General features: G+C 44.0%; 2 protein-coding genes across 3 annotated transcripts; one reads left to right on the plus strand and one right to left on the minus strand.

Moving 5' to 3' along the window:
- Positions 1–23735: 23735 nt before the first annotated feature.
- Positions 23736–25580, plus strand: COMTD1 (catechol-O-methyltransferase domain containing 1). Its single transcript, XM_075534848.1, has 7 exons — positions 23736–23888; positions 24048–24172; positions 24397–24502; positions 24585–24703; positions 24785–24839; positions 25028–25161; positions 25322–25580. Exons 1-7 carry the CDS (start codon positions 23795–23797, stop codon positions 25472–25474), a joined length of 786 nt encoding a protein of 261 aa, XP_075390963.1. The 5' UTR covers positions 23736–23794; the 3' UTR covers positions 25475–25580.
- Positions 25581–29211: 3631 nt separating this feature from the next.
- Positions 29212–48380, minus strand: VDAC2 (voltage dependent anion channel 2). Of its 2 annotated transcripts, none has more exons than XM_075534846.1 (10): positions 48249–48380; positions 47771–47822; positions 46721–46789; positions 44964–45013; positions 39189–39341; positions 39037–39089; positions 37670–37897; positions 34653–34803; positions 31781–31838; positions 29212–29970 (listed from the first exon to the last, which is right to left on the minus strand). In XM_075534846.1, the coding sequence occupies exons 1-10, from the start codon at positions 48264–48266 to the stop codon at positions 29879–29881; spliced, it is 924 nt and encodes a 307-aa protein (XP_075390961.1). In that variant the 5' UTR covers positions 48267–48380; the 3' UTR covers positions 29212–29878. The 2 variants fall into 2 exon arrangements, with proteins under 2 accessions (XP_075390961.1, XP_075390962.1); XM_075534847.1 differs by lacking the exon at positions 48249–48380 and adding an exon at positions 48028–48184.
- Positions 48381–72089: the final 23709 nt, after the last annotated feature.

Below are 72089 nucleotides of genomic sequence, written 5' to 3' on the forward strand. Positions count from 1 at the left end.
GGGCTCAAATAGAAAGTAAATGTTTGAAAATAATGATGTCAACATATGTAAAAATATGCTTGATACAGTTGATGTAAGAATTGTTATAAGAGCCCCCAATAAAATGATCTTTAAAAAATATTTGATATAGGCTTACAAATACTACTGGTCACACTATTGCAACTAAAATACAAAAAATTCTGACACATTCAAGAACTATATGACCAGGCAGTATGGCAGGGGCCAGACCAAATCCAGGGATACATATGGTCGCCAACTAAAAAGGAGGGGGGAAGGGGAAAAAAGAAAAGAAATGGGTAGCAGGGACATAGGGCACTAACCCACCTAAGGGGAGGGTGTTGTTTATATCTTCACAGGGAAAGAGGGACAAGACTTCAACCCAGTGCTCCAAGATGTGAATGCAACATGTCGGCATGGAGTAGGGGACCAATGGAGAGATCTGAAGGTCCAGCCCCACTCCCAACTACATAGACAAACCCCCCTCACCTCAGAAGAATTTATGTCAGAGGACAGCACTGAAGCTACATATCAGGGAGAGGGACATGTCTGATCAGAGCATATGGGAGCAAATGAAGGGGGAGGAAGAGAGAGACTTGAGGATGATATCCCTGCTCAGAGCAGCCAATGCACAGAGAAGATCATATGGCCAGCCCCACTATGAGACACAACATCCTTCACTGACCCATAGCCCTACAGGAGACAACACTGGAGACACAGTGTGGGAATTCTGCCCGATCTGATCCCAGCACACCAAGGCAAAACACTAAGGGCATGCAACAGAACAGCAAGGGGAACAGAGCAATGAAGCCCCCAGGGAATACCAAAAATAGATTTTTGGGGCCAGGGCTCCAACTGGACTCAACTGGAAAACACTCCTAAAGGCCAAGAAACAGTCCTTGAACTAACTACAAGCTTTCCTTTCTTGTTGTTTAGTTTTGCTTTGTTTTTTTGTCATTGTCTTGGTGGTAGTGGTGGTATTTTGTTTTCTTTTGTTGCTTGGTGTTGCTCTGTTTTGTTTCTGTGCATGATATTATCTGTGTGGGCCTGTCTAAATAAGATAGGTTGGATGAACAACCTGGAAGAGAAAACAATAGAACCGATAGTTCTGGGGGACATGGGAGAGGGGAAAGTGGGGGGAAAGGAAGTGGTGTTAACAAACCCAGGGACAAGGGAACAAGTGATCCAAATCGGTGGTGAGGAGGGTATAAGAGGCCTGGTAGGGCGTGATCAAGGGTAATGTGACCGAGAGGAATTACTGAAACCCTAATGAAGGCTGAGCATGATAGTGAGACAAGAGGAAAGTAACAGGAAATAGAGGAAAGAGCTAGGAGGCAAAGGGCATTTATAGAGGTCTAAATAAAGGCATGTACATATGTAAATATATTTATATATGAGGTTGGAAAAATAGATTTATGTGCATATATTTATAGGTTTAGTATTAAGGTATCAGATGAACATTGGGTCTCCAGTCAAGTACTCCCTCAATGCAAAAATACTTTGTTCTATTAAACTGGCATTCCATGATGCTCACCTTCCTAACACAATCACTGAAGACAAAGCGGGTGAATAAGCAAATGTGGTGAAGAAAGCTGATGGTACCCAGCTATCAAAAGATATAGTGTCTGGCATCTTAAAGGCTTGAAGGTAAACAAGTGGTCATCTAGCTGAGAAGCAACAAAGCCCACATGGAAGAAGCACACCAGCCTGCCTGATCACAAGGTGCTGAAAGGATCAGTTATCCACCATCAAAGAACAAAACATCATATCATTGTGTGCTCACCTCCCCAATATGATCACTGACAACAAATGGGTGCATAAGCAAATGTGGTGAAGAAAGCTGGTGGTGCCCGGCTATCAAAAGATATAGCGTCTAGGGTCTTAAAGTTTGAAGGTAAACAAACAGCCATCTAGCTCAGAAGCAACAAAGCCCACATAGAAAAAACACACCAGTCTGTTCAATCACAAGGTGTCGAGGGATGAGGTATCAGACATCATAGAACAAAATATTGTATAATTGTGAATGAGGAGGAGTGCAGAGTGGAGACCCAAAGCTCATCTGTAGGCAATTGGACATTCCCTTACGGAAGGGTCACAGGGAAGAGAAAATCCAGTCAGGGTGCAATGAAGCAATGATAAAACATACAACTTTCCTCTAGTTCCTAAATGCTTCCTCTCCCCCCCCCCTTATTATGAACCTAATTCTACCTTACAAATCTGGTTAGATCAGAGGATGTACACTGGTACATATAGGAACTAGAAACACAGGGAATCCAGGGTGGATGATCCCTTCAGAACCAGTGGTGAGAGTGGTGATACTAGGAGGGTGGAGGGAGGGTGGGGTGGAAAGGGAGAACTGATTACAAGGATCTACATATAACCTCCTCCCTGGGGAATAGACAACAGGAAAGTGGGTGAAGGGAGACATCAGATAGTTTAAGATATGACAAAATAATAATTTATAAATTATCAAGGGTTCATGAGGGAGGAGGTAGTGGGGAGGGAGGAGAGAAAATGAGGAGCTGATGCCAGGGGCTTAAGTGGACAGCAAATATTTTGAGAATGATGAGGGCAATGAACATCCAAATGTGCTTTACACAGTTGATATATGGATGAATTGTGATAAGAGTTGTATGAGCCCCTAATAAAATGATTTTTAAAAGAAAAAGAAAAGAAACACTAATAGCGACAGAAACCGCAGCATGTACTTAGAGTGTGTGCAGATGAAATTACATGATTTGACGTGTCATTATAACTGGGTAATATAGCTCTAACTAGAGTGTATTATTGAAGGATTGAGAAGTAAGTTAGCATAAAATTTTAGCCTTACAGATATACTGATATACAGAAGCTAGGCTTCTAGAAAAAAATGTTTTTGCTGTTGTAAATGACTTCAGGAATATTTTTTATTAAAAATAGTAAATTTCTTTTGAAACATTGAGATAGTCTTTTGGTTTTACCCTGTCTGACAATATCACCTGGTGTAATATATACCTCCACATGCAACTAATGACACCACTGCAGAATCTCAAGATGGAGAGACCATCATGGCAGGGATACAGTCTCAAAAGAGCCCTGTGACCACTTGAAGACTTCTGAGAATTAGCTGAATGTCCAGCAGAAAGCAGTGAAACCAGGACTGGCCACGACAGGCAGTCCAGGCCATCCCCAGTCAAGAAAGGAAAAAAAAGAAACAAGTCAACCCCCAAAGCACATCATCCACCAAGACTCTTACAAACACCTGGGGGCTAAGCTCTAAATTGAGGCAGAGAAATGGAATCACAAGTAAATTTCTGGTATATGGTGGATTCCTCCCAAAAGTATCGAGTTCATTTTCAAAGGATACGGGGAGCTCTGAACTTCAGTCCAGTGGTGGATGACAAGATTTTATGTGGAGCTTAGACAGAGGCTGGTTTAAATGCTGGCTGCCACTTATAAATCACCCGACATCTGGGGACTTCCATTTGCACAGCTGGAAAATTAATATCATACTGTCTGTTTCGGAGGTTTGCTCTGAGAGGCACACTCACATGATCCCATTACCTTAGTGTAGTTGAGGAAATCATGTGTTTAGATATTTAACACTTTAAAAATAATAATAAATAAATATTTAACACTATGGCTCTCAAGGAAGAGTGATGGAAAGCGAGCAGGGATGGTCTCATTCTTCTCGTCATTCTGCGAGATTAGAAGCTGAATCCGGCTAAATGGCGGCCCCATTTACCTCCGTTCCCTAGTGTCACTCCTCGGGTTGTGCTGCCTTACGCTGCAAATGGTACTAATCCGCTTATCCTGAAATAAGGGAAATTTCCAGGATTAACCTAAGTGAGCCCTTAAAAGCAGAAGAAGGTATAGAGACTTCCAGTATAAGGTGATGGCACCTTAGACAGACATACTAAGTGATCCTCTTCAATGAAGACAGAAAAAAAGTAGAGATGGGGGAAACATGAACATCTGAGGCTTTGAGTACTGAAAAATTAGTGAACTACACAGTGACAGAATTTGAGGACAGAGTTCACACAAAGAGACCAAGAGGAGCAGCAAGCTCTCAGCTCCTCAATTACGCCAGCCACAAGCTGAGCAGCCAATCCCAGAGTGTGGAAAGGTTCCTGGGGCACCCAAACATGCAGAAAGGCCAACCTTGCTCCCACACTCACCAGGTGAACAGAGGAACACCTGGGATTTAATCAAGAGGACAATTGCACCCCTCCCTTCACACTGCTGGGACAGCATGTGTACTCTTAAAGTAGGGGCTTGATGGGTTTGTCACACAATAATAGAAGACAAACATAAAGGAAGCTGCATCATACCAAGTTTCCCATGCACCCTGGAACCTGGCAGGAATACAAGCCCATAGGTTCTCGTTCCAATACACAGAGATGAAGGTTGTGCCCCACCACTCAGCCCTCTCTCCCACCCACACAGTTCCCATGAAAGCTTTGAGAGATTATTACATAATGATTTAGTGAACAATTTAACAAGAAGACATAACCATAATAAACATCTATATACCCAATGAAAGACCCTCAAAATACATTCATCAAACTCTGATAGAGTTGAAGAGAGAAATAGATAACTGTAAAATAATAATAGGAGACTTCAATACACTACTCTCATGGAAGGGCAGGCAAACTGGGAGAACTCAGTAAAGATACAGAAAAACTAAATAATAAAGTTATTCAACTTGACCTCTTAGATATATACAGAATACTCCACCCAATGACAACTCAATATACATTCTTTTCCAAAGCACATGGAACATTTTCTAAAAGTAGGCCACAGAGGAAGCCTTAATAAATTACAAACTATTTTCTCAGATCACAACACTATAAAATTAGAAATCCACAGAGGAATATCAGACAGGTGGAAACCAAACATAAATATTTTTAAACACTCTGCTTATAAACTACTGTGTAACTGAAGAAATAAGGAATGAAATTTTTAAGTTCCTGGGAAAAGACAAGAATAGACATATAGCACATCACTACGTATGGGACACAGCTAAATCAGTATTCAGAGGGTAAACTTTTATCAACACTTCAACACAATCTTTTCAACAGTTGCCAGAAGAAAAGAAATAATAAAAATCGGAGCATAAATAAATGAATCAGAAAACAGAAAAACAATAGAGATAATCAACAAAATAAGAAGTTGGTTCTTTAAAAGAATTAACAAAATTGGCAATCCACTGGCAAATTTCATAAAGGAAAAGGAGACTAACCAAACATTACCAGTAAGAAAGAAAGGAAAGGGGTGACAACAAAACCAAATAATATGCCAGGAGGGGAAGGGTAGGGGGAGATGGGGGAGAAAGAGGGAACCAATCACAAGGATCTACATCTAACCCCCTCCCTGGGGGACAGACAACAGAAAAGTGGGTGAAGGGAGACATCGGACAGTGTAAGGCATGACAAAATAATAATAATTTATAAATTATCGAGGGTGGGGGAGAGAGGGAGGGAGGGAAGGAGGGCGGGGGAGGGGAAATGAGGAGCTGCAGGCTTGTGTTTGTGCACATTATTCTGTCTGCGTGTCTATCTAGGTAAGATAGATGGGATGAACAAGCTGTAGAGGTCTAAATACAGGCATGTACATGCGTAAATACATTTGCATATGACGATGGGGAAATAGATCTATGTACATATATTTACAGGTTTAGTATTAAGAAACCAGATGGACATTGGGCCTTCACTCAAGTACTCCCTCAACACAAGAACACTTTGTTCTAATAATCTAGCATTCTGAGATGCTCATCTTCCCTACACAATTGCTGAAGACAAAGTGGGTGAATAAGCAAATGTGGTGACGAAAGCTGATGGTGCCCGGCTATCAAAAGATAGAGCATCAGGGGTCTAAAAGACTTGAAGGTAAACAAGCAGTCATCTAGCTCAGAAGCAACAAAGCCTACATGGAAGAAGCACACCAGCCTGTGCAATCATGAGGTGCTGACAGGATCAGGTATCAGGCATCAAAGACCCAGAACAAAAAATGAGGAGCTGATACCAAGGGCTCAAGTAGAAAGAAAATGTTTTGAGAATGATGATGGCAACAAATGTGCAAATGTGCTTGACACGATGGATGTATATATGGACTGTGATAAGAGTTGTACAAGCCCCCAATAAAATGATTTTTTAAAACAAATGAAATTAACATGATAGTAACACAACATTATGAAGTACTGTACTCCAACAAATTTGAAAAACTAGAATAAATATACAAATTTCTTGTAACATACTACATACTTAAATTAACACTGATCAATGTACAAAATCTCAATAGATTCATAACATAAAAAGAAACAGATCCGTTCATTAAAAACTCCCAACAACAAAAATCCAGGTCAAGATGGCTCACTGAGGAATTCTACCAAGCATTCAGAGAAAAGTTGACACCAATTCTACACAAATTATTCCAGAAAAAAGACAAACTCCTGAACACATTTTATAGAGTGAACATTAACTCTGATATCAAAACAGAGAACAGAGTTACCAGAATAGAATATTACAGACCAATATCCCTTATGAATATAGATGATGTAAAAGTTCTTAACAGAATCATAGCCAATAGAAACCAACAAAATACAGCCACTATGGAAATCAATCTGGCGATATCTAAAACAGATGGAAATAGAGTTACCATATGGCCCAGCAATCCCCCTACTGGGCATATACCCAGAAGAGGCAAGGAACAAACCAAGGCCAGGCATCTGTGCTCCAATGTTCATTACGGCACAGTTCACAATTGCAAGGAGCTGGAAGCAACCCAAATTTCCATCAACTGACGATTGGATTAAAAACTGTGGTACATACATACAATGGAGTACTACGCATCACTAAAAAGCAGTGATGAACGTATGAAGCACATAGCGGCATGGGAAGAACTGGAGGAAATCATGCTAAGCGAAGTAAGTCAGGCACAAAAGGACAAGTACAACATGAGCCCGCTGAGGTAAATATTTCAAAAATTCAAAAGGGGCATAGGAGAAAAAGCTACTGTATACAAACATTTTTGGGGTGAGGACTGTGCAGTATGGCAGAGACCAGATCAAAACCAGGGAAGCACATGGTAGACAACGGTGGAGGAGGTGGGGGGGAGGAAAAAAAGGGTGAATATAAGGAGAAAAGGGGAGCGGGAGCATGGGGCACTAACGCACCCAAGGGGAGGGTATTGTTTATATCTCCACAGGGAAAGAGGGACCAGACTTCAACCCAGTGCAAGGTGTGAATGCAACATTCCCTGGGGACCTTGCCGCTCCATTCCCTTGCTGTTCCACTGCACTCCCCCAGTGCTTGGCCTCAGTGTGATGGGATCAGGTCAGGTGCAATTCCCACACTGTGTCTCCGGTGCTGTCTCCTGTAGCTCCTTTGGTCACTGAGGGGCATTAAGTCCCATGGTGGGGCCAGCCATGTGGTCCTCTCTGTGGACTGGCTGCTCTCATCAAGAACATCATCCTCGGATCTGGGGGAAAGCTGTGTTCTTCATCGATACCACCTCACACCCTAATTAACCCATCTCCTCTCCTAAACCCCTCTATGAGGGGATCTCCATTGGCCGACACTTGGGCCTTGGGTCTCCACTCTGCACTTCCCCCTTCATTTAATATGATATATATATACATATATACACATACATATATACATATACACATATATACACATACATACACACACTTATATCTTTTTTTTTTTGCATGATGCCTTATACCTGGTCCCTTGGGCACCTCGTGATCGCACTGGCCGGTGCGCTTCTTCCATGTGGGCTTATTTGCTTCTGAGCTAGATGGCCGCTTGTTCACCTTCAAGCCTTTAAGACCCCAGACACTATCTCTTTTGATAGCCGGGCACCATCAGCTTTCTTCACCACATTTGCTTATGCACCCATTTGTCTTCAGCAATCCTATCATGGAGGTGTGCAGTCAATGATATGATTTTTTGTTCTTTGATGCCTGGTAACTGATCCCTTTGGGACCACTCGATCACACAGGCTGGTGTGTTCTTCCATGTGGACTTTGTTGCTTCTGAGCTAGATGGCCGCTTGTTTATCTTCAAGCCTTTAAGACCCCAGTCACTATCTCTTTTGATAGCCGGGCACCATCAGCTTTCTTCACCACATTTACTTGTTCAGCCACTTTGGCTTCAGCAGTTGTATCGGGAGAGTGAGCATCATAGAGTTCCAATTTAATAAAAGAAGGTATTCATGCATTGAGGGAGTGTTTGAGTAGAGGCCCAAGGTCCTTCCGCCACCTTAATACTTGACCTATAAATATAGACACATAGATCTATTTCCCCATCCTCCTATATATATTTGCATGTACATGTCTTTGTCTAGACCTCCATGAATGCCCTTTGACTCCTAGCTCTTTCCTCCATCTCCCTTGACCTTCCTCCTGCCCTACTACCATGCTTCATCGCCACCTGGGCTAGAGTATACCTCTTCTCTAAGCAACCTTACCCTTGATCATTTCCCACCAGGCCTGCCACTCCCCCTTCTCTACCATTTGGGGTCCCATGTTTTTCCCTTGTCCCTGGGTTTGTTAACACCACTTCCTTACCCCCCCTACCCCCCCACCCCAAGTCCCCCCGGAACTGTCGGTCCCGTTGTTTTTCATCCAGATAGTTCATCCAGCCTGTCCTATTCAGACAGACCTGTGGAGTCACTAATATGCACGAAAACTAGACAGAGGAAAACAAAGCAACAGTATACAACCAGACAACAAAACAACCAAAACAAACCACTGAAAAAGAACAGAACAAAACAGTTCACAAGAGAAAAGCTTGTAGTTAGTTCAGGGATCGTTTGCTGGCCCTTAGGAGCGTTTTCCAGTCCAGTCTGTTGGGGCACCACGCCCTGGCCCCAAAGTCCACTTTCAGCATTCCCTGGGGACCTTGCCACTCCATTCCCTTGCTGTTCCGCTGCACTCCCCCAGTGATTTGCCTCGGTGTGGTGGGATCAGGTCAGGTGCAATTCCCACACTGTGTCTCCGGTGCTGTCCCCTGTATCGCCCTTAGTCACTGAGGGGCATCATGTCTCATAGTAGGGCCAGCCATGTTGTTCTCTTTGTGGACTGGCTGCTCTACTCAGGAACATCATCATCACGGCCTGGTGGGCCAGGCTGTGCTCCACTCTCTCCTCCTGCCCCTTCATCTGCTCCCGTGTGCTCTGATCAAATATGTCCATCTCCCATAGCTGCAGAGTCAATGTCGTCCTTTGGAACAAATTCTTTTCGGGGGAGGGGCAGGAATCCACTTAATTTATGGTGCTGGGGCCAGCCTCCCAGACCTCTCCACCGGTTCCCTCCTCCACGCCGGGATATTGCATTCACACCTTGCGACACTGGGTTGAAGTCTGGTCCCACTTTCCCTGTGGAGATATAAACAATACCCTCCCCTTGGGTGGATTAATGCCCCATGACCCCACTACCCTTTTCTTCCTTGTATTCATCCTTTTGTTTTCCTTTCCCCACCTCCTCCACCATTGTCTACCATGTACATCCCTGGTTTTGGATCTGGATGCTTCCTCCCCCCAACTACCATGATCCGAATTCTACCTTGCAGGGCTGGATAGGACAGAGGCTATACACTGGTACATATGAGGGTTGGAGGTACAGGGAATCCAGGGTGGATGATACCTTCAGGACCAAGGGTGTGAGGGACGATGCTGGGAGAGTGGAGGGTGAGTGGGTTGGAAAGGGGGAACTGATTACAAGGATCCACATGTGACCTCTTCCCTGGGAGAGGGACAGCAGAGAAGGGGGGAAGGGAGACTCCGGATAGGGCAAGATATGACAAAATAACGAGGTATAAATTACCAAGGGCATATGAGGGAGGGGGGAATGGGGAGGGAGGGGGGGGGAAAAAGAGGACCTGATGCAAGGGGCTTAAGTGGAGAGCAAATGCCTTGAGAATGATTGGGGCAGGGAATGTATGGATGTGCTTTATACAATTGATCTATATATATGTATGGATTGTGGTAAGAGTTGTTTGAGTCCCTAATAAAATGTAAAAGAAGAAAAGAGAAAAAAATGATTAGGGCAAAGACTGTACAGATGTGCTTTATACAATTGATGTATGTATATGTATGAACTGTGAAAAGAATTGTATCAGCCCCAATAAATTGTTAAAATAAAAAAATTTAAAAAAAAAAAGAACATCATCCTCACGGCCTGATGGGTCAGGATGTACTCCACTCTCTCCTCCTCCCCCTTCATTTGCTCCTGTGTGCTCTGATCCAATAAGTCCCTCTCCCATAGCTGCAGAATCAATGCCGTCCTTTGAAACAAATTCTTCTGGGGGAGGGGCAGGAATCCACTTAATTTTTGGTACTGGGGCCAGCCTCCCAGACCTCTCTACTGGTTCCCTACTTCACACCGGATAGAAAAAGATACGACAAAATAATAATTTATAAATTATCAAGGAATCATGAGGGAGGGGGGAGCGGGGAGGGAGGGGAAAAAAGAGGACTTGATGCAAAGGGCTTAAGTGGAGAGCAAATGCTTTGAAAATGATTAGGGCAAAGAATGTACAGATGTGCTTTATACAATTGATGTATGTATATGTATGGATTGTGATAAGAGTTGTATGAGCCCCTAATAAAAGGTTAAAAAAAGGTCAAATGAAGGAGGATGACTGACAAGGCTCTCTACCAAAAATTAACAAGGAGCCAAAGGCAGATTAAAAAAACGAACAAACATAGATCCAGGGATGGGTTTTGAGCTCCCACTAGATCCTAGCTCCAACTTAAGAACAATTCATTCTTACATCATAGTCCTGCTCAATACTTGCCCTCAGGAAGGGAACAGAGAGGTATGGGTGCTATAGCAAAATAAGGCACAGATATTAGATGGTGCCTGGCTATCAGATAATGTCGTGTCTGGGGTCTTTTTTTTTAATTAAAAGATCATTTTATTGGGGCTCTTACAACTTTTAAAACAATCCACACATCAATTATATCAAGCATATGTGTACATATGTTGCCATCTTTCTTTTCTAGATATTTACTTTCTATTGAGCCCTTGGTATTAGCTCCTCGTCTTTTCCTCCCCCGCCCCTGATGACCCCTTGATAAATTATAATTATTATTTTCATATCTTACTCCAATTTCTGTCTCCCCCATGGTTCTGTTGTTCATCTCCCTGGAGGGGATTGTGTGATTATGTGTCAATCATTGCAATTGGTTCCCCCTCCCTCCCCTTCTCTTCTCACCTCCCCCCTACTGTCTGGTATCACTATTCCCATTCCTGTTCCTGGATTCCATGTGTCATGAGCTCTTGTCTCCTATCTGTACCTGTGCACATGCTCTAGTCAAGCCCGCAGTGAAAGGCAGTACTGAGGTCATGACAGAGGGGGGTAAGGAAGCCTCAAGGAACCAGAGTAATATTGTGTTTCTTTCATGCTTTGCTGTGCCCTGGCTGATTCATCCCTTCCCTGTGACCCCTGTGTAAGGGGTGTCCCATTGTCGACAAATGGGCTCTGAATCTCTACTCTAACACCCTCCTCCTTAACAATGTGGTTGATTGATTGGTTTGTCTGTCTGTTATGGGTTTTCTGATGCCTGTTACCCAGTCCTGACAACACCTCATGATCTCACAGGCTGGTGTGCTTCTTCCATGTGGGCTTGTTGCTTCTGAGCTAGATGGCCGCTTGTTTAGCTTCAAGCCTTTAAGAGATGCTATCTCTTTTGATATCCAGGCATCATCAGCTTTCTTCCCCATATTTGCTTTTACACCCGCTTTGTCTTCAGCGATCGTGCTGGGAGGATGAGCATCACAGAAGGCCAGGTTGTTAGAACAAAGTATTCTTGCATTGAGGGAGGGTATGAGCAGAGGCCCAAAGTCTGTCCACTACTTCGGTGTATTGCCATACAAATATAAATACATAGGCCACACCTTGATTTTTATGAATTAATGTATTTACATATATACATACCTATGCTTATACCACTATCCATAGCTTTGCTTCCTGGATTATTCCTGTTTTCACCTTCCTCCTGCCCCAACACACTCACCCTACTGCCGCCTCTTAGCAATTCCTCTCAGCTACATTGCTCTTGCTCCAACACCCCCAGGATCTCTACATCCTCCTTGTTGATTTTAATTCCCTAATTGTTCCCCTATGTCATTGTCTGCTCACTGCTCCCTTCCCCCTGCCTCCTTCTCCCCCAGGTCCCTCCGGGGCCATCAGTCCTGTTGCTTTCTCCTCGGTTGCTTCCCATGCCTATTTTATATAAGTAGGCAAACCAACAATAACATAGACAAAAGATTGAAAGAAAAAATATATATACATATTATATATATTAGATATTAATTATATATATAAATAATTCCAGGTCTGTCCACTGACCTTTATGCCTATTTCCCCACTTGTCCTGGGGGGAATTCCAGGAGCTGCCCTCCTAGCCTGAAGTTTATTTGGGGGGCTCTTTACGGGGTTTGTGGCTTTGATTTTCTCCTGTTGCTGATCTGTTATGTTCCCTCCTTGGTTTACCCCACTGTGGGGAGATTCAGACCAGACTAACTCCCTGCTGTGTGTCCCCAGTAATGTCCTCTGTCATGGTGTGCTCCAGTAAGGGAACATGTCTTGAGTTGTTGGCCCTGGAGTCCTCTCTGTGCCTTAGCAGCTCCGTGCAGGGACGTCATCCTCCAGGCTTGGTGTGCCGATAGGGGGTCTCAACTGACCCTGTCTCTTTTTCCTTCTTGGTTTGCTTCCCTGGTATGCTGGCCCCTCTCCCCAGCCTTTATGTTTAGTGTTGGTCTCTGTCACACATACTTCTAGGGAGGAGGTCAGTTTGGCTCTGATCAGGGCCAGCCCTGTAGCCCAATCTTCTCGTGGACTTCTCCATGTGGTTATGTTGCCCTCAAGGTTTGGTGCGCTGTGGTGGGGTCTGTATGCACACTCCCAATTCTGTGAAGGCATAACCAATACTCTCCCACTGGGTGGGTTAGTGCCCTGCTCCATCCCCCTCCCCCCCAAGCCATCATCTCCCTCCCAACCCCTTTTCTCCATCTCCCTTCCCCCTTCCTCCTTCCTTCTTTTGGAATAACATGTATCTCCTTGGGTTTGCTCTGACTTCCACCCGACTGCCTGTACCTCAACCCATATAGTGTGAGATAAGTGGCTTTTCTTCTATGCCTAATATGCTGATTACTTACCTTAGGGGCTTCATATTGTGCTTGTCCTTTTGTGATTGGCTGACTTCACTTAGCATCGTTTCTTCCAACTCTTTCCATGAAACAACATGTTTCGTGTGATCATTGGTGCTTTTTAGTGAGACGTAGTACTCCACTGTGTGTATGTTCCAGAGTTTACTAATCCACTCATCTATCGATAGAAATTTAGTTTTTTTCCAATTCTTTGTGATTGTGAATTACACCACGATAAACATTGAAGCACAAAAAACTGGTCGTGGTTTCTTTCTTACCTCCTCTAGGTATATGCTGCCCAGGAGAGGGATAACTGGGCCATAAGGTAGTTCAAATTAAGGTCCTTCTTGAGGAGTTCTCTGCTAATTCTGAGTGTTAAACTTATCTAGTGCCTTGGGTAAGATTGACATCTGTACTATATTGGGTCTTCCAATCCATGAGTATGGGATATTCTTCCATTTGTGGAGTTGCTTTTGGTTCCCTGCAGTAGGATCCTGTGGTTTTCTTTGCATAAGTCTTTTGTATTTTTGGTAAAATATATCCCTAGATATTTCTATTTGTTCTTGGATATTGTGAAGGGTACTCTCTTCTTAATCTCCTCTTCCATGGTCTTGTCCAATGAAGACAGCAACCAAATAGACTTGTTTGTTGATCTTGTATCCTGTCACTCTTATATATTCCTCTTTCGCGGCTGTGGAGCTTTGGGGTTTTTCAATGTACAGAATCATGTCATCTGCCAATAGCGATAAGTTCACCTCCTTCTCTCTCAGTTGAATACACTTAATGTTCTTACACTATCTTATGTTGTTAGCTAGAATCACCAGTACTATGTTGAATAGAAGTGGGGCAAGGGGCATCCTTGTCTGGTCTCCTTTTTCAGTGGGATTGTTTCATCTTTTCTCTGACTATGATGTATGACTTTTCATAGATAGCTTGTACTAACTTGAGGAATTTTCCTTCCATTCCTATCTTTCTGGGGGTCTTAATAAGGAATTGGTGTTGGATGTTATCAATTTGTGTGTGTGTGTGTGTCTATCGATATTATCCTGCGATCTTATACTTTTTCTTATCAATATAGTGTATTATATTGATGGAGATTCAGATGTTAAACCATCCCTACATCCCAGGGATGAATCCTACCTGATTGTGGTGGCTGATTTGTTTTATATATCTTTGCATTCTATGAAGCAATATTTTGTTAAGAATGTTTGCATCTATGTTCATTAGAGATATCAGTCTGTAGTTCTCTTTTCCTGTGGGATCCTTGCCCTGTTTGGGTATCAAAGTTAACTGTCTTCATAGAATGCCTTTGGGGGTTTGCCATCCTTTTCTACACTCTGGAATAATTGTTGGAGAATCAGTGTCAGCTCTTTCTTGAATGCTTGGTAGAATTCTCTGGGAATCCATCTGGTCCAGGAGCTTTTTTGTTGGTAGTTTCTTGATAGCCGTATCTATTTCTTCCTTTGCTATTGAGGGGCTGTTGAAGTTCTTGACTTCTATCTGGGATAATTTAAGGAGGAATTGTTTTTTCACATATTTGTCCATATCTTCCATGTTGTTGAATTCATTAGAATACAGACTTTCATAGTATATTGTGATTATCCTTTTAATCTTGTTGAGGTTCATTGTGATTTCCCATTTCATCCCTCATCCTGGGAATTGATGTTTGCTCCTTCCTTTCCTTGGTTAAGCATGCCAATGGTCTGTTGATTCTGTTGATCCATTAAAAGAACCAGCTTTTTTCCTGTATAGATTTTTTGCATTGTTCTCTTATCTTCCCACTGGTTTAACTCTGCCCTGATTTTCATTATTTATGCCCTTTTGCTATTGGAGGGGTTGTTCTGTTGACTCTGTTCTAGTTGCTGGAGGGTTGGGGATAGCGTATCAGTCATAAGTCTCTTCCTTTTTCATATAAACACTTATTGCCATCAAGCTACCTCTGATAACTGCTTTCTCAGTATCCCATGGGCTTTGATGCATTGTATTCTCATTCTCATTAGTTTCTAGAAACTTCCTAAACAACTCTCTAATCTGGGCCAATAACCATTCATGTCGCAGAAGATCGTTATTCATCCTCCAACTGTTTACCCTTATTTTCCTGGTCATCCTTTTATGGATCTCCAGCTTTATGGCATGGTGATCCAAGAAGGACGTCTGAGTAATCTCTGTGTTTTAATTTACTCAAGGTCAATTTGTATACCAGCATGTGGTCTATTTTAGAAAATGAGCCATGTACACTTGAAAAGAATGTGAATTTGTTTGCACTTAGATGGAAAGCTCTATACATGTCTCTCAGGCCCGGTTGCCTAATTGTAGTGTTTAGCTCTGTAGCCTCCTTGCTGAGCTTCTTTCCCAGGGATCTATCTTTGACAGCGGTATATTAAAGTCACCTACTATGATTGTTGAACCTGTGATTTATTTTTTCATCTTGAAAACAGTTTTACGAATGTCACAGGTCTCTTGTTAGGGGTGTATATATTTATTATGCTCAGAGGTTCCTGGTTTATAAATCCTTTGAGCATTTCATAGTACCCCTCCTTGTCTCTTGTTGCGGTTTTCACCTAGAGGTCAACTTTTGTCGAAGATTAGGATTGCAACCACTGCTTTTTTTAAGTTGCTGTTTGCCTGGTATGTTTTCTGCCAACCTTTTGTTCTTAGTCTATTTCTGTCTGTGAACTTAAGATGTGTCTGTTGCAGGTTATGTTTTCTGAGCCAGTCTGCTAGCCTTCGTCTTTTGATGAATGAATTGAGTACATTAACATTCAGAGTTGTTATCACAATCTGTGGCTTCATTGCTGTTCTCTCGTACCTTTTGTGTTGGGCATTTTCCTATCTCCCTTCATGTCAGGGTGTTATGTTTGTGTGGGGGACTTCCTTCTTGCCTTCTTTTCCTTCTGAGGCCAAGTTATCTTGGTAATTGTTATTGGCATGTTGGCTTCTGGGTGGAGTTGGGGTATATGGTGGGCTCCTGCTTATACTTAGAGGATGTTGATCTTCTACCCATAGTGAATCAGCAAAGATTTTCCACAGGGTTGGGTGTCTTACGGCATATTCTTGGAGTTTTCCCTTGTCCTGGGAGACTCTTAGCTCACCATCTATCGTAATAGATAGTTTTGGAGGTAGAGGATTCTCAGTCTGGTGGTGTTGTTGTTTTCTTTCATCTTTCAGAAGATGTTACTCCAATCTATACTCCTCTTTCTGGTTTCTACTGCTAGGTATGAACATATTCTTACCTGAGCCCATTGTATATGACCACCTTTTTTTCTATTGCTGCTCTTAAATTTTGCTCTTTTTTTCCTTGAAGTTGGATAATTTAACTTTTATATGCCTTGGTGAGTTCTTCCTGGTGTTTAGTCTAGTTGGTGTCCCCTCTGCTTCCTGTATGAATGTCTGATTCTCATTCATTAAGGTGGGTAAGTTTGCTTCCAGGAATTCCCTCACTAATTTAGCTTGACTTCATTGTGTTTTTTTTCTGGTAGACCAATTATCTGAATATTGTTCTTCATAGCATCTGTCATTGATCTTAGGTTTTCTTCTGCCTCTTTGATTCTCTTGTTTAACTGTATTTCCTGTTTGTTGAAATCTGCCTGATTCTCTGAGATCACTGGTACAATTCTCTGCCTCTTCCTGTCTGTTTGTGAGATCTGTGATCTTCTGGTTTGCTTCTGTTACCTCATCCATTGGCTCTTGTATTTCCCTTTGGTGTGTGGACTTCATCCCCTCCATCATGGACTTCATTCCCTCTATCATGGACTTCATCTCCTCTACCACTGAGTCCTTATTCTGCATTGCTTCACTCATCTAATGTATTATTCCAATCAGCCTTCTGAAGATTTCTTTTTTGTGGAAGATCCACATCTGATTCTTCTATGAGAATCGTTAGCTCCACTGCTGTGTTTTGGCTTTCATGTTTTCTTGTTGAGGGTGTTGTGGTATGTTTTGCTGTTTGCGTGTCATTTTAGAAGAACTGGGCGCCATGTTTCTGGGACAAGGGGCCCTGAGCTCTTTCTCAGAATGATAAGTGTTTTGGGGGGGCTGCCTGTGACCTACTATAGTGGTGGGTTGGACTGCTATGTAGGCAGGGTGCTGTGGCAACTCAGTGGCTGACAGCTGTGGAGGGCCTCAAAGACTGGATGAAGTGGATGACTGTGGGTATGCCCCTGAGCCGAGTTGGGACAGGCCTGCAGCTTGGCCTTGGGTCTAGGCTAGCCTCTCAGGTCTGATTTGCAGCCTTTCAAAGAGAGATAGGGCCTGTTGGACTTTCCAATTGTGTTACGTTAAAAACTCTGGCTGTGCTCTGGAGTTTCGCTCTGTCTACCTTGTTATGTTAATGGATGCTAATGCACAGAATTCTGCAGGCTTACATTCAAAGTTACATAAAGGACTACAGCCTGGAATTGAAAGCATTTTTCAAAGAAAAAAATTGTCCCCTTCATATAAAGAGCTTGTGGGGTGCTCTGGTATCAGAGCTGTGCCCCGCTGTCCTCCAGGGGAGGGATGACCAGATTATCAGAGAGGTGTTAGGGCCAACAGGGTCTGAATTCACCCCTTACTGCTGGCCTGTGTCACTTCCCTCTATCCAGTTGTGATCTGTGGAACTGTGTTCTATCACAGCGGCTCTTCAATTGTCTAATTATCTACCATTACCCATGCTGACAGGCGTGGAGCTAAGGAAAGGAGGGAAGGTGATGACCAATGTAGTCACTCTGTTCCTTGCTGGGCAGGGAGATGCAACACCCTAGACTGCAGGCACAGGGCAGCGAGCAGTGAGGGGAACTCCAGAGGGAGGTCTTGCGGCTAGCTCTCAGAGGCTCTCTGTGAGCCTGGGATTGTGACCACGTTTAGACAGCAGTCTGGAGAAATGGCTGCTCGCTGTGGGACTAGGGTGCAGGAAGGGCTGACAGACGCCATACTTCTGGACCTGGCAAGGGGTTAGTGGAGCCCACAGGCAGACACAGTACACTTAGAGCCCTTCAGTGTATTCTCAAATCACTTTGTGGGTGAAAACCAGTCCCTGGTACCCTGAATCTATTTTTAGCACCCAGCCTGCTGGTATTGTCCTCCTTACCTCTTAATTTTCTGGTCTGGCAGCAGGAGTGCCAGGAAGGTGATTCTACCTGGATGCCATCTTGACTCCTCCCTGTGTCTGGGGTCTTAGAGGGTTGTCTCCAAACAAGCAGCCATCTAAATGAGAAGTCAAGTAGATCCACATGGAAGAAGCACACCATCATCAGTCACTGAAGGATTATAAATCACATCATCTGAAGCTGAAGGAAGGATTCGTATCAGAACCTGACTTGTGAGAATCTGGTTTGCAGAATATTCTGGGTGACAGTGGGAGACTAAGATCCGTTTGTGGAAACTACATAGGAAATAAGTTCCGGTGAACTTCTATGCACAATTGAGGGATGGGAGGAAAGTGATTATTAACCAGAGTGTACTTGAGCGATGACCAGAGAAGATCAAAGGGATAAACCGGACTTGAACAGTTGAAGCTTTGTCTGTTGGTCCCACTCTGATGCATGCTAGACCTGACCTGGTTTTCAATATTTTTTGTATTTATGTTTTGTTTTGTTTGTTCATATAAGGGTTTATCTCAGAGGTGTTACATCATTGAGGTTCATGCTCCTGAAGTTGTGTTATGTGTCTTTCTGCTTTATGGCATATGGAACCCAGGACTGATGAACCTATAGGGACAGCAAGTAGAATAAGGGTTTGGGGGTTGGGGATGTTGAGGGGTTTAAAAGAGTGTAAAAGAATGTCAAGGAGTCCAGGAAGAAAAAGGCTGCTTGTAAACTGATTGTGGTAGCAATTGTATAGTGCTACTTTATGTGACAGGACTATGGAATGATATGATATATGCATTAACTCCTTCTTAATAATAAATTAAATTATAATTTTTAAGAGTAAAATGAGAAAGTTAAGATTGGGGGAAATTTGTGGCAATGATACATTGGACAAGGGGCTAATCTCTAAAAGCTACAGAAAACATCTCAAAAAATTGATGAATAATCCAACTTTTTTAAATGAACAGAGGGCGCATTACCAGACAGTTCACCAAAAAAGACATCCAGGCAGCCAGCAAACACATGCAGAAATGTTCACAGTAACTACCTATCAAAACCACAATTAATGACAAATGACATTAACAGCAAAGTTCAAAACAAACAAATAAACAAAAATGCTGAGAAAGAGATGCTGGTTGGAGTAGAGACCTGGGAGCCCCCGGACACTGCTGGAGGGGCTGTACAACACGCAACCACTGTGGAAAGCAGGGTGGCACTTCCTCAATCAACTGGGAATAGAGGTCCAGCGGGATCCAGCAGTCCCTCCACTTGGAATAGGCCTTAGCGAAGTAAGAGTCGTGGCAGGAGTCCTGGCAGCACTATTCACAATAGCAAGAAGGTGGAAACAATGTAAATGTTAAGTAGTGGGAGAACGGACAGATAAACTTGGGTATGTACCCACACGGAATACTATATGTTGCTAAAGAACAACGCCATGAATAGACTTGGAGGACATTGTGGTAAATGAAGTTAGGTAAGCACCAAAGGACAAATATTGTTTGAGACCACTGTTTCGAAAGGAAAAAAATCAGTAAAAAAGGTTTTTCATACCAAAAGAACAGATTTTGATGGTCACCAAGGGTGCAGGGGCAAGCCGGCCGGGGAAGCAATGGGTTAGAGAGTAGACGGCTGTTAGGGAGGGAGGGAAGATAAGGTTCTAAAGAGGAGAAAGGAGGGACAGGGTTATTATCTATTGGGAGGTTTGAACAGTCCTTTAAATTAATTTAGTAAGAAAATGATGATCTGAAATGTAAACCCCGACCCAATGTACAATAAAAATTTTAAAAAGAAAAAGAGGGAGGCCGAGAGACCTGAAGGCAGAGACCTGAGAAGAAACAAAGCCAACAACCGGGAGATGGGAAGAGATCCAGGTGAGAACATCAGCCTTTGAGACTTGAGCAGAGGCTCTGTCCACCAGGCCTTTTGGGATTTCAAGGCACAGAACTAGAACTAGGGGAGAATGGGTGCTGTTTTAAGTCACTGAGTCTGTGGTAATTTGTTCCATGGCAGTGGGAGACTGACCCAGACGTAGCATGCCCTTACTTCCTAGGTGAGAAATGAGCTTCCACAGGGACAGAGTGAGTGGTGTGCTGTACCTGCAGTCGCTCGATAATCCCTAGGGTGGGGGCCGAAGGATGATCGGATGACCATGAGGCCCTCCCTCCTGGCCTTGTGGGACTCTGCGTCTGTGTGCCAACGTCTCTGATTTATACCCACAATCAAAAGCAATGCATGTCCCATGGGCCCAATCAGACTCCCCCCCTACATTCCCTCTCGTTCCCAGAGTACTTCTGTTAGGCGTGCTTTTGTTCTTTCCTTTTTTTGGTTGTTGTTTATAAGGTTAGCTCAAATGTTTAAAATTGTGAGACTTCACATTAAAAGCCAGGGCTGCAACCTCTCTTAAAAGCCGGCAGCTGTGGGCACACTCGGTCCATCTCCCCATGTGGTCGGCACCTGGGAGCTGGAGCCAGTGGCCTCCATGCCTTCCATTAGGTGTGGGTTCTGCCCCCTTTCACTTACCTCATCACCAGCTGGGCTCTGAGGATTTCAGTGCCAATCCCGACGGCCCGACCTGATCCTATAACTGATCGCTCCTTTTCGCCCTGCCCTCCGCAGCCCTGGGGAGCCCTGGGAAGGCGACTCAGCCTGCGTGGCAACACTGGCAAAGGTCAGGGAGCCAGGCACCATCGGGCAGAAACTCAGGGGCCTCTTCAAGATCTATTTTTGTGGACAGCTGTTTCCAGCGACCGAGTTTGACTAGGAAACCCTTGGAGTTCAAACCCTATTTGGTGGTGGGGGCACCAGCGCAGGACCCGGCACCCGGTTTCTCTGCTCACGGCCTGTGAGTTCCTTCGTGCCTAACAGGACAGCGGCATTTGGCCCAAAAGTAACCGAGAGGCAGGTAGAAATGACCCTCCCTTTCACCCAGCCCCTTTCCTCCTCTGGGCACTGCCCACGTCCACATGCGACCTGCACCCACTACCAGGGCCGCGGCTGAAGAGAAGCCTGGGGGCCCGAGTCTCCAGCCCCCGGCCTTCTAGGGAAAGGCTCCGGAAGGGACCTTCGTTTGTGAGCTCAGACGAAGGCTCTGCCACAATGAGAGAGACAAGAAATGAGTAGTAAAGGGGGGAGGGAGGAAAATTAAATTTTGCGTGATCAGCAAGGTTTCAAACAATCGCTCGCCGACTGAAGTGGGTGCCATGTCTATAAGTCATTCTGTTTTATAGACCATTAGCATCTCCAGAGAGAGCCTGCACGGAGACCACTGCTTTTTGTTGAAATTAAAATGTCAGAGAAAAAGAAATAGAACAAAACAGGGAATCTGCAATTAATTACCAGGCCATAAAAATTCAATAATCAGGAGGCAGAGCGGCCACAAGCCCAGAGGTATCAGAGCCAACGTAACAAGAATGGAATACATTAATCTTTTCAAATTAGTTTTTTAATCTGACGGGGATAGATGGTGACATGCCTCTCCTGCCCAGTTCTCCGCGTGCGCCCCACAAGCCCCCCCTCCAACTCCACACAGCTCTGGTCTGGCTAGGTTTGAGGGGGGTAGGCTGGAGTGAGCTGGGGTCTGCCTGCAATGTAGACCCCAGTGTGGGCAGGGCAGATGAGTCTGCAGCTCCAGTAGAGCCCAGGATCCCATGCCAGCTTACCTGGGGGAGGGGCGCAGCAGTGCTGGCAAGGCAAGCCGCTGGGGGCTGGTTCCATGCTGGGTCCCCTGCACAAAAGCAGCTCATGTGGATTCCGCTTTGGGCTTGTGGAATCAGCGCTCCCCCAGGAAAGCAGACCGCAGAGCAGCGCAGGGCAGTAAGCATGGTGAGAAGGTGAACTTCCCGGAGCTTCAGTTCCCTCCTCTAAAACATCACCCTTTCCCAGGGCCACGAATACATTGTAACCACGTGCTCAATAAGACAGAGTCACCGCCATCAAGTCCACTCTGCCTCCTAGAGACCAGCGAGGACAGCACAACTGCCCCTGCGGGTTTCCAGGGCTGGAAGTCTTTGGTGTTTCCACCTTCTTTCTTGCTCAATGGCTAGGGGTCTCCAACGACTGATCTTGCATTTAGCAGCCCGACACAGAACTACTGCGCCACTACTGCTCCCGTCACGGCCAGGGCACAGGGCTGGGCAGTATGCTGTCCATTGTGCGTGTGGCCCTGTGAACTGGCAGGAGAGGACTCCATGGCAACTAACTACAACCGTCACTCATTGGATGGTCACAGCCTGGTGGGCTGGCAGCACGTCCAGGAAATTCTTCCGAGAGGTTTATTTCAGTGCCTGCTGGGTACTGGGCCTTGGAGGAAGAAAGACCGCCAGCCTCCAGCCTTGTTCTGGAGAGTGGAATGCATGGCTCCGCGGGCCCAGCAGACACTCGACCAGTGGTTCTCATCCTGGGGGTCATGACCCCTTTGGGCATCGAACGACCCTTCACAGGGGTCACCCGATTCCTAACAGTAGCAAAATGACAGTGATGAAATAGCAACAAAATAATGTTATGGTTGGGGGGTCACCACAACATGAGGACCTGTGCTAAAGCATGCCAGCATTAGGAAGGTTGAGAACCACTGCTCTAGGGGGTCAAAGGCTAAAGAAGAAGCAACCTCTCAAACCGAGCCTGCAAACAGCTGGGACAAGTGTGAAGAGTCACAGCTCCTGTCTCCAGGAGCCTAGCCCTCTCGTCCCAGGTCACCTCCCTTTTTAATGTAACATTTATGGCCCACTACGTGCCAGGCCTGACCCTTGTTGGATTTTCTCATTTGATCGACGCGGTACCTGTGAGAGTAGGCTGTTAGTGACCCCATTTTGCAGATAGAGAAGTTGTGATGCTGGGACGGCCCTCGTGTCTATGCAACCTGATGTCTCTGACCGGTGTGAGCGAGTCACCGAGCACGCAGCGTCTTTCAGAGATTGACACCCAGGAGGTGATCCATGCTCACCAGGCAGTGTCACCACCGGCCGGCCTCAAGATGTCCACTCCAACCTGAGACGACAGCAACGGCTCCCCCTCGCTGTATGCCAAGCTCTGAAATCTGGGGCCCGTTTACATTAAGGTGTGTGGTCTCCATTCAGACCACACCCTTCTTCTGGCGTTGCCCCTCAAGCAGATCCACCCAGTACTCCCTGCGCTGTCCCTCCCCCATCCTCTCCTTCCACCTGTTCGCCCAGTGCACCTCACCACGGAGCCCCAAATCTCACTCCCTCGAAAGCCCTCCAGTAACTTGCATCACTTTCTGCTAGTTACTTGGTTACAACTGACGCCTTTCTCCGCCCCGCCCACCTATGCCCCAGCAGTCTGGGCAGAAAAGGTGATGGTGGAGAGAAGGACTGGCAGGGCGGGCACAGGGGCCCACTCTTCACTCAATACAGAGCGGGAAACCCGCCTTGGGCGCAGGTTCTCGGGTGGCCACCAGATGGGGCTCTAGGCTCGCTCAAGAGCATCCTGCAGTGCGGCCGCGTGGCCGCGCGATGGCACCCCAGTCCACGGCTCCGCGCGCCGTGTCCGGACTGGGCGGAGCACAGATGATCCGAGTGGGATCCCACAGGCTCATGTGCACGTGACCTGGCCGCCTCTGCCTCCTGCCCGCGCCATGACCCAGCCTGCGCCTCGCTTCTCCATGCCCACCGCGCTGGCCCTGGGCTCAGCAGCACTGGGCGCTGCCTTCGCCACTGGCCTCTTCCTGGGTGAGTTGGACGGGCCCCCGCTGCAGAGCCCCCCGGCCGGGCGCCGTGGGAGGACCCTGGAGCAAAGCCCGCGAATTCCAGAGGCTGGCCCGGCCGAGCTCCACCCCTGCCCTCCTGAGCCCCGGGCCTGACCCCGAACTGCCCTCCGCCCTCCATCAGGGAGACGGTGCCCCTCGTGGCGGTCCCGACCGAAGAGTCTACTGCCTCCGGCGGACAGCCCCCTGTGGCAGTACCTGCTGAGCCGCTCCATGCGGGAGCACCCGGCGCTGCGGAGCCTGCGGCTGGTCAGCAGGGCCGGGGCGGGAAAGGGGACCGGCTGGAGACCTGGCGGGCCACCCTTGACTTGGACAGTAACTGTGCCATGGCTGTCTAGACCCCCAGGCTGCGGGCGAGGTGGTCCGAGGCCCTTGCTCCCCCACCACCACCAGCTACGACCCTGAGGGCTTACCGCCCTGGGCTGGGGTGGGTAACTGGCTCCGCAGGTGCGACCTCTTTCCTCCACACACAGCTGACCCTGGAGCAGCCGCAGGGGGAGTCTATGATCACCTGTGAGCAGGCCCAACTCCTGGCCAACCTGGCACGGCTCATCAAGGCCAAGAAGGCGCTGGATCTGGGTAGGAGTGTGTGGCCGGGATTACCAGGGTGCAAGGTCACCAGCCTTACCCTGGCCTGAGACACTGCCTGGCCCATTCCCAGGCACTTTCACGGGCTACTCGGCTCTGGCACTGGCTCTGGCGCTGCCCCCCGCTGGACGCGTGGTGACCTGCGAGGTGGACGCTGGAGCCCCGGAACTAGGGCGGCCCCTGTGGAGGCAGGTGAGCGAGCATCCCATACACCTGATGCCCCCATCCGGCTTCTGGACACCGGCCTCTGAAGTGTGCCCCGTCTTTGCGCAGGCTGAAGAGGAGCACAAGATCGACCTCCGACTGAAGCCTGCCCTGGAGACGCTGGGTGAGCACTGTGCCAGGGAGGGCCTTGGCAGTTTCCCAAGTGGGAGCACTGGACGCCGGGTCAGCAAGCAGGGGTAGCAAGATCACACAATGGCTTCACCCTTAAGGCGGGAAGTCACTTAGTGGACCCAGCCTGGTGCTACCCATCCCCATCCCCAACCCCCCTCCGTTCTCCATCACCCCTGAAAGATGAACTCCTGGCTGCTGGCGAAGCGGGCAACTTCGACCTGGCGGTGGTGGACGCCGACAAGGAGAACTGCGCAGCCTACTACGAGCGGTGCCTCCAGCTGCTGCGACCTGGCGGCATCCTAGCCATCCTCAGGGTAAGTCCCCGCCCAGTTCACTTTTGTAAGCTTCCCAGGCTTCCTCCCATTGGGGGTCCGTCTCCAGCCAGCTGTGACCACCTCTTGTTCACCTTTCCCCCAAACCCCGCTCTCCACAGCCAGGTTGGCTCTGCCCATCACTGTGCCCGCTTGTCCACAGGTCCTGTGGCACGGAGAAGTGCTGCAGCCTCAGCAGGGGGACATCGAGGCCCAGTGCGTGCGCAATCTGAACGAGCGTGTCCTGCGAGACGCAAGAGTCCATATCAGTCTCCTGCCCCTGGGTGATGGCCTCACCTTAGCCTTCAAGATCTAGGCTGGCCTCCAAATACAGACCTTGCGGGGAAAGGGCTTGGGATCCATCTACTCTCTTAAACAATAAAGTTCGGGTCTGGGACACATTGTCTCCAGAAGCTTCAAGGGTGGGGTTGGGGGGCTGGGAGAGGAGACCCAAATGCAGCCAACTTGAGCAAAAGGTAGTCTTGGACACCACAGACATGGATCCCTCCTGACCTTTGCTAGTTGTGTTGATTCCACACACAGCGGAGACCCTCCCACATCACCTCCAAGCTGGCCAAGGCTGGCTGCAGTAGCATCTCTGCCTCCTAAGAGCTGCTGCTGTTTGGGCTAAACTGTTTAACCATTTCACCACTGTTATCATTTCATCACAGCTGATCACTGATCTGCCCGGGTTCCGTGGGCAGACCCGTTCCTAAAATATGCCTCCACTTCCCCCAAGCTCTGGAGGTGCCGTGGTGGCATCGTGGTTAGCTTGAAACCACCAGCCACGCCCTGGAAGATAGGACTTTCTACTGCTGTGAAGAGTTCCTCTCGTACACGCACATGGGCAGTTCTACCCAGGCCTATCGTCACGGGGTTGGCAGTTGAGTCTGGTTTTGATTGTTGAAGGCAGGGACTGTCTCCACATTTCTATCGAGGAGCAGGTGAAGGTGCTGTTTAGTGAATGCAGCTGGGCCTGACAAGGAAACCAAATCTGGCAACAGGGAGAGGCCCTCCTTATGGGTCAGGGCTGTCCCATGGGTACCACGGTAGGTGGTCCCAGTTACACTGGCGATTTGCCCATGTTTTCACAACCATCCGCCCCACAGCCTCCCACTTCTAAAGTCAGTGGACTAGAGAGGCCCTGGTCAGTGGACACCTTTGAGAACCAGTCCATTTGGCCTACCCCATAAAGTTTATTTGAATGTATTTTTTGGCTTCTTCTGAACTGGACAAGTACAAGGCTGGGTGAGATCACTGGCCAGGGAGGTGTGACATAGGTATGTACAGGTACCCGACCAAAGGTGTCTGGCGATTGTTAGCAAGTTGCATAGAGAATGAGAACAGGTTTCGCTTTCCGACACTGCTGTCCGAGGCGGGAGGGCGAGGTTTGAGCACATTCAGGCCCGGTGCGTTTCTCTCTGCTCCTTACAATACCGTCAGACAGTCTTCATCTGTGTGTCGCAAATGCAAATTCAAATACTCTATCCTTATGAACACTGACTCGGGCAAAAGAGTCAGCGTGAAATGCAGGTCGGTTTTGAGCTATTTGGTTGCTTAGGCCTGAGAGGTCCCTGGATGGAACAATGCTTAACTAACCTAAACCTTACTGGTTGCAGTTGAAAGATGGGCCCAGCAGCACAGCAAAGAAAAACCCTAAAAACGGGCAGCTCTGAGTCCACCAAGTGCACAGCCATGCACATCCTATGGAGCAGTTCCACTCCAAAACGCACGGGCTCACCAAGTTACACTGACTAGCCATCAGTACATTTGGTGTCGGTTAGACTGATGGCAGGTGTACCTGGAAGTTACAGCGCCAAAAGCCCGGCTGCATTTCACAACCCCTAACTCCTGGGATGTGCCTTGAATACGGACATCGAAGAGCGGGGGACTCACCCTTTCCCCCCCCCACTCCGCACAGGGTACTAAGTTGCACGCTGGTTAACTTGTACCTGCACAAGACTCACTTGTGCCGCCTGACAAAAGCATTGTAGTGCTGGTGCACTAGAGCCCTTGCCAGGTGTGAGCCACACCATCCAGAGGCTGCCTCGGCAGGCCGTGCAGGAGCTTCACGTCTGCACCCTCTGCACCAGCTTCCTCCCTGCCGGCACACTGGAACCTGCCGAGACTTCGGAGGAAAGGGGGAAAACAGGCTCGCGTCAGCATGAGCTGCTGAAGTGTGAGGTTCACTCCCCAGGCCTCCAGAGTTTCATGAACTTCAAGCTTGCCTTCATGCCGAGCTAACAGAGACATCTTGTTCTCTCTTCCATGACCTTTCAATAAGCTGACTCAAATTGTTTCAAATTCCAAACTTTTGTCACTAAGCCACCTCGGTGGTGGGCCTTGAGGAAAACCGTCTTCTGATTCACACAAGCTACAGTCAGTTCCCCGGGACAAACACAGTGAGGCCAGAGGGGCATGTGGGCCGGCAGTTCATATGTGTAGAAAACACGCTTGGCAGATGCATTCTGGGCTCCCACTTAATTCTAGCCCCAATCCAACAGCTCAATATTCACCTTCATTAAGAGCTCAGTGAAGATAAGGTGCTACAGCGAAGTGTGGTGAAGAGAGCAGGGAATTCCAGGCTATCACTTGGAATGGTGTCTGGGATCTTAAAGGCTTGGATTCAAACAATCAGCCATCTAAGGGAGGCGGCAGCGAAGACCACATGCAAGAAGCACACCAGCCTGTGTGATCCAACGATGACAATAACAGAACCCAATTGTGAGGGTAAAACTGCAGTGTAATAGTTAGCACCCAATTTGTAGAAGGCTATGGAGAACAGCCGGAGCCCAACATCCATCCGCAAGGTAGTCAAATTAAGCCGCTGGCAGATCCCCTCTAGCCACAGGCACTTAAAAAGTTTTATTATCAATTTGATTACGGTGGCTTAAACCATGTTGTATAATATACTTGGTCAGTTGACCTCTGTCTTGACCCAATCTGAACTTGCTCTAGCCTCAAATATTTCTCGTTTCACACCAGAAATTTCTCTGGCTTTTAAAATATTGTTGGTGGTCTTTTCTTGCTTACTCTGTATTCTTATCTTTATTGTTTCATTTATTATTGTTAGGTTCCCCAGTTTATGAAGCATAGGAGTGGAAGCACACAATAACTGATGTGATGGGTTTATTAGGAAGGGAGTTGGGATCGGGGAACAATCCATGGATGCTGGAAGGGAGGCATTAGAACTGATTATGATGATGTATCTACAACTCTTTTTAAAAGGGATTTAACAATGGAAGTGTATTAACGTGAATGTATCACGAAAACTAACAAAACTTGACCTATAGTTACCATAGGTGAAGGAGGACGAATTTTTGCTTAGGGGCAATGAATTAATTTTAATGGTAGTAGAACAATTTGGAGAGGGATAAAATAAATAAAGACTGTACAACAAGAGTATGATCACTGACACTGAATTACACATGCTGCATTGGGAAAAAACATGCTTGGGCTCTCCAAGCAATGTCTCATGAGATCCTTCTCCATCTGGAAATTTTGAACACCTGTCATTTCTTAGGGGATGAGTCCCAAAGTTTGCCACACTCTCCTGTCCTATCTCAGCACCAAACCATACAGAAGGTCTGTTATTAGACACACGTTGTGTAAATCACCTCATTCTCTATCCTTTGACCATAACTTTGCAAATGATATTCCATTTCCTCCTTTCCCACCTATCATCTAACTTTCATTGCTATCATTCATGCCCAAGTCTTCACTCAGGGGCAAGCCATTGACCAAAGAGCCTAAGGGATTGCCTCTGCTCCCGTATCTAGACCCAAGCATTTCGGTCCAATGTGGACCTTGAGGGAAATGAGCAGTGACTTTTCACTGGTGCTTAGATAATGGGCTCTCATGAGTACTGACCTTAAACTATTTCCACTAGTCCCATTCCGCCAAAGTACATTTTCTCCACGTATCAATAGCAACAGCTCATAGGGGTAGAGGATGTGTATATAACCCTTCAGAACCATGCCTTTATTTTCCTGCCTTGATTCGCTCTCCAAGCCTTTCTAGGGTTAACAAAGATATAATACTTACAAACTGAAGTAAAGGCATATATCCTCTTTTATTGTCAACTAAAAAGCTCATGGGATTTCCCTAGGGACGCTGACCGGCACAGACATATGTAAACAGCAAAATGCTCAACAGAAACGAGTGTTAGCTAGATACCAGGGAGGTCTGATCCCAGCTAGAGCAAATGTTTAACTTGGCAAATACTTGGAGTCACAGTTATGTACACTTGTTTTATTCATAATTTGTAAATGTTCTGGGATACCAAAAGTATTTCTAATGTCGAATTTAACACACACAAAATTTAACCTCATCTTAAAACATCCACTGATCCATCTCATTCAAAAGCAGTATCAAATGCCAAAAGGAACATAAAGCAAACATGCACACAGCTGCACAGTTTTCATAAAGGTCTATTTCATTCTTGGTGGATAGCACATTTAACAGTTAAATACATTTAAATGACGTATCGGTGACTGCACGACCGCAGCATTGGTAACTAGATAACCAATTGAACCAGAAACCAGCTAACAAGTAACTGTCGAAATGTTTAAAATACAGCTTTTAGATCATCCTTTGTTTTTTGATCACCTTTGGGTGGGGTGACGTGGGGTTGGATGGTGGGGGGAGCCTGCTGGTCACAATGGAAATATATTAAGGCCAAATCTTCTGATACCCATTCCCAGAGGTCTCTTCGGCTGGATTAAGCCTCCAACTCCAGGGCGAGCCCAAGTTTGTGGCCTCCAGCATTAATGCTCTTGCCGTCCACCAGCGCAGACAGTGTGAGCTTCACACCTGTCAAAAGAAAACAACCAACCGTTATGTGTCCAAACCACTCCAGAACCAGCCTGTCACCTTCCCTCTCTTGGTGCAGTCACTAGAGGGGTCCTGGAATATCTGGGGGGCCAAAAAGAAGTCCAAATGCCCAACTCAATTGGAAGGGTACCACCACCCAAGGGCAAAGTTCCAAGTCAAAGGATAAAACACAGTGCACTCAAAATGATCTGGAAAGACAGGCACAGTCTGGACTAAAGAGACATAATCTACTGCCTCGTGCGTCTTGACTGGGTATGGCAAAAAGTAAGACATTTGGGGAACTCTGAACACAGACTATGCATTAAACCAAACAAAGCTACTGATAAGAGTCAATTCCAACTCCCTGAGACCCAAGTGCAGAGAGTTCGACTCCCCCGACTGCCACATCTTTCTTCAGGAGTGTGGCTGGTGAGTTAGAACCGCTGAACTTTTGGGTTAACAGTCAAGTGCTTCAGCCACTGTAAAACCACCAGAAGATATTACTCATGCTAATTTCCTGAGATGTGACAATGGCATTGGGCTTATGTAAAACAATGTCTTGGTGTTTGCACCTCAGGGACTGATGTATTCACATGACTACAAAGCATGTATTTAAAGAATCTTTTTCTAAGTAGAAAATGAAAAGACAGTCATAAAACAATTATGACAAAATGTTCATGCCTAGTGAATATGGGGGAAAGGTGCATATGGGTTCACTGTGCTAGTCTTTCCAATTTTCCTTAGGTTTCAATATAGCAAAAATAAAGTTTGGGGGAAGGGGGCAATTAATGAGGATGAAAAATTCTAATTACTTTTAACCCTACTGTTCAAAGGGTATTCCAAGATCAGTATTAGTAGAGCCCATCACCTGGTGCTTTATCAGACAGCCAACTCACCTTAGAGCAGTGGTTCTCCACCTGCCTCGGGCCGCTACCCTTTCATACAGTTCCTCATGTGGTGGGGACCCCCAACCATAACATTATTTTCATTGCTACTTCATAACTATAATTGTTACTGTTATGAATCGTAATGTAAATATCTGATATGCAGGATGTATTTTCATCTATACAAATTGAACATAATTAAAGCAGTGATTAATCACAAAATAATATGTAATTATATATTGTGACATATTTATGTGTTTTCCAGTGGTCTTAGGAGAGCCCCGTGTAAGGGTCAATCGACCCCCAAAGGGGTCACGACCCACAGGTTGAGTGAGAACTGCTGCCTTAGACCCCTTGGGTCATAAGCTTCATTTTACTGAGATTCCCTAAGTGCCTCTTATTGCACATTATTGGTGAGTCTTGTGCACAATGATGTTTAAGTACTGTATGCCTAAAATACTAAGCAGTGTAAAAGAGATCATAGAAACAAACCATTAAAACGAGTCAAATCTGGAGATACAGAAAACCACAAGACATTTCAGGTAAGAGTGAGGAAATTTGCCAAGACGTGGATATTAAATATTATGATGGAATGACTGTGAACTCTCAGGTGTAGGTATGGTAACAATATTATAATTAAGCAAAACAGTCTTAGGAGACAGAGACTGAAGCATTACAAAGCGTCACTTCACATCACTATAGATATACCTTACTTCCAAATGGACCAGCAAAATGATAGGGAAAATGATGTGGCAAAAGTAAATGGATGTCAAAAAAAAAAAAAAAGTAAATGGATGTCGACTGTACACTTTTTTCTTTTTTCCAACACTCTGCATGTTTGGAAGGTTTGCAAAGTTGAGAAAATAATTTTTTAAAAAGTATTAGCAACATTGTAAATAAATCCCTACTTATTTAATGGTACCTACCAGGCCTCAGAGTCTGAGTATAGCCCACTCCAATTAAACTAGAGTTGTTGACTTTTGCCTAAAATAAAACACAAAAATGACTTTAAGAAAAAATTTTGAGTAGAGACAAATCCATGCACATTCCCCATCGTGATATTTTAACATTTAATGTTGTTTATTAAGCCAAACAATAACCAGGAACCATTCTTATACAATTCAACTCAATAATTCTTATACAATTCAACTCAAAGTCAAGCTGACAATGGGAAACCAGAATACTCTAGTTGTCCACAGCCACGTTTGTGATGTAGCACCAGGACCTAAGCACGCTCATAAAAATCATTCTTGCAGAGCCTTATCCAGCACCAAAACAACCTCACATTAATACATGGCCAATGGCAAGTGTCTGGGCTTTCTAGCAGACTAGCGCACACCAGTGTGGAAGTCAGGAGTGAAGTTTCAATCTGTGGCTTAGACACAGGTATCACTACTTTAAGGGTTCTAAAGCATCAAAACTATGCATTCTAAAAAAAACAAACAAACAAAAAAACTATGCATTCTAATTTCCAAATGATAAGGACTCCCTCCCATTAAGATAAACCTAACATCTTTTACCTCACGTTTTCATGCCACCAGGTCTCGCCTCTGTCTCAACTGCCAATTAGATTTCCATGTGTGTCCTCTACCGTCCACACTCCTGCCCTCCTCACACACCCTGACCTTTTAAGCCTCTGTCGGGGCTGAACAGAGCGATGGAACGGGAGGGCACACTACTAGCTCTCTTCTCACTACTGGGCCACGACAGAGACCTGGGCTGGAAAGAAAGGTAGGTCACCCACCAAGGAGCCTAGGTTGCCTAACCAAACAATCTTATGAGTTACTTCTCTAACTCTTGCTCCTTAGCATTTTGAGTGCTATAGTTAAAACTGTAACAAACCGGCACCATCAAATTTCTCCTCATGTGTTTCATCAAAACAGTTCAACCCAGAAAAAGAAATGATGCACTGTGTATTCACTTGCCATTAAAGCTCAATCTTAAAAAAAAAAAAAAGCTCAATCTTCATGAGCCACCATGACCATGTGACTTTCCAGCCAAAGAAAATTAGCATCTCAGGCACTTGGATTCGTCTGGAATCTAAACAAATTCCAATTATTTTAGAGCAGGAGTTAACAATGAAACTGAGGTAAGAGGCCTTCCAGGTGCTGCTGGATTGGGGCAACATCAGCACTAGCCAGGTAGGAAATGCTAACCATGTTTCCACACTATTACCCAGGAGTCAGTAACACACAAGCCCCAAGCTGCCGTCGCATTTTAGACTGAACTGCTAACAGCTGAGAGCTGCACCCTTCACTGGCAATGCAGCAGTGGTGGTGGCACCAGCATCAATAAGAACACGAATGAACACGCTTAGAGAACCATGTGCCCCGTGAGTCTCACGGTTTTGTTTCTGTGCAGTAAGTCATGACTATGGGAATGCCAATGGGAAAAGTTTCTGCTTCTAGCTCGACCAAAACAATGCCAAGATAAAACAAGAATGTGTCTAAAACTTACCTGCCTAAATTATCGAAACATAATGCCCTCAGAAATGAAAAGAGCACTTTATATGTAACTGAAATACCTCATGGGTGGCTTGACTTTCTTTCAGTCACAATACAGTGCCTGTAAGCATCTGGCACACTGCAGGCTGAGCTGGCTGAAACTGGGACCAGCACCCTCCCTACCTGCTTGGACACTGTGCACTCCCTCCTACACTAACCCACTATAACTGAAGGAAGACAGAACTTAAGGACAGGAACCATGTGGCCAACTACGTAGTGTGCTGGAGACGGGCTTCTGGCACCAAACCAGACTGTTAATTATGTGTGCCTTCTGTTCTTTACAGCAATGCGTAATTTCAAAATAACCCAATTCACAGACAGAAGTGCTATAATTGTGTGCAAGTCATAAAAAGTGCATATATTCAATGAGCACTAAAGTCAAGTACTCAAGAACCACCGATGACCAAGAAGTTTTACTGGGACGAAGGACTCTTACTGCTAACTCCCCCACCCCCAAAAAATCCCAAAACCTCGCTGCCATTGCATCAGTCCTGTCTCATAGCGACCCCATAGGGCAGAACTGGCCCTGGGAGTTCCCAAGCCCCATCTTTCTCCTGAGAAGAGGCTGGTGTTTCGAAGTGTTGACCTTGCAAATGGCAGCCCAAGCATGCCACCAGGGTTCCTGTGCAGTGATAAAACCAAGTCCAGACCCAAGCCAATTCCAATCCATAACGACCTTAGGGGCAGGCCTGAATTTCCCCCAAGGGTTTCCAACGCTGTCAATTTTTACACAAAGATGCTGCTACATCCTTCTCCCATGGAGTGCCTCACGGGCTCGAATCTCCCATTTCTCAGTTAGCAGTCAGGCTCTTAATCACTGTCCATGAGCTAATCACCAACACAGGACTGAAATAAAGCAACACACGCTCCAGTCCTGGCTCTACTCCTTCCTCTCCCTTCAGCAGTGGGATAAAGCCTTCCATGTGGAAGCGACATGCCCAACTGATATTTCATAAGCCCAAAGACATTTTGTAACAAGGGACTATTATTTCTAACAGAAAAAAACCCATTCAGGGTCCAAATCACTGGTTCTCCTGGGCTCAGATAACCTAGGAGTCAGGGTTATTAGCAATACTAATTAAGTAGTTTTAGGGGGTAAACAAACTCTATAAGCTGTCCTATAAGTCAAACTTCTAGTATTGCTTCACAGAAAAAGCAGCATTCTGTCTTCTAATTGAAATCTGTCTATAAATGGGACTGTATGTTCATATTACCAATTCAATACATTTCATTATACCCAAAGATTAGTTCCAATAAGCGAAAAACCTCATTTGAAGCCCAAAGTAGTACTTACAGAAATGGAAGCTGTGGGATCCAACTGGTATTTAGCAGCAATGCCAAAACGAGTACAGTTGGTGCCCGATGTCCAAGCCAAGTTTACTGACGTGTCAAGATCTTCACAGACTTTTTGATAAATTGATCCTCCAAATTCTGTCCCATCATTGCTGTAAGATATTATAAATTAGTAAATCTAGAATTACCTTAACGGGGTTTCAGGATGGATTACGACTCTATGTAAAGAAAACCAAAATCCTCAATAAATAACAGAGAAAACAATGCGAAGAGTTAGTTGAGCGACCGCAGCCATAAGAGACATGCCGGTGGCCATGGATCCCTAACGGGCAGTCCCAACCAAGTTGCTTCAACTTCGTGAAGATGGGTTTTGCGATGGGTTGTGCCATGGGCATGGTGACCAGGACACCTTTCTGCACCTTTTGCTGGCTCGGGATCAGAAGCTGATGGGCAGCATTGAGGAAACCCAGGGTGCAGCCGTGGCACTTTTAGCACATTCATGGCCCCTGGGATGGTATCCGATGCTACCTGGTGCTGTCGCTGCCCGCATCTCTGCCCTCTCCCACCACTCATAGTTCATGTACTATAATACAACAGTCTTTGAGTAAAAAATATATTGAAAAATAACAGAGAAAAGATTGATGTTATCAAGGATTTCATCTTGCTTGGATCCACAATCAATACAATGAAAGCAGCAGCCATGAGACAAACAGCACACTGAATTGGGTAAATCGGATGCACAAGATCTCTTTAAAGTGCTGAAAAGCAGGGATGGTACTTTGAACACTAAGATGCACCTGACCCAACTAGGGTATTTTTGATGGTCTCAGATGCATGTGCAAGTTGGACACTGAATAAGAAGACCAAAGAAAAATTGATGCATTTGAACCACAGTGTTGGCAAAGATTATGGTTTTGGTACCATGACTACCAAAAAAACAGATCTGTCTTGGAAGAAATACAGTCAAAATGCTCCTTGGAGGGAAAGATGGCAAAAATTCTTCTCACATACTTTAGATGTGAACAGGAGAGACCAATGCCTGGACATTGTGTTTGGTAAAGTGGAGAAGCCGTGAAAAAAGACAAAGGTCCTTCATGAGGATTACACAGTGGCTGTAACAACAGGTTCAAACGTAAAAATATTGTGGGGATGGCACAGCATGGGGCAGTTTTGTTCTGTTGCACATGATGTTATGGTAGCTCCATATCTGTTGTCAATTTGAGAGGATTAAAGAGTCAAAGGGCGGAGTTTAGCCTGTCACCAATCAGTCACAGCTTGATGACCTCATTTGGAGGCACTAAGGAGATAAATAGCTCGCTGGAGGCAGGACAGGCACACTCCCTGTGAGACATGTCACTGACAACACAGAGGAGAGAGGCTGATGCAGCAGAGCCTAGAGCTAGAGGAGCCACTTGGAGACTTACCCCAGCACTGGGATGCTTCTACTGCCACTACATCCACAAGGCTTCCTACCCACTGGCCTGTGATCTTATCGGACATATGGGCTAATATCGGACTTATGGACTTGATCTAGACTGGGCTGAGATGTTTTCTCAATGTTCCATTGCTCTTATGTATAAAGCTCTTATACACATGTGCAAGTTTATGAATTTTTCTCTAGTCTACCCAGACGACCACAGTTGCTCTGAGTCTAAACTGACTCAATGGCACCTAAGACAATGATCCTCTAGAGCAGAGTAAAACCATTCCCCGAGGTTTCTGAAGTTGTGGATTTTTATAAGAGCAAAAAGCCTAACCTTTGTCCCACAGAACAACTAGTGGGTTTGCAACTTGTGGTATGGGCCCAGTGCTTAAGCCACTGCACCACCAGGGTTCCTTCCATCTAGAATAGACCGTGTAATCAATTCTACGGCATTAGGGTGACACTGTACATCTGCACTGAAAATAAAAACCACTCCTTGTGTGGGTCTTTGCAATTAACAGGGATTGGGTAAAATAAACCATGGTACACACATTCAGTAGAATTAATGCAGCTACTGAAAAATCCCAATGTGAAATACATGACACAGGAAAATGACCAAAATGAATTAAGCAGGTAAAATGGGTTATAAAACAGTATTTTCAGTATTTATCTTATATGCATATATACAAACCGACTCATTGTGACCCTGTAAGACAGCACAGAACTAACTGCCCCATTGGGTTTCCAAAGGCTATGATCTTTTATGAAAACAGGCTGCCTCCAATGGCTTGGCTACTAGCCAAGTAATTAACCACTGTGCCACCAGAACTCCCTCCAGACATATCTGAGACAGAGGAAAAAGTTTGTAGAGATGTTATATCATCTTTTAATTCCATTTTCCCACAAACTTTTTGAAGGCCTTTCAAATACAGAAAGGAAAAGCATTAACAAAGACTAAGTATTTGGGAGATAGGATTATAAGAAATTTTGAACTTTGTACTTCTATTATGTTTACCATGCATTATTCTTTTAAAGGGAGAAATAGTTTTAGAAGTCCTTCTATTACATACATATGTACATATACTTAAAGAGCCCAGGTGGCAAAATGACTTTGTGCTCAGCTAACCCAAAAGGTCCGTGGCTGAAAGGCACCACTACACTGGAGGAAGGTGAGGTAGTCTGCTTCATGCAGGGTCACTTGCGAGTTGAAATTAACTTGATGACACCAATTTTTTTTGTGTGTGGATATATGTATACATGCATTTGTGATCTATTTCTGACTTGAGTTAAGAAAAAATACATTTTGGACAATCCTATCAAAACAGCAACCCTCACATCAAATACTTAAGATAAAATAAATGCACAGGTAGCAATTTGGCAACATATTTGTCTCTTCTAAAAGTCCAAAGCACATCAAACCTCATATGAAACATTTGAGCTCTTAGCACCAAAACTTAGACCAACATGTTTTACACCTAGACATTTTTATGTTAAAGGAAAGAAACACTTTGTGTAATTAGATCAGTAAAAATGACAAGATCTCAAACACTATTCTCAAATCCTCTATCCCCGAATCCTATGAAGAAAATACTTACACATTAGTGTGTAGCTGGAAGTCCCCAGTCCTGTAGCCCACTGCAAAGTTATTCCTTGTCAGCTTTGACTTGGCACTGTCAAAGGTCATCTGATAACCAGCAAGCCAGCCCTCATAGCCAAAGACAGCTGAACCATGGATTGCAGGTCCAGCAAAATCAAAGTCAACATCACAGCCAAGGTTTATACACTCCCTCTTGTAGGAAGACTTGATTTTACCACTTTTCTTTCTGGAAAAGAACACAAGGCCTTAGAAATGTTATCAGTGGAAAAGAATATATATATTTATAAACCTTCTGCATAAAGAGCACATGGTTGATTCAATCTCCCTCTAGAAGACATTCTTGCTGTCTCCTCCAGCCGCAGCATCCATCCCCCTTCATGCCTTCCCCCAATGCAGGTGTTGTTTCCTCACCTGGGAGCTCAGGGACTTTACTGTGGTTACCAGCCACCTTGTGACATATGTAACTACTGAATATACATGTCTTATGGCTACCTACAAATATTTCAGAACAGAAAAGATTCTCTCTCTCTCTCTCTGCGTGGACCTAGCTGCTGAGATCATGGCCGTCCCGGAGATGAGCATGCTACCATGAAATGTGTCTTGACTCCTTTATTTTCTCTTTTCTCCTACTTATCCCTCCTAGTCTCTATGACTTGGTTATACTCTTTATCTATGATCACTGCATGGTTGCGCCCATGAGCCCCATGACTGTTGGAGGTTGGTTTACTCTAAGGGCAGGACCACAGGGAAAAGCAGTCAATGAACTCAAGACAAGGACATGCAGGGTAAATGAACATCTACGAGAAGGCTGCGTGGCAAAACTGGAAGCCAGGCAGACATCCTGTGAGAAAACACAGTGCTGTCATAGGTACTGTCACGAGAGACACGCATTTGAAGGCAGGCTAATATAACAACTGCAGCAGGCCCAAAGCAGGAACAAAGGTTTGCTCCCCAAGATGTCAAGTTACTGAAGGGCGAATGTGGACCTCCTACACATACAGGACAGAAATGTTTTTAAATGCAGAGCTCATAAAAATGTATGTGCTTGGCAGAACCGATTACAAGAATTTACGTATAACCTCCTTCCTGGGGGACAGACAACAGAAAAGTGGGCGAAGGGAAACGTCAGACAGGGCAAGATATGACAAAATAATAATTTATAAATTATCAAGGGCTCCTAAGTGTGGAGGGAGGGAAAAAAATGAGGAGCTGATGCCAGGGGCATAGGTGGAGAGCAAATGTTTCAAGAATGATGAGGGTCATTAATGTACAAATGTGCTTTACAAAATTGATGTATATATATGGATTGTGATAAGAGTTGTATGAGCCCCTAATAAAATGATTTTTTAAAATGTACACGCTTACCCTGTGTTTGGTGAGAAGGTAGTATCAAATGTCAACTTTAAACCTTGGCAAATCTATTTTGGTAAAAAAAAAAAAAAAATTTTTTCAAATTTTTTTTCCATTTTAACAAAGATACAATAATGTAAACAGTAGACATATTTTCAAAGCATTACCTGGTCTTCAATTGCGATTTCTGTGCCCAGAGTATTATCAGTGTTCCACTTTTCTGTGAAAGTCAGACCATACTCACACCATTTATATTTTGTCTCCAAAGTCCCAGTAACTTTACCGGTGTCTGTGTTAGATGAACCAGATGTTGAGAATTCCTATTGCAATAATAAATAACTTCATGAAATTTATCTTAAGGCTAGAAGAACCCCAACTTCTAGAAACCACCACTGACTGAAACATCTGGTCATTTCACTAATGCCCCTTTCCAGTCTAGCTTCCTAAACATTCATTCTCAAAGCATGAGAGTGACAAATCTACCTTCAACTCACTGCCATCTACCTAAAGTTGACATTGCCAACAAACCCATCACAAGCTAATCTGTAGCTAACTCCCAAATGAGTAAACTATACCCTTTTCTAATACCTAACTGCCAAATTATCTAATCAACTGCTACTACCCTGAAAGGAAACATGCTATGGCAATTTTATTTGGCACATAAAAATCAATGGGGAAATAAAGAACAAACATTGCCACAGCAGCCAATCTACCTGATAAATTACTATGGTTAATCACATACCCCATCATTCAAAATCAGAATTTATAACTAATACTCTAAGAAATTTTTTTTAAAACTTCCCTGTAAATTCTTAAAGAGAAAGCACCACACAGTAGCAACTCCAATCATGAACAAAAGTTATTTTTTTAATTGATTTGGTAATCCTAATACTCTGCTTTTGAGATAGTCTTTATCAACTTTCATTACATGCCCTTCACATCCTCAAATTTTAAAACAGACAAGCAAATAAACAGAAACCACCAAGGGAAGGATTTATAGGAAATTTACTTTACATCTGAGTTTTAATATTAAAAATATAAATCTGTATCATATCTAATAGATGTAGAAAATACCATACAATCTGAAATACTTTATATAACCTTTTGTTTATAATAGCAAAGATAAATGATTTGCCCATCTTTAATTGGACACTAGGAGACCTGGTGGGGTGGTGTTTACATGCTGGGCTGGCCGTGTGAAACTGCTAGCGGCTCCTCAGGAGAAAGGCAGGGCTGTAACCAGTTAGTCTCGGACACTCACAGGGGCAGTGCCACCCGGGACTATATGGAGCTCACTATGAGTTGGAATCAACTTGATGGCAATGAGTTTGGTTGTTTTGGAATTGTACACTAATTGAAAAAGCAAAAGGCTTCAGAAATTTTAAATTTGTTTCCAATAATCCCCAAATTTAATTTGCAGTATTCAGTATAAAAGATAGGCAACTAAAATCTTACATGTAAAATTCTAAAGCTGTCTGAAGAGTTCCAATTCACAACTTTGCTGCTACTGATAGCAACATGCTCTGCTCATTGGAAACCCAGGTCAAAAAAGACCCCTAATCTGAAATAGCAAGCACAGAGGAACGTTTCTGTCTCCTATTGGGATGCCTACAAAATCAGGGAACATTACTTAGAAAATAGAGCATCTATGAGGGGACTTTAAAGACGAATGGAAAGTAGAATTTACAGGTCATTTCCCCACAAACTTTTTGAAGCCCCTTTATATTGTTCTACAGTTAAAGAGTAATCTCCTGAGATAGGTGCTTTCATTAACAAGACGTCAAGTCAAACATGGCACTCAATACACAGTATATGAAAAAGAACTGGTTAAGAACATTGAATATAAAATTAGGAGTCTTAATTCTGACTATCATTTACTAAATAAAAGACTGAACTTTTTGGGGTCTTGTTTCCCAGGTTGTAATTATAGAAAATCTACCACTTCAAAGATTAAAATGGAATACACCAAAGGAAAGCATCCATTAAAACAATATGTCCCCTGGATTGTACATGCAGAAACGCTGAAAGGTGTCTGAGGGAGTATCCAATAAAAAAACAGAACCCCACCCCACGCCCCACAAAGCTATGTATTCAATTTTTTTTCCAAAACAACCTCATCACCTTCAAAGTACACTCCATTATACTTTATACATCTGTCAAATCGGCAATTCCATTTTTGGAGACGTTTTTCAAACTCATCCATTTGAATGGCTAATAGCACCTCCCTCGTTTTTTTCCTTTACCTCTTCTATCTCATAAAATCACTGTCTTTTCATCATGTCCCTCTCCATTCGCGGAAACAAAAAGAAGCCACACAGAGCAAGGTCAGGTGAGCAAGGTGCTTGGGGCAAGACAGGCATGCTGCTTTTTGCCCAAAACTGGAGTACCGATATAGGTACGTGAACAGGTGCATAGCCGTTGTGGCAAAATCAGTCCCGTCTGTCACAAATCAGGCCTTTTGTTATTTTTTAATTAATCATTTTATTGGGAGCTTTTATAGATATTATAACAATCGACAATTCAGTTAGATAAAGCATAATTTTACAATAGCTACCACCATCAGTTTCAAAACATTTTCTTTCTTCTTGAACTCTTGATAGCAGCTCCCCTTTATCCCTTTCCTCCTCCACCCTTTCCCCCAGGAACATATATATATATTTAATTCTGCCATCTTACACCCTCCAATGTATCCATGCACCTGCAATTCTGTTATCCGTTCCCCTCGAGTGGGGTTACATACTCATCATTGCGATCAGCTCCTCCTTCTTGTACTTCTCCCCCCTCCTTCCAGTACTCTCAGGGGATCATTATTTCCATTACTGTTTCTGAAGAGTTACTTACTTGTCTTCACACATCAAACTATCTTAATTATACAAATGAGCATCCACAGGTCTAACAAGATGGATGAGGTAAAACAAAGACCATAATAATAAGGAAGGAAATATTAAAGAACTAGCGGAAAGAACTAGCAGATAGTTACACGTTTCACCAGTGCTATAACTCCTTAGCGTGTGACCCTTCTGTCTAATTATCTTACAGGTGGCTTTTGCGTCTCCACGCTCCTTTGTGTCAATCTGACTGCTTGCTTTTCAACTTCTGATACCTGTCCCTGTTGACACCTCATCATGATCACACAGGCTGGTGCACTTCTTCCATGTGGGCATTGTGCTTCCCTGTGAGATGGCCCTTGTTTAACTTCAAACCTAAGAACCCAGATGCTTCATCTTTTAATGAATAGGAGGCCTTTTTGGTCACACACTGTTATGCTATCTTTTCAAAACCTCTGAATAGAAAGCTTGATTAACAGTCTGAACCGGTAGAATGAACACCAATTGCACTACAAGTCCATGCACTACATTTTGTCCATTTGGGAGGTTGATGGACATTCCGAAGGATGTTTGTCATCAATCGACATTTCCCCCTTTTTTAAATGAGAAAACCACTCATACACTTGAGTTTTTCCTTATAAGCTGTGTTCAACATCACCGGTCACTTGTCTTCACACATCAAACTATCTTAATTATACAAATGAGCATCCACACTGTGTTCCTCAACCCCAAAGCAGGAAATTTCACAGCCGCACACTGTTCTTAAATCGGTCATACCTCTCTCTCTCTCTCTCTCTCTCTCTCTCTCTCTCTCTCTCTCTCTCACACACACACACACACACACACACACACGGATCAAGCAAAACCGCTTTTATGAAAAACTTCACTGTAACCAGGGAGAACCTTCCCAGGCGACACCACTGGGTGCACTAACTTGCTCGATACTTGCCCAGTAGGAAAAAAATGTGTACTATGAAAGCTTTGTCCAGTGGAGTTTTCTGGGGGGGAATACCCCCTCATATTTTGCTGTATAAATTCAATACCAGCGAAAATGAGTAAAAAGATAAGATATAAAAACCTGCACCTTAAAAATGAAAACAAAAGGAGGGCTTCAAAAAGTTCATGGAAAAATTAAATTAAAAGATAAAGGAACTCTCCCACCAATGTTTTGAAGCCCCTTCATGTATAGGGACCATTGTCTTCTATTAGGAACTATAAATAGGGAAGGCATATGATCAGCTATTTTTCACTCTGAACAACAGTGATTACTGATTGACTCTAGAGCAGTGGTTCTCAACCATCCTAATGCCATGCCCCTTTAATATAGTTCCTCATGCTGTGGCGACCCCCAACCATAAAGTTATTTTCGTTGTTAATTCATACCTGTAATTTTGCCACTGTTATGAACCGGGCAATCCCTGTGAAAGGTCATTTGACCCCCAAAGGTCGCAACCCCCAGGTTGAGAACCGCGGCTCTAGAGAATCCACCCATTACCATTCATCAGCCACCCAAAGAATTCTCAAAACACAAAATCAAGATCATCCTCCGCGCCAAGACAAAACTAGCTGATACCACTGGCTGAGCTTTTAACATTCCTCAACCTATCACTTCACATTTTGATTTCCAATGTGCATCTTCAAATGGCTCAGACAACTCTGCAGTTCAGATGCGAGAACGGGAAACAGGAACTCATGAGACTTATTTGGCACGAACTGAATTAAATCAATCAATTAGACACCAAAAACAAACAAACATCCAATCCAGTTCTATACTCTTCATGATCTCAAAACCTACTTCCATAAAATTTAGCCTAATTACACCTACCCACAGTAAGCTTTCCTTTCTGACAGATTTTGGTTTATTAAACAATCTAGTATTTGATATACTTCTGATGGTTCCCTAGTTTAAAGAGTATTCTGAACACAAGAACTGTCTTTTTACCTAAGGCCTTATGTGTTTCAGAGAAGCACTGATTGGTATAGTGGGTTACACGTTGGACTGCTAACTGCAAGGTCATCAGTTCAAAAGCCACCAGCCCTCCAAAGGAGACAGAGACATTAACTCTCTAAAGAGTTAATGGCCTCGGAGACCCTATAGCAAATACTTATAAAAGGCCCCAATAGTTTAAAAGTACACAGAAAAAGAAAACACCAAACTACTGGTCTGTAAACTGTTATCTTAAGCAAGTAAGTCACCCAACCACAGCTATATACCCCCGATTTCTTTCAAACCAGAGAACTCCCAGGGAAGACATGACCAGCATAAAAATCTGAGTGATCCAACAAGTCTAGGCACAATGAACTGATCAGAGTGAAGTCAATGAGTACCAGTTATTTACACTAAGGAGTTAACTATAGCAAGAATTCTTAAAATTAACCAATAATATTGTGTATGTATACACCTTACTTACCTACCCCCAAACTAGCAACAACAAAAAAAACATTTTAAGTAGGAAAAACTATCAAATTAAATTTTATCTCACCCCCTCTGTAGAGGGTTTAGAAGGTTCAAAACATCGAAACATTCAGATCACAATTCCTTACATCAACAAATCTATATGGAAATCTTCCCCACAGAGGACAATTAATATAGCCATTTTCTAAATCATTAATACACTCGAGAAGTTACTGGCTGAACATGTTTAACCCAAATAAAAGGTTTACAAAAAAGTGTGTAACCAGTTCTCTGCCTCCTAGTCAACAAGATTCTCTCATGACTGGTATCTTTCCTGAGTTAAGTGTATGTAAATAATACAGCAAAAGCTGAAATGGAAATGAGAACTCACACCCAAAGCTAAAATAAATGATGCTACATATACTCCCAAAACCAAATCCACTGCCAAGTACTCTGGCTCCTAGGGACCCTAGAGGACAAACATGAACTGCTGCTGTAGGGTTTCGGATGCTGAGAGCAGAAGGGCCCTCTTTCTCAAGAGGACTAGCTGGTGGATTCAAACTGCTGACCTTGCAGTTAACAGCAGCCCAATACATAACCTAGCAATACAAACAAAGTTAACTTTCTTAAAGATAAAACTAAGCCTACGCTACTTTATGGACTGAAGTATTATATAAAAGCACATCAGAACTTGAACTTAATAGGTAGCTAATACTCACCACACCACTGCAAGACTTTGTTTTCACATCCAGTTTCACCAACCCAAAACCTTTAGGTGTACAAATAAAAAACAAAATGATTCATTTGTATAAAAGATTTAAGTCAATAGTCAAGCATACATATAAAAAATATCCATATGTTCGGAAGGGACTATGTGTACCCCAATCTGCGTGACCCAAAGATGACAATAACAAAATACAAATCTAACTAAGGAAAAAGTATCCCAACTTAAAGTGTGAACGCCCAATTTGCAGAAGGCTATGGAGGGCAATGGGAGCCAAAATCCATCTGCAGAGTAAAGTCAGATTAAGCCTTTGACAGATCTCCTCTAGCTATAGGCAAGAGACTCAAACAGTTTGACAGACAGAGATTATTGTAAACTGGATTATAGTGGATCAAACATGATATGACTTGATACTTGGTGTTATTCTTGACCCAACCAGGCTCAAGCATTTCTTGCTTGTTACAAGAGAAATTTACTTCCTGGCTTTTTAAATATTAATGGTGGTCTTTTCAACTATTTGTATTTGTAATTTATATTATTATTTTCTTCTTGTCGTTTTGGCTTGTTTTTAGTTTCTGTTGGGTTTCCTGGTTTGTGAAGCACAGGAGTGGATGCAGGCAGTAACCGATGCAATGATTTATTAGGGATGTGGAGATTGAGAGATTTGGGAAGCAAACAATGACTGTGCGAGCAGGAGAGGGGGTCCGGGGGGAGCACCAGAACTGATGGTAACGATGAATATACAACTCATTTTAAAAGTGATTTAACCATGGAAATGTCTATGTGAATGCTATGTTAAGAAAACTACTAAAAAGAAACCAAATTTGAGCAATGGTTACCGTGGATGAAGGGGAAAGGGGGGTATGAGTTTATATCAATGATAATGGAGCAATGTGGAAAAGGATATCAGTATTGGCTGTACAACACGAAGAGTATATATAATCAATGGCATTGAATTATACAGGTAGCAGTTGTAGATTTGGTGAATATTGTGTTGTATCTATTTTTGCCACAATTAGGAAAAAAATACCTGGTAACTAGTACAAGGAAGAAAATTTTCTAGAACTGAATATGGTGACAATTATACAACCCTTCTTGCTATGATTGAATTATTGAATCGTATAACATGGATAAAATTAAAAAAACGTGTGCTAGGTCAGAAAACGTAGAACAACAACTTAAGAATTTGCTATATAAACTTGTCAAGGGCAGATCACCTCGATGCAGTTTTGTCTAGTGTTTTGGTGTACAATCAGCAACAGTAGCAAAAAGCTTTCAAACCACTATGAAACCTAAGTCTCCTACCAGAAAAGCCCTTCCGAAAGGTTGTTTATCATAATATAGATTTTAAAACATCTATCCCAAAGGGATATCACCAATCATTTGGAGGGAAGGGGGGTTGTTAATGCTGAACAAAATTTTTAAGACTCAAGTTCACTTGAAAAAACCTTTTAACGTTTGAAGAGCAATATATTTATTTGCTGGTCAGCCAAGGCCTAAGCTATAATTAGAGAAAATAAAAGTTATTTTTCACTTAACCTTTAAAGTTAAAATTCTTGAGCTATGCTTGATTTTTTTTAATGTGGAAAGTTGGAGTAGAGGACGATGTGACTAATTACTCATTTAACAGAAATCCAAAATGATCTAATTCAAGAGTAAACCAAGATATTTATTTTGATGAGATTGTTCATTTCCAAAGCTGATCGAAACAAATATTTTCATTTCTGATTCAATTTTTAAGAATGCTCTTACCAAATCCTTTGTTGAAAATATCTCTGGCAGCTTTGCCAAGGTCAGCATATGATGGAGGAATACACATTGCTGTTGAGAAGAAACATTCCAGGGTTAATGTTCCTGTTCCTCAAACTTCTGTCCAAGAACATGACCAATTACGTGAATGTAGATCTTCACATTCACACAGTTCAATTTGTTGGAATTGAGGTGTGTTTTTTCTACCAGGAACTACTGTAGTCTAAAGACCCATTAAGTTATCATCAAGGAAAGCTTATTTCCAAAGTGGACAATCACGGTTAGTGACTATACAAACTTGAAAAACTCCAAAAATAGAGAAATGGGATTTCTATTTCTGAATGTACAATGCTTACAACCCCACCTCCACGGACTGAACTGGTACAATCAAACACTGATATGCAGCTCCCAAAAATCACTGAGATATGAGGACTTAACCGCATGAGATTAAATCAAAACTAAGTTCTCTCCCCTGATACCTCTCAGTATGCTTACTGATGTCAAAACGCAACATTGCTAGGTGGGGGGGGGGGGAGGGAATTTCACACCTGGTTAACTTCAATATTGGAACTTAGGAAAAATACACCCATCTAAGTTTCACTCTACTATCAAATAGCACTTTAAGCATATTAATGACGGTCAAGTTTGCCAATGCAGGGCGGCTTAAGGGCAAGCAATCTGAGCGCCTTCCACCAGCTCATTCATTCCACAAAGCACGTCCACGCCCTTAAGGAGCACATGTAATGACCTTGCGCTCTCAGCGGAGGAATTACTACTTCCTCTAGCCGACTGATTCCTGCAAAGGAACCAACCCGCTAACCACGTTATGCACCGTACACTGAAGGTGAAAGTGGTCACCGGCCACTCCCTCGGGCCCCGTCTCTCCGTCCACAAACTCTGCAGCCCAGCCCCTTCGCCGCACGCCGGGCTGCTCGCTCCCGCAGCGCCCCGGGCGCCTAAGCCCCGCGGGGGCGGGAGGGGGAGTTGGTGGCTGGATCCCGACGCCCCGGGCACTCCAAGGGCCCACCCCGCAGAGATCGCGGCTCTACTTACGCCGCGCGCAGCTCTGCCCGTAGGTCTCCATGGTGAGACAGGGAGGAGTGTTCTGCGGGAGTGACAAGAAAGTAGTCAGCTGGGGTTGAAAGCGAGTACAAGGGCCAGGTGGGGCCGTCTGACAGGGGGGGCAAGGGGCCGAAGGGCAGCGCGGCCATCTTAGGGAGCCAGGGCCGACCCCGAGTCCGGCTCAGGCCCTCTGCTGGGCCGCTGCGGCCTCGGCCCCCGAGTCAGCCTGAGGAGGATGTGGGGGGTACCTGGTGATCCCCCGAGGGCAGCCGCTGCGCTGCTCCGCTAGCAGCTCAGGCCACTCGACTCGCGCAAAGCCGGGCTGCAGCTGCCGCGGCTGGAGGGCGAAGTGAAGGAGACACCGTTCCGCCCGCCGCAGCCCCGTCCTACCCCAGCCAGGACCCCGCCACTACCCTAAGGCCTGTCTACTGCGCCTGTCCCCGCCGCGCCGCCCGCTGCCCACTCCAACCTGCTCTGCAGCGGCCATGTGGCCCGCGGTCACTCCCCGCCCCCCGGGGAGGGGTCCTGTTCTGTCCGTCGGCGGGGGCTGCGAAGGCAGAAGGCGCTTGGCCCCGGGTCAGGCAGGGATGAGGGCAGCCCCGAGGTGAGGGGCGGGGAACGGCGGAAGTCGCGCGGCAGGGCCCGTGCGGGCGGGGGAGGGTGGGGCGCAGGCGCAGTGCGCTCCTCGGGGGCGGGGCTGCGGCGGTCCGCGGGGCGTGCTGGGGTGTGGCATCGCGCTCGCTGTCCGGGATTCGTGGGAGGAGCGCACCGCCTCGGCGGGCAAGGAGACTACCCTACGGAAAGACTTCCCCATATTGGGCACCAGGAAGGAATCCGTGAGTGTGATCCAGGAGATGTGGTGCGCACTTCTGGAAGGACACAGACAGAAGTGGAGAGACAGACGCTACCCCCAGTCCTCCCTCTTCCCTTCGTTGGTCCGCCTCCCACCTCAGGCCGATCGACATATTGAACTTGACTCTGCTTTGGAAGCTTGGTGACTGCACCTCCTCGAACCAACTTACACATATCCCAGTGTACTGCGCCTCTTTTGCCCCTCCTTCCCTCTCAGGAATGAGCTGGCTTCACACAAACACTAAACAATCGCCATTTTGGAGAGGGGGAGCCTGCTGGGGCTTCCTCAGCCTCCACAGGATGAGACCAAAACCAACCAAACCCTGTTGCAAATCCAGTCAGCTCATGGCGACCTCGGGTGTTACAGACTGGAACTGCTCCTCTGTAGAACACCTACAAGTTAATTCAAAAAACCAAAACACTCCTACGAAGTCAGTTACGGCTCACATCGACCATATATGACAGAGTAAAACGGCTCCCCAGGGTTTCCCAGGTAGGTTAGGAGATAGTCTACTCTTCCACTGAGCGAGTGGTAGGTTTGAGCCAACTACTATCCTGGTATGAGTTCCAACACACCATCTCGCAGAAAAATCAAACCAATCCTAAGGCTACTGACTCAATTCTAATTGATAGTCACCTCATAAAGAATTCCTAAGGGTATATTCTACTAGGACTGTCTCATCTACTGGCCTTCCTGTTAACAGCCCAATGGTTAATCTGACAGCACCACCAGGACTCAGGAAAAAAACAGTCTACTAAATTAGTCACCTGGTTACTTGCTGTGGGGCTTATTAAAATGAATTATCTGTAGAAATTAACTCCCAGACAACACCACTCTGCCTGAGGCTTCACCCTGCAAACCCAAGAAATGTACACCATACCTAAATAACCATGAGAAGATATACAGCTAAACAAAGAGTCCTGGCAATTTATTCCAGAGTCAAGATTCCATATAGCCATAGGTTAGAAATTAGGTTCCAGACCATGACAATAAAGTTAATATCATAATAAAATGAGTCACATGATTTTTTTGTTTCCCAGTACATATAAAGTCAGAATTGACTCTATGGCAATGGGTTTAGGTTTATTTTAAATATGAAAAAATATTGTCAAAAGTTTGAAATAGTGTGAGAAATACCAACATGACAGACATGAAGTGAACAAATGCTATTGAAAGGTGGTGCCAGTAAATTTATTTGATACAGTTTTTCCATAAACCTTCATTTTGTAAAAAAAATTCAATATCTGTGAAATGCAATAAAATTAGGTGCACCTGTAAATATATCTGCATGCTTACATCCAAGGCCCTATACATCAAAAATGTAGAAGTGATGCCTTTGAATTACTGTGTTGGTGAAGAATACGAAAAGTATCATGGTAGTCTAGAACAAACCATCTGTTTTAGAAGAAATATAGTCAGAATGCTCCAAAGACGTGAGTATGGTGAGACTTAGTCTCCTAAAATTTGGATGCGTTACCAGGAGAAACGAGCTCCTGGAAAAGGACACCATGCTTGGTCAAGTTGAGGGTCAATGAGAAGAAGGCCCTCAAGGAGATGAATTGACACAGTGGCTGCAACAACGGGTCTGAACATAACAACAGTGGGGATGGCACGGGACCTGGAGGTGTCTCATTCTGTTGTACATAGGGGGACTAGACGTTGGAACTGCCTCCAAGGCACCTAATAACATTACCTTCCACAAGATGGGTTGACATAGTGGCTGCAGTCTGCAATGGGCTCAAACATAGCAATGTCTGTGAGAACGGTGCAGGACCAGACCGTCTCATTCTCTTGTACATAGGGTCATAATAAATCAGAATTGATTCAATGACACCTAACTATACATCAAAGCAGTTTTAGTAGCTAGCAGCCACTATCTATACAGCAACTACCTTGTTTCACCCACAGGGGAAGCAAAGTTCTACTTTGAGACGCAATTCCTACTTTCAAGATATTTACATTCAGGTATATGTAGGAATGTCAAGAACTGCTCAGGATCTGATATGTCATGCACTTGAAGTTAATAAGTTAGCCTGCCATGAGTTTGTATTACAGCTGAAGAACAGCTGGATTTAAGGACCATAACTGCTAACAAACCTTCAAGGGACCCTGGAGGTACAGTGTTTGGTAAGCATCAGACTGCTGACTGCTAACGGCAGGTTGAACTCACCAGCCACTCTAGGAGAAAGATGACCCAGCCTGCTTCCTTCAAGATTTACAGCCTCAGAAATCCTCTGGAGCAATTCTACTCAGTTTATAGTATCACCAGGGTTGGAATTTGCTCTGCTGCAGTGGGTACAAACCTGCTAGCCTTTACCTTAGAGGTAGACTTCTCAGGAAACAAAACCTGTAGTCACACAGAGTCACAGAGAAAGATACTACCTTTTAAGTTGGTTTGCCATACAAATAACACAAATATCCTTGAAAAGACAGCCTGAGGCAAAAGCTATCACTGATGTGTAGAAATACTATGAAGAATTGTTCCCCAACAAGAGATAGAAAATAGAAAAAAAGAGCTCCAAGTACAATGATACCCTATAAGTATAGGAAACTGTCAGAAAAGACATTACACTGAATTTTTACTTACCAAAACTAAAAAAAATTAAAATATAACCAATGTCACTGGACAATTTGTGTAAAACTTGTTAAAGGGGATTCTAAACTACTGAGTAAACCTTCACTGAAAATTCATTAAAGTATTTTTTAATTAAACTAAAATTGACAACCAGTAGATAGGAAGACAAAATTCTAGAGACACATACCAAGGTATAGATATGCTTGAAGTGGCAATAATTGGGAATCAGAAAAAATTTAGAAAAGTTTAAATGACTTATGTGGAGAGTTGAGAGATTAAACATGTTGGCTGGAGCCCAATTCTGAGGGTCCAGGGAACAGCGGGGAATGCTGGGTGACTGGGAACAACATTTCAGACTTGCACTGGGAAGAAAAAGGTTCCATTTATTATTGAAGGTCTATTAAAAAAGGAGGTCTGAGAGGAAAGAAGGTGATTCAATTTCAGATAAGGTACCTATGATGAGCCAGAGGCCCCACAACTAAGTGGCATTGTCCCCGATGTAGTTAGGAAGCCTAAGAGTAAGGTCTGGTTAAAAGACATTGATATAGACCTTTTAGTTTAATTATGACTAACCGTGAGTATAATTAAAGTCAATGAAGATAGTATCTTAGTTATCTAGTGCTGCTACAGCAGAATTACCACAAGTTGATGGTTTTAACAAATTTATTCTCTCACAGTTTAGGAGGCCAGATGTCTTAATTCAGAAGACTAGCCCTAGAGGAAGGTCCTTTTCTCAACATTTGTGACTCTGGTGTTTCATGAAGATTTTCATGAACCACGGCATCAGTTTTTCCCAGAGTCTAGGAGGTTCACAGCACATCCTACTTTGGTGAGTAGGGCCTGGGACCTTAACTTGCTGGCAGCCATCTAACATCCGAATATTGGCCTCTTCGTGTCTGGGGCGGAGGAGGAGGAGGAAAAGCAAAGACTCAAGGAAACAATTAGTTCAAAGTACTAATCGATCACATAAACCATCACCGCCAGCCTGAGAACAGAAAAACTAGATGGTGCTGGCTACCACTACTAAGCACTAACAGGGAGATCACAACAGAAGGTCATGGACAGAGTGGGAGAAAAATGGAGAACAAAATTCAAAATCATCTAAAGGCCAGACTTAACTGTTCTGATAGAGACTGATATGACCCCCAAGACTATGGACCTTAGACCACCTTAACCCCTAAACTGAACCCACTCACTGCACAACAAAAAGGCCTATAAAGTAAACAATAACATGATCCTCAATCAAGCAAACAAGACCAAAAGGACATTGTTTGCTCAAAAACAAAGTTCAAAAGATAGGATGGGACAGAAAAGGTGGGAAATAGAAACAGGAAGCTCAGAGAGGACATGGCAAGAGTGCTGTTACATTGAGGGATTGCAACTAATATTACAAATTGTATATAAATTGCAGAAAGGGAAACAAATGCTCCATATACCTTCACTCAAACCACAATAAAATGTTCAAAAATAATGAATTTGAGGAAACATGAGGCAACTTCCAAAAGTTTGTGGACATTTCCTGTTGTCTTTTAATTCAAGTTTTCTTTTTTTGGTTGGATACAGTGTATTGATGGTACATGACAAGGTTGGGCTCTCTCAGACCCTCCCTTCTTCAAGGAGTCTGGATGGAAACTTAAAATGATGGGACACTGACAGTGTGCTGAGGGGGTCAAGCTGGGACAAAGATCCTCAGCAGCTGAGGGTCTATCTCTTCCTGTAGTTGTATTACTGAGGCTGTGGTCCAGGGGGAGGGGAGCTTTTATTCCTTGGGGGCCATGTGGATCAAAGGTCCATCACTCTGTTGCTGTAGCCAAATTCAGTGTTATATCAGGTGACATAGCTAACGTTTATTGTGCCAACCTGACCGATAAATACATGTGGGGTTAATTGAAGGGTGGAGAGAAAAATGGCTCAGTGAGCCTGGCCTTTCTAGTTCTCGGGTCTCTGGCTTTGTTGGACCAGGGTGCAGCTGCCTTAGCCAGTTCCCTGCTTCAGCTGGCAAGTCTCACTTCCTGCAAGACATCCCCAAGGAGAAGCTGCATGAACCTACCCCGATGCAGCCCTGGGTGCTGGAGCACCCGTGTGGAGACCACTGCCAGTGCTGAGGTGCTTACACATTCAGTGACTCAGCTTTCCTTCTGCAATCGGCATCATTGCTTATGTTTTGTGAGATGGAGGAGGACTTTGTAGATTGATGTCAGACATACGGGTTAATGGGTTAATGTTGGACTTGTGGGCTTGGGCAGTACTGGGTTGAGATGTTTTCTTGATGTGAACTTACCCTTTATATAAAAATATCTCTTATACATGAGTTTCTGTGGATTTGTTTCTCCAAAGTACCCAGACTAACACACCAGGAAAAAATAAGCTGCTGTGATTGTCCAGAAAATCTATCAAGATTAGCTCTTTGAGATCCCCAAATAAGTCTCCTTAACCCTTTCAGCTGATCTCTCTGACTTGACTTTAACTGGCCCAGCAAAACCTCTTTAAATACTGCTCCTTGTGTGTATGCCCTTTAGATCTGAAGACATGTGAACTAAGATACATTATTTGCCCCCTACATATCCTACTCACAGTGGTAGGACAGGCACAAGGTGACAACTGAAACAATCAATTCAAAAGGGAAGAAAACAAGATGCGAAAAAAGAGCACTCTGGGTTGTGCTGTTAGTAATCATCCCTAGCGGCAGCCCTAGTTAACATTTTTAGAGGGAAGCCATTACAATTGTGCATCACGTTTGTCAGCTGTCCAACATTTTGTGTTTTTTATTAGTTACTTTGTTATATTTCTTGGTTACAACATAAGAGGTAAGTGAAAACTAGTAGAGTCCTGATAAATGTCAGGTAAAAAAGAATTTTAGTTTTATAAATACATTAAATAAATGTTTAAATTAAAAAAAAGAAAAACAAGATGCACATAGGCTCATAGCAGTCCTGAAATCTAGCCGAACTTTTAACTCAAGCCTATTCTCCATACCAGAATGAGGTCCCATAGAGAACGGCGGCCCTAGGAACACATCCTTTTCCTGCCTGTGGAAGGGGTTTTATATGCACATAAGATTTCCCCAGGCCATGTAGCCAAGATCAATTCCTCTTACCTTCAGATACCCTTTGGACAACTGATGGGCTTAGAGATATATCACTGACAGCATAAATTACCCATGTGAGTCCTGGAAGCAGGCTCGGGACTCTTTCAACAGTGAGGTCTCTGTGCCCAGAGTTAGGGCCCTGGGTGGGCATGTTCTATTGGCTCTTTAGACTCCACAACCTGTAGAAATGGGCACTGTCAGGGAAAGGGTGGATTGGGGCTTTCAAAGTGTAGGACCCAGATAAGCAAGGTGGGTATTATCAGATACTGGGAATTTTCTTCTTTTGAGGTTGTGTTTAATAAATAATTTGAGGGGTCTCTTACAGCTCTTATAACAATCCATACAGCAATTGCATCAAGCACATTTGTACATGTGTTGCCATCATTTCCAAAACATTTTTTTGACTTGAACCCTTGGTATCAGCTCCTCTTTCCCCCCCCTCCCTCCCCTATCCTCTCACCCTCGTGAACCCTTGATAATTTATAAATTATTTTTATTTTCATATTATACACCGTCCGCTGTCTCCCTCCACCCATGTTTCTGTTATTCATCTTGGGGCAAGGGGAAGGTGTTACATCGATCATGAGATCGATTCCCCCCTTTCTCCCCCTTCTCTTCCCATATTACCCCTATCCTCATAGTATCACTACTGTCATTATTGGTCTTGAGGCGTTTATCTATCTGTCCTGGATTCGGTTCTATATGGAGCATTCTTATCTGTACCAGTGTACATACTCTAGTCTAGCCAGATTTGTAGGATCAAACTTCCGTCATGACAGTGGAGAGGAGGAAGCATTGAAGAACCAAAAGGAATGCTGTGTGTTTGTCGGTGCTATGCTGCATCCTGGCTGGCTGGTCCCTTCCTTGTGACCCTTCTGTGAGGAGATGTCCAATTGTCTACAGATGGATTTTGGGTCTCCATTCTGACCCTTCTCATTTGCATAGAAATGGTTGTTTGCTTTGGGTCTTCTGATGCCTGATAACCCGATCCCATCAACACCTCGTGATCATGCAGGTTGGTGTGCTTTTTCCATGTGGGCTTTGTTGCTTTCCTGCTTGATGGCAGCTTGTTTAACTTCAAGCCTTTTAAGACCCCATATGCTGTTATCTTGTAATAGCTGGGCACCATCAGCTTTCTTCACCACATTAGTTATGCACCCATTTTGTCTACATTGATGGTGTCGGGAAGGTGAGCATCACAGAGTGCCAGGTTATTAAAACAAAGTGTTCTTGCATCTAGGGAGAACTTGAGTAGAGGCCCAATGTCCATCTGCTACCTTAATACTTACACTAAAAATATAAGTACATAGACTATATGTACATGCTTTGTTTATACCTCTACAAATACCTTTTGCATCCTAGTTCTTTTGTCTATTTCCTTATACTTTCCTTCTGTCCCATTATCATCTTTGACCTTCATTCGGCTCTCTGTACTTCCTCTCAGCTACATTGTACTTGATCAAACCCCACCAGGCATTTTATGTCCTCCTCGCCATCGATTTTAGATCTCTTGTTATTCCATTGTCCCTGGGTTTGTTGGCTCCCCTCTCCTTTTTCCCCCTCCTTCTCCTCTCCCATGTCCCCCTGGAACCGTCAGTCCCATTGTTTTCTCCTTGAGATTGTTTATCCTACCTATCCTAAATAGATAGACATATAAAAAAAAGAAAAAGAGATAACCTATGAATAGTCCCAGGTCTGTCTGCTGACCCTTATGATGTTTTCTGTTTGGGTCTGATACAGTGCAAGCCCTGCCCCACAACCCCACCCACATCCGAAGACTATTTTCAGAATTCCTCGGGGACTTTGTTGCTTTGCTCCCCCTTGCTGCTTTGTTGTGCTGCCTCCTGGTGTGGGGGTCAGACTGGGCATAATTCCCTCACTGTGTCTCCATTGTTGTCCCCTGTAGTGCTGTGGGTCAGTAAGAGACTGGGAAATTTTATGATTGAAATAAATATGTGTTTTGATGACAGAAATTGGATTCTTAGTTGTGGTTATAATAAATATATGGGATGTTGGGATGTAATATTTAGCCATAGAGATTACCTATTGAGATAGAGCCTCACCATTCTTGTCTCTCACTCTTTGATCATTGGACCAGTGTGCGGCTGCCTTGCTTGTTCTGTGCCTCAATTTACAGGCTACACTACCTGTGGGATGCCTAGCCTGTGGACTGTGTTGCTGTAAGTAAAGGTCCTTTAAGACCACACGATTGGAATTTACATCTCTTGAGCTGGGGGACTGACAGTTGGTGACCTGCCTTGCTGTTTTGCTGCCTGTGCTGGGACAGCCTAGCTCTCCCTACAGAGGACTAACTGGACGGCCCTTAAGACTTGAAGGACTAAAAAAAAGACTTGAAGGACTGCCAGTGTTTCATAACTCTCTCATGGGAGTGAGTTGCACTGAGCCATTTGTACTACTTTATAATTTAACTGTTTCTTTCCTGTGTTATATATCTATCTTTATAAATATGTATACAAAATTATCAGCAATCTGGTTTTATATTTCTAGAGAACCCTGTATAACACACCTATATCATTATTTAATTACTTTTTATGGCTGCTGAATAGGTAATATTCCATTGAATAGATAAGCCACATTTAAAAATCCATTCATGTATTGATGGGCACTTGGGAAACACAAATCAAAGCATTAAGCTACTACTTCACACTCAGTAAGATAAATAAATAATAATAAGCGATGAGGAGGATATGGAGAAATTAGAACCCTTGTACACTGCCGGAATATAAAATGGAAAAGTTGTGGGAAAGATTGGTGGATCATCAGGAACTTAAAGAAGTGTCATATGATCCAACAATTCTATGTAGACAGAACTAAATGGTGCAAATGACCCATAGGTCGATGGATTACAAAATGGATGAATGGATTTTTAAAGTGACATCTATCTTGAATTATTATTCAGCAGCCATGAAAATGAATTGAATACAGATACATGCTACAACATGGATCGAACCTCAAAAACAGTATGGTAAAAGTAGCAAAACACCAAATACAAAAATCACATACTGTATGATTCCATTTATCAAAAAAATGATCAGTGGAACATTCTGGGTAGGGGTTAGCTATGGGAGGTGAAATGGAAAGAAAGATTACTGGACTAGAGGTGGTCAAGGGCTGTAAGTGAAACCAGGAAGTCAAGGGGCTGTGGGCAGTTAATGAAGTCATCAGGGTGCTGCTAGGATAAGAGGTAGAAAGGGCAACTTTGAGTCAGGTGTCAAAGTCCTCAGGGAACACAGGGAGTGACCAGGAAACTGCTCCTAAAGGGCAACGACAAGTAGAGCTGATAAGATGAAGCTCAAAGAAGGGGATTCCATAGAAGGGTGGAGTAGTCAGGAATATGGACTCTTAACTTCAGGTCCAGCCCTAGGGTGTCCACGTGAGCGGGAGGATAAGCAGTCAGATATAACAGAAGAGAAATCTGAGCGTAGAGTTTAGGGTAAGTAGCTGACCTGGGATGCATGGCTAGTTCTGTGGTGAAATGGTGAAGATCAGAATCCAGTCCAGCTTTGTTTAGGCTAGAGCACCTGCTCTTCACTACCATTCTGCATTGGCTTCCCGATGTCAAAGCCTTCCTTGCTCAGAGGGATTAAGATCTATTTAGGGAATCTTGAGAGAGAGAGGCTACTGCTTTGAGTCCTCCCTGCCATGGCTGGCATCCATTAACAGAGACAGTTGCTAACTAAGAGGATGGGGGTCTTAAAAGTCACTTTCCTCCTTCGAATTTGAGGTGAGGACATTTGAGTCTCCAAAAGGAAGGTAAATGGAGAATGGGCTAGTTTCTCTGCAGATATGTGGGTCACCACTGAGAATGTCTCATGACCCATATCCCACATGCCTGTATCTGCTATCTCTGGGGCTGGTGTGGGAGGCAGTGGAGGGAGGGTGAGGAGAATTCTGAAGCCTGGGAAAATCACAAAGGCAGCTTGGCTGGCAGCCTGAACACTTAATTCAGAAGAAAACTGATGAGGAAGCCAGAGGGACAACGGGCCATTATTTCTGGCTATGAGAGGCTGGCCAATTTGATACCAGGTGACTCACCATCCTTCCCACCAGTATGTGTTCTCCTAGAGCTTTGGCTGGAATTAAAGTACTTGGGTTTCAAACGAGTCACATCCTATAAGATCTGGAGACTAGAGAAAATCCACTAAAGAGAAAGATTAGGCGTTCTACTCCAGAAAGAGTTACAGTCAGTGGTGGGATTCATCCAGTTTGCACTGGTTTGGCAGAACTAATGCCTAATTTTTGTTGAGTTTGGGGAACCGGTTGTTAAAATGGCACTTGTAATCAGGTTTCTCGCTAAGGTGTGCAGCTCGGTGGCTATGCAATGTGGAAATCACAAATATACACTCTACTTTTTGTTAACATTCATTTGTACAACAACATATTCTGAGCACCCATGGTAATGTTCATTCTACTCACAGGTATAAAAATTAGACAGAAGTATGCTTGTAATATTCATTTATTTCATAAAATTTGTTATACTTTTATTCCCTGGTGTTTGTTACTTAAGTAAACAAACATATAATGTAAAGATAAATGTTCCAAACAACCAGAGGGTGACACATTGTCATTCATTTCAGCTTTATGCTATGCTTCAAACTTCCATGAAATATTATGAGATAATTATGTAATTCCTGAAAGTGTTCAGAGAGCTAAAAATATTGTCAGAATAATACCTGACAAAAACAAAAAAAATGTTTTAAGATATTTCCATATCACTTCTTGATTGGTGTCCTCATTTGCAAGTCTTTGAATTTAGCTCAGCATCCTTGGCTGTGTTATTTACCCGTAACTCTCTTTTCCCTCTCAAGGGCCCCATTCCTTTAGCGGTCGACCAGTTAGACACTAGTCATTGTGCTCAACGTAATAGAAACAGGCAACCTCTCTTCTCTAAAGGCATTATGTTCACCTTTGAAAGTCCCACTTCTGCTGGACAGCAATCATTCTATCAAGTTTTAACACTCTGAGGGTTGGACTGGCTGCTAAATTATTTTAATCCCACCAATGGTTGCCATCTCAGAAGCAGGCCGGGCAGTTCTGCTCGGAGGTAAAATCAAGTGGATGGCAGATGGTTTGAGAGGGACGCCAGAGCTGGTAATAGCTGTAGGAACTGATCAAAATGGATTTTCAGTGCAAACCTCTTGCTCAGATTCCCATTTTAAACCACTTCCACATGAATACAAGCCAGAGAATGAAATATCCCACTTTAGCACCACCTGATAAAGCAACCAATGTATCAAGTTAAATAAAGTTTTACAGTCCTCCACAATATGGTCTACATCAAACTTTCTAAGCCAGAGTTGTATTGATAACAAGATGTCAATAGGGTTTAATTCATAGAGAGATCTGTGATCAAATCAATTTGGGAACTGTTGGATTAAACCAAGACTAACCCACTTATTTAAGCAGAATTTCTCAGTTCTTAAAACATTGTTGCTATTGAATGAAGGGGGAAGTGCAGAGTGGAGACCCAAGGCCCAAGTGTCGGCCAATGGAGATCCCCTCATAGAGGGGTTTAGGAGAGGAGATGGGTCAATCAGGATGTGAGGTAGTACCGATGAAGAACACAGCTTTCCCCCAGATCCTGGATGCTTCCTCCCCCCAACTACCATGATCCGAATTCTACCTTGCAGGGCTGGATAGGGCAGAGGTTGTACACTGGTACATATGAGGGCTGGTGGCACAGGGAATCCAGGGTGGATGATACCTTCAGGACCAAGGGTGTGAGGGGCGATGCTGGGAGAGTGGAGGGTGAGTGGGTTGGAAAGGGGGAACTGATTACAAGGATCCACATGTGACCTCCTCCCTGGGAGAGGGACGGCAGAGAAGGGGGGAAGGGAGACTCGGATAGGGCAATATATGACAAAATAACGATGTATAAGTTACCAAGGGCACATGAGGGAGGAGGGAGCGGTGAGGGAGGGGAAAAAAAAAGAGGACCTGATGCAAAGGGCTTAAGTGGAGAGCGAATGCTTTGAGAATGATTGGGGCAGGGAATGTATGGATGTGCTTTATACAATTGATGTATGTATATGTATGGATTGTGATAAGAATTGTATGAGCCCCTAATAAAATGTAAAAAAAACACATTGTTGCTCTTGAGTCTCTGGAAGAGGAATGCGATATATGCCCAGATTTTTTCAAGGAAGCTCTTGAGACTAGTGCTCCATAAAAAGATATGGACACCCCTAATGTTTTACCACTCTTCTGCAGCTATCCTATCAACCACAAAACACATTGCTCAGGTCTGTAGCTAGAAGGAGCAAACTGCTCCAGTTGCAGCCCCATCTGGATTCACCACTGAAGCCACACTTCCCCCCCGGATGCTTCTAGCCAATGACCAAGCCAGCAGGTCCACTCCTGTAAAACACCACACCCAAAACTAACCACACAGCCATTAAGTTGATTCTGACTCATAGCCACCCTATGGAGATAGCAGAACTGCCCCCCATCCCCACGGGTTTCCAAGGCCCAGTAGAAAGCCTGTCTTTCTCCCAGGGGGCAGCTGGTAGGTTAGAATTGCTGACCTTGCAGCCCATAGAACTCCATTAGCACAAGACTTTGTGTGACGATGCCTCTTTGGTCTGGTTGAAATCTCCTAACTGCACTGCCATCTGAGCATCTTCCTTCCTTCCCTGCGGCAATCCAAATCTTCTCCTGCACTTTCTTCTTGGTCCCTCAATCCATCTCTTACACATCTAACCCCATCCTGACGACTACTTCTCTGAAGCCTTAAACTAGCACACCTAACTCAACTGTGTTTATACAGCCTTTCCAGTTTCATTCCCCTTAGAGTTTCACATTACTTTTATGGTACTTGCACTACGCCTCCCAGATGCAGCAGGTGTAGCTCATGGACTCTGAAAGATATGCAAATCATAACAGAGTCCACTAAGTAGTAGTGTCACTTTAAGAAAGTCCCTTAGTACATGGGGAGGGGTAATGTCACTGTTTCAAGTCTTTGGGAAGGATTAGAAGAAGTGTTTCATTTTGTTTGTCTTTTACTTGACCCTATTAGATTATAAACTCTTAAGGCTGGCCAGTATGGTCTTGATCTTCTTCAACCCCCCTCTCCCACCTAAGGGTCTGAATGAACAGGCCTAATTAACAGTGGAGTGACATTAACTGTTGAGTGAATAGTCATTTGCAGAAGAGAAGGGGCATCTCAGGGAGGGTGGGCAAAGTCCATCGGGAGAAGCAACCAGTGGTATAGGAAATGTTAGTGAAAAATAGCAATATAAATATATGCAAGAACCGTGATTTTGGAAATATCTGCTGCACAGAAAACCAAAGTTGTGCACCCTTCACAAGGCTTGGAACTTTTTAAGCCTCATTATCCAACAGAGGGGCTGTTTTAGTTGAGAAATCCTTACACACAAGGTCAGAGCAACAAGGAAAACATGGCAGAACATCAAAGGCAGGAAAGTGCCTAGTTACGAGTAGTACTTCTTGGTATCAGGCTACCTCCGTGTTAATTGTCCCAAGGAGCCGGACTTGTAGGGAAAGGCAGTCTCAAAGTAACTTGTGGTCTTTGAGGGAGGCAGCTACTGGATTAGGTATCCTGCGCATATGCCCAGTTGGGGTTCAGCCTCTGGAGAGGCTCAGAAAAAGATCCTACTCCAGGATCCCAATAGTGCACCTAAAGGGGAAGCCACTTTCCTTTGTACACAGCTCTGGGATAAGAAACCCATCTACTTCCAGGTCTTTCCAAAGCCTCATTCGTTCCTTGAAACCCTAGCTCCATGAAATTTTAGCTTTGGACTAGAAAAGTCGCAGTTGGGAGAAATGCCTAGACCATTCAGTGGGCAGAGCCTCTGGTCCCCCACTGACCTCTGGTTCTCAATATGCTAGGGTATTCATCAGCGAGGGCTCCTCCCTCTAATAGGATGGTTGTACACAATCAGTCTGCTCTTCTTCATTTACAGCCTTTGATGCTAACTCATGGAAAGCTCTACATACATGTGTGTACATATGCAGACGATCATATTTTTATTTGTTTTCTGAAGGAGGCTGGGAGGGGTGTCTGTAGTCACGGGTCTTGCCAGAGTTCCTCTCCAGGTAGGAAGACAAGCACATTGGTTCAAATCTAGAGGCATAGGATAGCAGAGACACCATCCAAAACAACAACCATTTCTTTGAATTTCCAGCAATTTTATGAAACAAGCTACAAAAACACACCATTTGAATGACTCACTCTGCTCTCTGCAGTGCCAAGAACTGCAAGTACAGCTAATTCAGATTAACTAGACCCAGCTGACAAGAGTTGGCTTGACTAAATCATAAAGTGTATTAAGAGAAACTCAGTTTTATTACTTTCAGGAATCTAGTGGAACAATGTTAATAAATTGTTCTCAGTACAGGGCTTTAGGGAAATCTACTTTAATGAACAGTTAAGAATATTTTCTAATTCAGCCTATCAATTGTTTACATGGAAATGGTTACTTATCAGGTGCATATGGTTATTTGAAGTGCTTGCTTATGCTACAATATTCTATTTTATGTTCTATTTTAAGAAACCCTATGCTTATAAAGGCTATAAAACAAACTACCCAGAATCTTATGCCTTCCTAAATTAGCATAGTCCTAATTAATGCTTCAGTGGTCCTAAATTGGCATGAAATCAAGAGTCACTATATTATTCAGTACTTAAAAAGAACACTTCAGCTAGTGTGTAGTGGGTTATGTATGGGCTAGTTCAAATCTACCAAGAGAAAACAAAACAAAACTGCCACCAAGTTCCTGCCAACTTACAGCGGTCCTACGGAATAGAGTAGAACTGCCCCCGTGGGTTTCCAAGACGATAACTCTTTTTTTAAATTAATTTTTTTACGATAACTTTTTTTAAAACAGTGAGATTAATTTATTGAAGGTCAGGGTTCACAGAATTCTATTTTTAAAAAATCCAAGGTCACAAAAGTCTTTATGAAAACTATATGTACTATGAGGGTTGGAGGTACAGGGAATCCAGGGTGGATGATACCTTCAGGACCAAGGGTGTGAGGGACGATGCTGGGAGAGTGGAGGGTGAGTGGGTTGGAAAGGGGGAACTGATTACAAGGATCCACATGTGACCTCTTCCCTGGGAGAGGGACAGCAGAGAAGGGGGGAAGGGAGACTCCGGATAGGGCAAGATATGACAAAATAACGATGTATAAATTACCAAGGGCATATGAGGGAGGGGGGAATGGGGAGGGAGGGGGGGGGAAAAGAGGACCTGATGCAAGGGGCTTAAGTGGAGAGCAAATGCCTTGAGAATGATTGGGGCAGGGAATGTATGGATGTGCTTTATACAATTGATGTATGTATATGTATGGATTGTGGTAAGAGTTGTTTGAGTCCCTAATAAAATGTAAAAGAAGAAAAGAGAAAAAAATGATTAGGGCAAAGACTGTACAGATGTGCTTTATACAATTGATGTATGTATATGTATGAACTGTGAAAAGAATTGTATCAGCCCCAGTAAATTGTTAAAATAAAAAAAAAATAAAAAAAGAAAACTATATGTACATTTGAAGCTTGAGAGTGTAAATCCCCTTCTCGAAAAAAGCCCCATTCAGGCAAAAGGATGTATAACATCCATCACACACCTGTTTTGGGAACAGCATTTTCCAAAGTGTGCACTTGTTCACAAATACACACCAGAGTATCCAAAAATGACAGCGCAATAGCAGAGCAGCTTCCCCCAAAAGGCTGCTCTTCCTGAGGTGCCTCTGCAGGCAGCCACTTTAATCTTGGGGTTTTAAGAACACCTTCTTTGTGTTTGTCAGTTTCATGTTCCCATTTTCATCTTCTTCGTTATTGGCCCTGTCCCTCTTCTTGGTGAACTTCTTTCCGATAGTCCCCACCAGGCTTTCGTACCTTGTCGCCATTTCTCCATTCTGACACATCAGCCTCCACTACTGCAGCTTCAACTTCTTGGGTTCTGCTCTTGGAGTTCCTCTGCAGCATTACTTTCCCAACTTCAGGATTAAATCCTCTGAGGGACATTCTTCCATAGAGAAGGTCTTCGCATTGCAAAATACTCTGCTCTTTGATTATGAGGCTCTCTTTCTCTGTAAGCTCCGGCAGACCCAAGTACCAGTGCTCCTCACTGATGATCTTCTCCTCCTCTTCCAGCTGCTTCTTGGTTTCTGAGTCTAGTTCTCTTTGCATGAATTTCACATCAACTAATATCCTGTCCATTCCCACTGTCGCTGAATTCATTCAGCAGCATCAGAAAGAACTTCAAACTGGTCCATCTGGGTGCAATTGTGTCCTTTGTGAAGCCTTCAAACTGGGGTCCTTCTGAGGTGGAAAGACGAGATCGCCAGCTCTGATAAAGATGTACAGTCCTGGAAACTTCATGCGCAGCAGATTCTTGGAAAACTTGGGCTTCTGCTCTGCCACCACGTTGCTCGCCCCCAGCCACGAGTTAGTCAACTTTAACTCTTTACAGGAGTAAAAAGCCCCATCTCTCTCCCGCAGAGCAGTTGGTGGTTTCAAACTGCTGACCTTGTGTTAGCAGCCCTTGATGCTCCTGTATAGATGCACAATCTGGAAAATCCAAAAACACAGGTCTATTCTGGGCTATCGGGTCACTATGAGTTAGAATCAATTCAATGGCAGTGGGCTTGGGTTTGTGGTTCTTCTTCCAGCCAAGGAGGTCTAATGACACAATGATTCGATCAGCTGCTAAGCAAAAAGTAGGTGGTTCAAACCCACAGTTGTTCTGTGGGGAGATGACCTGGAAATCTGCCACTGCAAAATTTCCAGAATCTTAGAAACACTATGTGCAATTTTACTTGGTTCTACTTGGTCGCCAGAGTCAGAATGGACTCCAAGACATGCCACAACAAAATTCTCCCACTGTCAATATTCTTCCAGTCCTTTCAGTTTGTGACACACATTCCCTCCTCTCTCCTCCCGCTACAAATGTTGATAAGGCAATTACTATGTGTCACATACTGTGGTAATTGTAACTAAATTAATTATTTAAAAATCAACTATCTCAGAGTCTAGAAAGCAAGATAAACATGGAGATGTTCAGAGGCACTGAACTGACTCTCCCATAGTCTTTGGAGAGAGTACAGCACTGCCAATACCTTCACTTTGAACTCTAGACTGAGAAAATAAGTTTCTGGTGGTTTAAACCATCCCATTTGTGACATTATGTTATAGTATTCCTAGGAAATGAACACTGACTTTGGTATTGGGTAGTAGAGTTCTGCTGTAACAAGTTCTACACGCAGAGAAAGGGCTTTGGAGTTGAGTAATAAGTATACCATGCAATAATCGATAAAATGCCTAAATTGCTTTGAAGAGTGTGTACTAGAAATATAAACATTAAAGTGCTTCTGGTAATGTCTGACACAAAAATGAGGAACATGTTATTGGACACTGGAGGAAAAGTGATCCTTGGTATAAAGCTAAAGAGAACATGGCTAAATAACTTTTTTCCCCCTTAAAATCATTTTATTGGGGGATTGTACAACTCATCACAATCCATACATATCTATTGTGTCAAGCACATTTGTACATTTATTGCCCTCATCATTCTCAAAACATTTTCTTTGTACTTGAGCCCTTGGTATTAGCTCATTTTTTGCCTCCCTCCCTCCCTCACGAACCTTTGATAATTTGTAAATTATTATTATTTTGTCATGTCTTATACTGTCCGATGTCTCCCTTCACCCACTTTTCTGTTGTCCATTCCCCAGGGAGGGGACTATATGTAGATCGTTGTAATCAGTTGCTCCTTCCTATCCCACCTTCCCTCCACCCTCTGGGTATCACCACTGGTCATCAAGGGTTCATCTGTCCTGGGTTTCCTGTGTTTCCAGTTCCTATCTGTACCAGTGTACATCCTCTGGTTTAGCCGGATTTGTAAGATAGAATTGGGATGATAGTGGCGGGGAGTGGGTGGGTGGGAGGAGTGAGGAAGCAATTAAGAACTAGAGGAAAGTTGTATTCTTCATCGTTGCTACACTGCACCCTGCCTGACTGGCTCATCTCCTCCCTGCAACCCTTCTGTAAGGGGATATCCAATTGCCTACAGATAGGCTTCAGATCCCCATTCCACACACCCCCTCATTCACAATGATGACTTTTTGTTTTTTGATGCCTGATACCTGATCCCATCGACACCTTGTGATCACACAGGCTGGTGTGCTTCTTCCATGTGGGCTTTGTTACTTCTGAGCTAGATGGCCACTAGTTTACCTTTTGATAGGTGGGCACCATGAGCTTTCCTCACCACATTTGCTTATGCACCCATTTGTCTTCAGCGATCCTGTCAAGAAGGTGAGCATCATGGAATGACAGTTTAATAGAACAAAGTGTTCTTGAACTGAGGGAGTACTTGAGTGGAGGAACAATCTCTATCTGCTGCCTTGATACTAAACCTATAAATATATGCATATAGATTTATTTCGCCATCATCATATAAAAATATATTTACATATGTGCATGCCTTTATTTAGACCTCTATAAATGCCCTTTGCCTCCTAGTTCCTTCCTCTATTTCCTTTTACTTTCCTTTTGTCCCACAATCATGCTCAGCCTTCATTCGGGTTTCAGTAATTCCTCTCGGTTACACTGTCCTTGATCAAACCCTATCAGGTCTCTTACACCCTCCTTGCCATCGATTTTGGATCATTTGTTGTTCCCTTGTCCCTGGGTTTGTCAACACCACTTTTTCCCCCCACCTCTCCCTCTCCCGTGTTCCTCCAGAACTGTCGGGGTTCCATTGTTTTCTCCTCCAGATTGTTTATCCAGCCTATTTTATCTAGATAGACCTGCAGAGAAAATAATATGCACAAAAACAAGGCAGAGCAAAACAAAGCAACAAAAGAAAACAACAACAGACCAAGGACAAAAAAACAAAAAACCTGTAAATAGTTCAAAGTCTGTTTGTTGACCTTTAGTAGTGTTTTCCAGTCAAGTCTGATGGGGTGCCACGCCCTGGCCCTAAAGTCTATTTTTGGTATTCTCTCAGGACTTCCTTGCTCTGCTCCCCTTGTTGTTCTGTTGCACGCCCTTAGCGTTTTGCCTTGGTGTGGTGGGGTCAGATTGGTTGCAATTGGTCAGATTGGTTGCAGATTGGTTGCAATTGGTGGGGTCAGATTGGTTGCAATTCAGATTGGTTGTATCCAGTGTTGTCCCCTGTAGGGCTATGGGTCAGTGAGGGATGCTGTGTCTCATGGTGGGGCTTGCCATATGGTCCTGTGTATTGGCCGCTCTGAGCAGGATGTCATCCTCAAGGTTTGGTGGGCCAGGATGTGTTCCACTCTCTCTTCCTGGCTGAATCACTTTTGTTGGAAATAATATACTGCTGGAAGCTAGAACTTATATGTCATGAACATATTTAGTTGAGATAACCAAGCTAAGTATGAAAGGTATAGGCTGGTTTCTCCTTGCTGCTTATAATAAAATATGGAAGAGATAAATTACCGATTAAATTAAGCAAAAAAAAAAAAAAGACCCAGCACATGGTGATTTTGTAAATTCTCAGTGTGTACAAATAGCATACTAAGGAGAGAAGGCCTAGAGAGTGGCTGGATAGCCTTTTGGCAGAGGCTAGGTGTGTGATTCGTGGATCAAGTCAGCCATCTTAGTATCTTTCATGGACAGCTTTAACTAAAATAGGGATAGGTTAAGATGAAAGAATGCTATCAGACCAGATTATACAAGCAGGAAACAGACTAACAAAGTTAGCTGAAAATAATAAGAAACCCCAAAATTTCAAGGATGTCTCAGGGACCAGTGGGGTTACTGCAGGCATCACACCAGGGAGTATAGGCCTAGGGACTGAACCATCACCTCAATTCCAGAGGGTAGGCCGCTACATATGAGTGCCAAGAGGGAGAGGGAGGAGCTGGCACCAAAGACCAAAAAAGTCAAGAATCGTGCCACAGATAATCATTCCCAGGCCTCGAAAACTAGTGAAACTTGCTGACTTGGCTGCAAGCTTGCTTTAGACTAGTAACCTCTTTTTGCTTCCTTCTTTCCTTCCTTCCTCTCTCTGCCTTCTTTTTTCCTCCCTTTTGGAACAGGAATCTATTCTACACCAATCCTAACACTATATTTTTAAACAACTTTTCTAGTTTCACAGGTCTGTGGATGAAGATAAATTTGTCTCCAGGACAAATCACACCCACTCTCACTCATACTTGATTTAGATGAGAGTTTAGACTTGGAGCTGAGGCTGAAATGGCTTAAGGCTTTTGGGAATGTCAGAGTGGGGAAAAAGTATTTTGCATGTAGACAGATATAAATTTGAGGGACTAAAGGGCAGGCAAGAAATTCTAGTGATGTAATGGGTTAAGTATTAGGCTACTCAACAAAGTTGCATCACAAGATAAAGCTCTAAGGTTTCGTTTTGGAAATCCCATGGCGTAATTCCATTGTCCTAAAGGTTGACCTTGAGTCAGATTCAACTCCTTGGCAGAGGGTTTTAGAAGCCACACTGTATTGGGTAAAATATTGTTCCATCCCGTCCCCAAATCATGTCCTTCACTGAACCTCAGAATGTGATTTGGAAGTAAGGAAAGTGCAGGTGGACTCGAGTAGCTGGAACCTTAATCTAACAGGGCTTGTGTATATTTAAGAAGAGACACACAGGAAGACTGCCATGTGGCGATGGAGGCAAGTGTTTGGCACTGAAGTCTATATGCCAAAGAAATCCTAGGAGTGTCAGGGAACATGAGAAGGCATGAGCTGATTCTCCCCTGGAGTCACTGGCGTGAGCCTATCCCTGTCAATCCGTTCTGTGGTCTAGCTTCCAGAACTCTAAGAACAGATTCACATGAAGTCACCCAGTTTGTGGTATTTTGTCTCAGCAGCTCTAAGAAGTGAATACAAGGAGTTGCCTAGAGACTAGGCAAAGGTTAGTTGAGGCCAGGTCTTTTAGAGAAACAAATCCACAGAAACTCATGTATGAGAGAGTTGTATATAAAGGTTAAGTGCTCATCAAGAAAACATCTCAACCCAGCGCTGGCCAAGCCCACAAGACCAACATTAATCCATAGGTCTGACACCAAGCCACAAATTCCTCCTCCATCTCACAAAGCACACTATGATGCCGACTACAGAAGGAAAGCTGAATCAGTGAACGTGTAAACATCTCAGCGCTGGCAGGGGTCTCCACACAGCTGCTCCAGCACCCAGGGCTGCATCGGGGTAGGTCCATGTGGCTTCTCCTTGGGGATGTCTTGCAGGAAGTGAGCCTTGCCAACTGAAGCAGGGAACTGCTAAGGCAGCTGCACCCTAGTCCGACCATCACAAAGCAAGCGACCTGAGAACTAGAAAGGCGAGGCTAACCAAGCCATTTATCCCTCTGCCCTTCAACTAACCCCACGTTGTTTATCAGCCAGGTTGGCACAATAAACTCACTCACCAGGATACAACCTAGAGGTGGCAACCGGACAATATCCACTGATGTTCTTTCTTCATAAAATTACAAACATGAAATCATAGACATTTAGAGTGCAGATCGAGGAGCATGGGCCATCCTTTGTCCTGGGTCCATGTTACATCTGGAGTATTATAGTTAGGGATATGATTCTTTCTTACTCTATTCTGGCCCAACCCTGAAGTATAATTTTGTGAATTTTTAATTGAAGAAATTCAAAAGGGTATGTGTTGATCCATTTAATTCCTGGCAGTGACTGGACCAGTGACTCACTCTCATTTTAAATGAAACTGCATTTAAAATACAGCAACCTCAGAGTCAAAGACCAGCCCCATGAAAACAAACTGCAGGACAGTATGAAACTGGATACTGGCCAAGAAGGCTGGGAAAACACACTATGATTTCTTAAAGAAGTAGAGGCAGAGCTTTCAAGATACAGAAACTTTAGAAATAAAATCTTAAGTGGATCAGTTACCTACTGTGATGGTTAAGGTGGTATGTCAACATGTCTTGAATCTTAGTTTAGCAGTTATGTAATCATCCCCCTGATAAAGATTTAATATGAGCATCCAGTTAGTTAAAAGGAAATGTCTTCGGGGCTGTAGCTTACAGCCAATGTATATAGATGCAAAGCTCTCTGACTTTGTGTTTGTCCTGGATCCTACTCTGGCTCATCATCTGACCTATGGTTCTTCGGTCTGGAATCATCTGGATTTGTTTCCCTCTGCATCTTATCACCTAACACTCTGCCATCTGATATTCTGATCTGGGGTTCAGCAGCCCCTGGAGTTCCATGACTTAGGGGATGCCTCCATCCTAATGTTTGACCATGGACTTGGGACTTAAGTCAGCCTCTACAATCTCGTGAACCATTTCCTTGAAATAACTCTCTCTGTAAGCACATATATAAGCTTCACTGTTTTGCTTCTCTAAAGAACCCAACTTCAGACATCTAGAAACCATTCTAAACCTTAGTTTAAAACAACAGTTATTGGTACATCCATGGTTTTACACATGAAATGGACAGTTTTCCTGGTCTCCCTTGGGCTTGCTCATTCCGCTGGTAGTCAGTGGGGGATTGGCAAGAGGGTAAAAATGTAAGGGACAAAGCCTCTTAAGTTAAGGTTTCAAAAAGTTCATGGAAAAATGGAATAGAAAGATAATGGAATTTTTCCATGAGCTTTTTAAAGCCCCCTCATGTCACCATTTCTGCTAAATACCAGTGGTCTAAGCCACTCAAAGACATCTTTTGATGGAAGTAGTGAACTCACATTGGAAAGGAGTATATAATCTATCACAGAGGACATGGCTCCCCTTGCAAAACACCTGTATGTAAGTGACTGCAGACCGATTGAGAAGAAAGTTTCTCCCAGGCGCCTGACCATACAGAGCATTAAACACTGGAAAAACTACGAGGCAGTGTAGCCGAACATTCACAGACTAGACTACAGATAAAGTCCTCAATAACTGGGGTTTAAAGGAGCCCAATCTAGCAGAAAGGGGAAGGAAGGGCAAGTATAAGGACCAGCAGTAAAGTCCTGTTTCAGAGGAGGGTACACTATTTGCCCACAGATCCTAACTTTCCAGTTTGAGAGGTGTGGTTGAAATATGGTAATTCACCAAGTAATAATATAACCTTTTGCCCTAAAAATCTATTTTATTTTTTAAAAGTCTAGTACCTATTATTTTATTTTAAAAATTTTAAAATTATATTTTAATCATTTTATTGGGGCCTCATACACTTCTTATCACAATCCATACATACATCCATTGTGTCGAGAACATATGTACATTTGTTGCCATCATCATTCTCAAAACATTTGCATTCTACTTGAGCCCTTAATATCTGCTGCTCATTTTCCCCTCCCTCCCCATTCCCCCCTACCTCATGAACCCTTCATCATTCATAAATTATTTTGTCATATATTACACTGTCCGACATCTCCCCCTGCCTTCTTCTCTGCTGTCCATCCCCTAGGGAGGAGGCGATACATAAGATTCTTGTAATCAGTTCCCCCTTTCTACTCCACATTCTCTCCACACTCCAGGCATTGCCACTCTCACCACTGGTCCTGGAGTCATCTGTCCTGGATTCGTGTTCCCAGTTGCTGTCTTGTACCTATGTACATCCTCTGGTCGAGCCAGATTTGTAAGGTAGAATTGGGATCATAATGGGGGGTGAGGGAAGCATTTAAGAACTAGAGGAATATTGTTTTATCGTTGCTACCCTGCACCCTGACTAGCTCATATCCTCCCCACAACCCTTCAGTAAGGGGTGTCTGGTTGGCTACCAATGGGCTTTTAGTCTCCACTCTGCACTCACCCACATTTTCAAAGACAGGATTTTTTGTTCCTTGATGCTTGATACCAGCTCATGGTCACATAGGC

The sequence above is a fragment of the Tenrec ecaudatus genome, chromosome 16 (genome assembly GCF_050624435.1).
Source record: "Tenrec ecaudatus isolate mTenEca1 chromosome 16, mTenEca1.hap1, whole genome shotgun sequence".
Classification (NCBI taxonomy): domain Eukaryota; kingdom Metazoa; phylum Chordata; class Mammalia; order Afrosoricida; family Tenrecidae; genus Tenrec; species Tenrec ecaudatus.

Bases quoted from the DNA above. Each gene is read 5' to 3' on its own strand.
- COMTD1 (XM_075534848.1), top strand. From the start codon at position 23,795: ATGACCCAGCCTGCGCCTCGCTTCTCCATGCCCACCGCGCTGGCCCTG. The intron at 24,173-24,396 runs GTCAGCAGGGCC...CTCCACACACAG, and splicing joins CGCTGCGGAGCCTGCGGCTG to CTGACCCTGGAGCAGCCGCA. The intron at 24,503-24,584 runs GTAGGAGTGTGT...GCCCATTCCCAG, and splicing joins CAAGAAGGCGCTGGATCTGG to GCACTTTCACGGGCTACTCG.
- VDAC2 (XM_075534846.1), bottom strand. The intron at 39,342-44,963 runs GTGAGTATTAGC...TTATTGCAATAG, and splicing joins CAAAGTCTTGCAGTGGTGTG to GAATTCTCAACATCTGGTTC. The intron at 31,839-34,652 runs GTAAGTACTACT...GTTTTATTTTAG, and splicing joins ATCCCACAGCTTCCATTTCT to GCAAAAGTCAACAACTCTAG.